Genomic DNA, 72089 nt, shown 5'->3' on the forward strand with positions numbered 1-72089 from the left:
GAATTATTGATTTTGATCTTTTAACCAATTTTGTGTATATTAATTAGGTAGATAGCTAGTCCATTAACCTTGAACATGAATTTCATTAAGTATATCGATATATATACTTGGATTTATTGTAAAAATTTAAAGTATAACAGATCGACTGTATAGTTGAGAAGATTATTTGCAAGATCTCCCTTCTCTTTTGTATTTTTGTGCTTAATTATTACTAACTTCGCGCACATCAGACGGTTACGAGAGATGGCGCCCCTTAACATGTATATCTCAACAGATAAGTCCAAAAAACCTTCTTAATAATTTTCTATTCTTTATATAAAAATAGAATTTTTTTGAACGACGCGGTTAATCGGAGTTTCTGGTTGATTCTGGCCCCACTATTTTTATTTTTATGGCAATTGTAAAAAATTCTGGAAATAAAATTCAAGAACATATATTTTCCCCCACAATATATTTTATAGACAATCACATTCATTAAAAATTATTTCCGAAAACAGCTAAATCTTAAAAAAGTTGTATAAAATTACCAAAAATATATTGAAAAATTAATCATAATATATTTTATTTTAATTTAGTCCAACAAACAAATTAAAATAAAATCACATAAAAATATGCATTATTAATCTTGATTTCATCACGAATTAAACCAATCATACAAAAAAGAAATCCAATGTCCATTGTTCAATTACATTTATTCCAATGAAACTAATTTTAATTATAGTTCTAAACTACTCATAATTAAATAAATTCTAATTGCAACTTACAATTACAACTCCAAATGAAATTACAAAAACAATTCAATAACGAAGCTAAATCATAACCAAATATGAGTCAATATCCCAAATTAAAAATAAAAATGTTTAGAGTCGTGGATACATACCAATAATTCGAATTTTCCTTCCTTTTGCTAAAACATTTAATTGTTGGTCCTGTAGAATATTAAAGATACAAAATAATTAATAGAAAATCGTGATGATCAATATACGATATCAAACAAAAAGTTTAGAATAGAAAAACAAAAGCTTTGGGAGAAAAATGCGATAATAATAATGATTTTAACATAAATTTAGATGCAATCATATAGCCGAATCTAATAGCATTCATCAAGGAGTTTAAAGATACAAGATAACCCTTTTAAAATTCCACAGCCGTACACCCCTCAAGATATGACCATTAAGCACAAGTTCAAAAGAACTCTCTCCCATTTGATGTCATTTCCAAGGGAACAACAAGAGCGACCTTAATTTCAAAAGAAAAGAAGGATTTTTATTGGACACCAAAAACCACGAGAATGATTTTATATATCCAAAAACTCAATCAAATTAATCACAAGTAAACCCGTGATTAATTTAATCGGAATACGCAATCAAATTAAATACAAAAGTGATCAACTTAATTGATTATGCTCGACACAAGAGAACTTACGGAGCATACGACTAACATAACCATTAGAAAATGAATAGGATAGTCGTTCATATACTCAACATAAGAGGAATCTTACGGAGTATGAAAATACTCCACTAGATTAATTACAAGAGAACTCATAATTAATCTAATTGGAATACAAAACCAAACTAATAACAAAAGTAATCAATTTAATTGTCATTTGTTTTGCTCGACATAAAAAGACTTATGGAGAAATAACTAAATAACCAAACAAGATGATTAATTTAGTTCAAGAATGCTCAACATAAAGTACCTTACGGAACAACCAACAAAGCTAATCAAAAATTAATCAACTTGGTTGTATCGTGCTCAACATAAGACACATTACGGAGTCTCACAATATTACATAAAATATGGATCAGTGAAGATCAATATTGTGGAATACACAAGGATTCATTCTATCTTCCATCACTATTTGCATAACAATGTTTAATAGACATAATCCTGGAACACAAAAGATTTTAACCTATCTTCCATCAAGGAATTGACAATATAGGCTTAACTTTTGTATATGTCAAAATTCTATTCATCCTTAAATCAATACATGAATACCGATCATGAACGACTTTACTTTTGACAAAATATGGGACAACATAGTTCACGGACGTAAACACCAATATCCCATAACAAATTTAAATATAACAAATCATAAAGATTAAATACTGCAAACCATCATCCTCCAAATATTTTTAGAATTAAAACCAAATAAACCTAAAAAAGAACAAGAAGATGAAAAAAATAGCTACGTGTAGTCACAATCATTGTTATTCAAGCACTAGTTATTCTTCCAACTAAACCAAAAAGAAGACATATTAGGCAACAATATCTTTGAGAAATTCCTTATCATTCCCGAACTCCTTGTCGTCAACAACCATCGGAATATAAGGTTCGGGGAGGAAGGAGTCAATACCAACAAACCGTCTTGGCTGATGATGTCGAACCAGGGCCTTTTGAATTTCCAAAGATCTTAAAACGCAAGCCTTTATTTCACTAATCTCCTTTCTTACTTCCTTCAACTCATCAAGAACATCGGAAAACTTCTGAGAGTTAGAAGGGACAACCCTTGGCTTTCTTGTATTCCCCCTCTTTCTTTTCAAGGAAGGAGTTACTGGAGATTTCTCTTTTTCCTTGATTGATGTCTTAACAATCATATTGACATCTTTTTCATCCAAATACATGATGTTTAGAGAACAGTTATAAATAACTGGTATTTGTGAGTGTAATTCACAATCTCATCAATCAGTCTTAAGATATAAAAGATATCATAGAGGAAAAAGGAATGTAGGGTTCGCAACCTTTAAACAGGTTCGTGGATGCAGGACGCCCAATTTTAAACCCTATAAAGAGTAGAATTATCGATAATAACCCTTTACTTTATTTGATAGACAGGAAAAACAATCCTAAGAAAAAAATTTTACAAAAGCCTGAGCGGTACACAATCTTATCTCTTTTTTCAGGCACATGAGACAAGATTTACCAAACAACACAATTAATTTGTGTTGTGGTGAAAAAAAATTTGTCCACCATTTTCCTCTTGAGAGGAATCCTCAGACTTCTGTATATCAAAGCGATTTGACCATATCTTCTTCTCTAATGGTCTTATTTTGTCTTTGGAAACCAACTTCTTAGACGAAGATAAAATCCTACATACCTCAGTAGTCTTCTGAGCAAGTTTAAGCTTCCTTGCCAATCGATTTGATCTTCGTTGAAGTTTGTTGGCGTGCCTCACTTGATGTTTTTACTTGTAACATCTTGATAGTTAATGACCCTTCTGAGAACAAAACGAGCACGTCAAACTTGGATAGTAATCAGGCATCTGTGGTGTGTAAGCAGCCAGACACATAATAGATCCTGAAACATTACAACCAGAGTTTCCAAAGGATGGGTCAATTGATTCTTCCAGCTTGATTGGATTCTCTTCTTTACCGAAACAATCAGGTTGATATATGTATTTCTATAATTATCAAAATCAATGTTTTCACATAGAAGACCAACACTTGATTTCCTATCTTCATCAGAATCATAGATTTCAGACATCTCATCAAGTGTTACAGCAAGACCTTTGTTCCTAGTGTATTTTCTACGATTTGGGCACTCGTTTGCAAAATGAAAAAAAACCTTTACACTTAAAGCACTATGGCGTATCCTCGTCATCAGCCTCGTCAGCATCCTTGTTTTTAGGAAGAACGCGATTGTGAGGTTTATTTGACGACCTAGGTTTGTCTCTTGAAAACCGTTTACTTCTCTTCAATAGAAGATCCCTAAACTGTCTTGTGATCAAGGAGACTGATTTGTCAAGATCTTCATCCGAAAAATCACCCTCAAACTGATCATCCTCAGAGACATAAACACTTTTACTTTTGTCAAGTAACTTAGGGTTCTTTTGTGCTTTAAAGACAACATCCTTTCCTATTTTGGATGTATGCTCATGATCAAAGATCTTTAGATTTCCAAAAAATGTATTTCTGGAAAGATTATCAAGGTTATTTCCCTCAACGATGGCATGCTTCTTAGACTCGTATCTAGATGGCAGCGATCTGAGAATTTTCATCACAATGTCCTTTTCAGGAATAGTCTTACCCAATGCAAAAGATGCATTAACAATTTCAGACACTCTGTGATTAAACTCATCAAATGTATCTACATATGCCATGCGAAGGTTCTCCCAGTCGGAATTAAGGTTTTGAAGCCTGTCTTCCTTTTCACAGGAGTTTCCTTCGAATACGGTTTCTAAGATATCCCAAGCATCTTTAGACCTAGTGCAATTTGACACATGGTGATGTAGATTTGGGGTAATGGCATGTATGATGAGATTTAAACCGTCGGAATTCGCTTTGCAGCAAGTATCTCGGCAGGATTATATTCACCAATATTCTTGGGAACGTTTACATCTCCAAGTGCCACAACGGGAGCATCATAGCCATTAACAACATATACCCATGATTGAAATCACGCTCTTGAAGAAAAGCTCGCATAAAAATTTTCTACCATAAGTAATTAGATCCATCGAATACTGGTAGTACGTTAATAGAGATAACACCTATTTCCATAGAGTCAGATCGCTACAAACACAGACTTGTAAGGTCTTGAACGTGTTTGCCTGCTCTGATACCAATTGAAAAAGCGGGGGTCTAACAACACCACCCAATATTTCGCTTAGCAATCTGTACGGACAAACTCGAATATACTTTTAAGAGAATCAACAAGACTCAATCAATTAAAAGTACATCAACGAGTTTATATCTCTCTCTTGATTTGATTTCCTCAAACAAAAACTGCGAGTACTAATCAAATATAAAGAATAACTTGGATGGTACCAAAGACCAATATCCAAGGATCAATCAATGACAATCAACAACCAAAGGTTGGATTACTCTAATTGATGATCTAACACACAACCTGTATTATTTCAATTATAAAGATAAAGCAATATAATGCGGAAACTGAAATAACACAGATACCAGAAATTTTGTTAACGAGGAAACCACAAATGCAGAAAAACCCCGGGACCTAGTCCAGATTGAACACACACTGTATTAAGCCGCTACAGACACTAGCCTACTCAAAGCTAACTTCGGACTGGACTGTAGTTGAACCCCAATCAGTCTCCAACTGATCAGGATACAATTGTACTCCCTACGCCTCTGATCCCAGCAGGATACTACGCACTTGATTCCCTTAGCTGATCTCACCCACAACTAAGAGTTGCTACGACCAAAAATCACAGGCTTTGATAATGAACAAATTTGTCTCACACAAACAAGTCTATCAAAGGATCAATCTGTCTGCCACCAAAAAACCTAAAGTTTTTGTTCCTTCTTTTGATAATAATCAAAGTAAACAGGAACCAATTGATAATCCGGTCTTATATTCCCGAAGAACAGCCTAGATAAATCAATCACCTCACAACAATCTTAATCGTATGGTAGCAAAACAATATGTTGCCGAATCACAAACAATGAGACGAAGATGTATGTGATTAATTTTTATATCTTTCCTATCAGAGATATTAATCTCAAGACAATCAATCTGATTGTACTCGTACGATAGAATATGCAAGATCAGATCACACAACTACGATAAAAGTAGTATCGGTCTGGCTTCACAATCCCAATGAAGTTTTTAAGTCGTTAACCTGGTTTTAGAATAAGAAAACCAAAGATTAAAAGAGAAACAACTCTAGCACGCAAACTAGTATCACACATGAAGTGTGGGGATCAGTTTTGCAGAGTTGCTAGATGTCCCCTTATATAGTCTTTCAAATCAGGGTTTCGCCTTGGTCACAAAGCAAACAATATCCATCGTTAGATGAAAACCTGATTTAGATTCAAGTTAATATTTCTCAACCGTTAGATTGAAAACTTAGCTTGTTATACACAAATGAAATGCACGCTTCTAGGTTTGTGAACCGTACCCAAACGTGTACATTGTTGGGTCAACAATAGTTAACCAAAAGGTTAGCCATATGAGCATTTCATACCAACCATGTTCTTATTCACCATAACTAGTTCAAATGACTCAAATGAACTAGTTAGAGAGTTGTTCAATTGCAAGGAAATCTTATGTACTACACAAAACACAATTGAAGCAAAAATGATTTGATTCACTCGAATCGGTTAATGAACTTTATAGCCACAATTTGCAAATTGCATTCCTTAGTTTTTATAAGTTTAAGTTCAGAAAATCATCTTCAGATATATAGCCTTCTTAAGTTCGCACACTAGGTTCGCGGACTTAAGCAACCGGGCAGAGTTTACAAACTCCAGCAGAAAATCTCGGCAAAGACTTTCCGTCGGTTCGCGAACTGGTAATCACGCAACAAGTTTGTCAAATCCAGCAGAATTTCTTGGGATGAGAAGTTCGGCAGTTCGCGGATTTGGAAACAAGCCATTCTTCCGGTTTCTCTTGATCAAAAAAGTCCGCAAACTTTGGTTCAAGGGATATGACTTATGCACATATGTGTTTCCACAACAATACTTATTTCCATCATTGGTTATGTAATCTAAACTCTCATTCCAACCATTGAAACATTCTTAGAGGACGTTATATAGTTGTTAAACCATTTCTCGTCAAAGCAATTTTCAAAGTGATTGAAACATATCATGACTTTCGTCACTAGGTAAAGATAAGCATGGTCGAAGCGAAACGCTTACCAACACATATTTGGAGATATAGATAGGCGAGGTATAATCGGCTCGAATATCAATTGTGTATAATCTAAGTTTATATATAGCATACGACTTTTTGCCTCAATAAGTAAGAGATTGAGTAGATAGACTTTTGAGTGACAGATAAGTTCAAGTCTTCACATATCTTTTTGTCGAGAAATTCCACCGGTTCCTTGAGTAGTTCTTCTTCTTGTATGATGAATCTCCATGAAGTCCTTGAGCTCAACTACACTTTCTATCCTAGTCCTAGACTTAGCTATAGTAGACTAGAAATCAAGACTTATAGTTTTGATCACTAACATTGACAAACATGCTTGAGATAGCAACGCATGCGAGTTCGAACGAGCAATGATCTAACACATTATGCAAATATTGATGAAAATAGAATGAATCTTTGAATATTCCGCAGTATTGATTTTTCCTTAACCACTTCTATGTGAAAGTACTATACGGCTCTGTAAGTTCTCTTATGTTGAGCATTACCGACTAAGTTAATCATGGGTTTTCTTGTGGTTAATTTAATTGAGTTTTCTGGATACAAATTCATGTTTCATGTAATTAGTTGATTTCCAAAGAAATCCTTCTTTTCTTGCAATAGTAAGGCCGCTCTTGTTGTTCTTTCAGGAATGACATTTTATAAGGGGGGAGTTCTTAATTGAACTTGTGATTAATTGCCAAATCTTTGTGGGGAGTGCGTCTGTGGAATATTGTAGGAGTTTCATGTATCTTTAAAAACTCCTTGATGAATACACTAAGTTTGGACTATGTGAAATCATCGAAACAAGGTTGATATGTTCTCTTTTAGTCATGAAGTATCTCTATGAGAATTTCATTATGATCCCACTAGTTTTCGTACCTTTGCCAATTTATATTGATAAAAAGTGGGATAATTAATGTGTAATTCACACACAAATACATATTTTTTACGGATCATTATGTAAGGGAGAGTGGTTTTCATTGTGAGATGAAGTATTGACTAAGAGGGAGTGATACATATCACCGTAGTATTATTGTCAAAGTTGTGATATAATTGGACTTTGATGATGTGTAATAATACTATAACACAGTATAACAATAATTGAGAACAATTGTTTTCTTATTGTTGTGGCTACGGATCTTCAACAACTATGATGCTGAGTTGAACACGTTCAGAGTCACTGGAGTACTTGGAAGTTACGAAGATTTCGAGTAATATTGAAGAACCACGGAAATCAACCATTTGGATGAGAAGCTACAAAGTTTATTTATTTTATAATCCATATGTATTGATAGTTTCATCGCTAAAATTGACAAAGGGGGAGATTGTTAGAGAACTACTCGGTCAAACTCGCAAGCGTTGCTATCTCAAGCTTCTTGTCAAGTTTAGTTTCCAAAACCATAAGTCTTTATTTTTAGTCTACTTATAGTTATGTCTCGTATTAGGATTGAATGTGTAGTTGAGCTTTAGACTTCACGACGTTCATCGGTTGAAGACGGAGAACTACTAAGGGGAGCTTGTGAAACTTCATCAACAAAAGGTATGTGGAGACTTGAACGCATATGTCACTCAGAAGTCTATTTCTATTATATATCCCATTGAGACACATTTGATATTTCGAGCTGAGTTTAACTCACCTACATATTTATCCAAATATGTGTTGGTAAGCTTTCGCTTTAACCAAGTTCATCTTATATTCTTGACGAAAGTCAAAATATGATCATGTGAAAATCACCTGGTAACATCTTACATGATTTGTGTGAGACAGTCATTTCATGTAGACTCGGAATATTTCGTATTGATCAAATGATCACTTGAAAGTTGTTTTGAAACTAATAGTTTGTGTGAGACAGCTATTCCCATCTTCCAAGAATGTTTCAATGATTAAGATGGAGTTTAGAACGATTAACCATTGATTGAATATAGCATAGTATGCGTACTTGTATGCTAACTGTTGCAAGTTATTCAAAGTCCGGGAACCATAGTATGCATACCCATATGCGTACTGGTTTGGAAGTTTAAGACCGAGAACTTAGTATGCATACTGGTATGCATACCGGCGTAAAGTTCAAGTCCGTGAATTCAACTGAGTTTGGTGGTATGCGTACCCGCTCGCATACTGGTGAACCCAAACTATGTCCGGCCACTTAGGTATGCATACCCGTTTGCATACTTGAGTGGGTTAAGTTCTAAAATCGGTTTGTTCATGAACTAATACATTTATATATTAAGGAATGCAATCTTTTGCAAACTGTGACAATGATGTTCATGAATTGATTCAAGTGAATCAAAATTGATTTTACTTAAATTGTATCTTGTACACTTTTATAAGAATATAAACAATTGAAGAACTCCATAACTAGTTTCATTTGAGTTATTTGAACTAGTTGTGATTAAGATGAACAAGGTTGATATGAAGTGTTCATATGGCTAACTTCGGTTAACTATTGTTGATCCAACTATGTGAACATGTTTGGGTATGGTTACTCATACCTAAATAAAGTCACATTTCATTTGTGTATAACAAGCTAAGTTCGATCTATTGTTTGAAAGATATTAGCTTGACTCAAATCAGGTTTTCATCTAACGGTGAATATTGAATGCTTTGTTACCAAGGTAGCATTGATTGCAAACCCTTATTTGAAGATTATATAAGGGAGAACTCTAGCAACTGGGAAACCTAATCCCCACACCTCCTGTGTGATACTAGTTGCGACTTGAGTCGATTCTCCTTTAACCTAGGTTTTTCTTAAAACCATTATAGGTTAACGAATTAAAGACTTCATTGGGATTCTGAAGCCAGATCCAACTATTTTCTATGTAATTGCGTGTTCTGATCTTACTTTGTTCTATCGTATTGAGTATTATCTTCTCTAAGATTCGCTCGAGATGTAATCTCCGATAGGTAAGATAAAAAGTAGTCACAAACATATTCGTATCATCGTTTGTGATTCCACAATATCTTGTTTCGTTTCCATACGTCTAAGATTATTGTGAGGTGATTTATGTTACTAAGATATTCTTCGGGAATATAAGTCTGATGTATCAATTGGTTCCTGTTCACTTTGATTTATCAAAAGACTTAACAAAACTCGTAGGTATTTCTGTGGGAGACAGATTTATTTATTCAATAAACTTTTTTATGTGAGACAGATTTGTTTATCAAGTCTTTGACTTTGGGTCGTAACAACTCTTAGTTGTGGGTGAGATCAGCTAAGGGAATCAAGTGCACAGAATCCGGCGTGGTTCAAGAGGCGTAAGGAATGCGACTGTACCTTAATCAGTGTGAAATTGGTTAAGGGTCAAATATATTCCAGTCTGAAGTTAATTGGCAGTAGGCTAGAGTCTGTAGCGGCTTAATACAATGTGGTGTTCAAATCTGGACTAGGTCCCGGGGTTTTTCTGCATTTGCGGTTTCCTCGTTAACAAAATTTCCGGTGTATGTGTTATTTCTTTTTCGTATTATATTTTGATATATTGAAATATCACAGGTTGTGCGTAGTTCCATCAATTAGGTAATCCAATCTTTGGTTATTGATATAAATTGATGGACACTTGGATATTGGTCTTTGGTACCATCCAAGTTATTTCTCATATTAATCCGGCTCATAGATTTATATTTGTTCGATTGCATATTGATTTGAGAAATTGAGATATAGCTCTTGGATGTATTTTCCTTGATTGAGTTTGACTGTCTAGTTGATGTTATTTTAAATATAATGGAGTTTGTCCATACAGATTTCCTAAACGAAATATTGAGTGTGGTTGTTAGACCCCCAGTTTTTCAAATTTGTCAAATTGGAATTGAATTCAATACAAAATTTTAAATTAAATCAAAAACCAAATTTGAATGACTGACATCTTATTATCAACAACCAAATACTAGTTGAACTAACCTGGTGATGAATTCACCCATTAAATCTATGTTCTGCAACTCTAGAAGAAGCTCTTAGGGGAAACAGAGAAAAGAAGTCATTGGATTTTAGTTTCTTTTATTTATTTATTTTTGCTTCCGGCCTTTGTAGATAAACTAGAAATAACTCATGCCTTAACGACACTAGTTTGATCGTGTTTTCTTCGTGTTAAAGAAAATGTTTGTCGTGCAGCCACCTAACTATAAAACGGTTACATTTTATATACATCTTGAATATCTAATATCCTTAACATATACATGAGATTGTATGAAGTTATACAAATTACACTGATCAAAGAGAATTGGATAGAAAATTTCTGACAACCACAACAAATATCTAAGACTGTTCATGATTGGATTACTAAATTTTTGCATGATCTTACTCCAAAATCAATCGGGAACTCACTTAATACACCAATATCTGTAATGTATAATGAAAGCGTAACATCTTCATAGTCATTATAGTTATCTTAATTGCCACAAACAATAGACAAAGTAAGTACAACGCAATTGTTACAAACCCTAAGACGTATAACGAAACAAATAGAGCAAAACTTTTGATATTTCTGACAAATAATCTAAACTTGCAATCTATTGGATGCTTTTCATCATATTAAATTTTTTCAATCTATAGGTCGGTAGAGTCTGATGCATAATCCAAGTTTTCGGCAAAGGAGGATAGATGCTAAAATGAAAAGAATTTAATGGGAAGGAAATACACATAATTTATTTTTCAAAATGATGGGAGATTACTATCTAAAATTTTGTATCTTCATTTATTTTTACTTTGTATAAGATCCATTTAGTAGATGTTAATTTCAAATCATATGTAATCAAATTTTGGTATCATCGATTGAGAAAAGCAAAAAAAGAAATTGGTCTTATTTCGTTTTAATTAAGAATACACATTCATTAATAATAAAGTGGAGAAAATCATTATCTAGGAAAATATCAAAAAAACTAATATGCTTCAAAAAGCAAAGAAAAAAAACTAATAAATCAAAAAGAAGAAGCTCCATTTTGAAGTTCTTGAAATAGTTTGATGCAAAGAGACTGGTAAACAAAAGTTTCACCATTTTGGACCATTGCACTAAAAGATCATGATATGCTGGAACCTGCAAAAATAGAAGCAACCAATCAAACTTAGAAGATTATACATATAGGGAGAAAATAAGAGAGCTTTAATTAGCCGAAATAAATGGAAAATATACAATGTGAAGAAAAACAAAAAGGGTACATGAAATTGATTTCTTTCTTAATAAGAATTAAGTCTTGCATTAGCCTTAAACACAAATAGGTAATACTTTTTTTTTTCAAAACCTTAATCCATAACATATCCTAAACAAAAATCCTTACAAGGCTTATGAGAAATGGATTATAAAAAAAAATACAATCCTTCAAATGTCTGTGAAAGTTACATACACGGTTAAAAATTCATTAAAGAAAGAAAAACATAAAAAAGAACCCGTTAATAGAGAATTCAACCAAATACGGTCATGAATGAAGAAATACAAATCGCCTATTACCGTGAAAGAAGCATCTATTTGTGATATGCAATGAAATAATAGTTGTATCATACTTCAAATCAATTCAAAATTATAAATAAACATATAAGCCCATAACTCAATCAGTAATGGATGTCACTCCATATTATTCATCATCAAAATCCAACGAAAAATCTTTATCAGATAATTTTATCGAGATAAGTGGATTGAGATTTTTATAAATTTTTAAACATAATTGTATTTTGATCATAACATACAATCACTGAGAACAAAAGAAGTCACATATAGATATACAATCAAATGAATCATATAGATATAGACAAGTACAAAGTTACTCACCTGTAGAACAACTATTGACTTCTATAAAACTTCAAATTTTCAAAGGAGTCCTGATTTGATGCATACAAATGGAAGATGTTCTCATAATATTTCAATGAAAGAGATGTGTCTTGGATATTTATGGTAGATTTTTTAGTTTTATATTCGGCGACTCTTCATATTTTGTACCCAACAATATACGTTTTTGTGAAGAAAAGAAGCAAAAACAATAGCTAGTTTGAGAGTAATAATCATGTCAAGAGCATTTATTGGACGTTTCACCATGCACGAGTTTTTATTGATTTTTTCATCACCGCTTTCTTTTGAAAGGGACTCTTCATTCTAAAAAAAATGGTTAGCGATATTTCAGCACACAATTTATGCGGGTCGTTATTTTTCTCCTCCTAAAATCATCGAGTTTTGCAAGACTAAGAACTTTCTCATTTTTTCATGTCAAACTTTTCAAATTATAAAGGGATGCATTTCTTTTTGCATTCAGCTGAATGGGTTTTGAATTCATTCTCTGATCTCCAATCTTCTCACTAAATTAATTTCAATCCCTTTTTTCGAATCATCTATATGAAATCATATTTTTATAGTGTTTGTATGGGTGTTGTTACTGGTGTTAAAGGAGGCCTTGAAGCGTACCAAGTGTCTCCATATGGCTAAGGTAATTTCAGTAAAAAAAAATTGTTGTTGTTGTTTATAGATAATATTTTGGAGAAGATTTTCTGATTTTAGGGTGTAGTTGGTTTTATACTGATTAAAAAAATGGCTTGTTCGTTTGTGTTTGTGTTTGTGTTTGTGTTTTTTTTTTTGGTGCACTTGAATTTTTTTTGTAGTTGGAGAAGTTTGTTTGTTTTTTTTTGGCTTATTCGTCTTGTTGATGAAGCTTTTAAAAAGATAAATATTTTTTATGCACAATTCTTTAATATGTTGAAGTTTAATATTACTATAATTATTTTTGTAATACATTGTTGGAGTTTAATAAATAAAATCTCTGAGACTGATCACTCTAAATATCACAAAGAATCAACAATAATTGCTTTTAGAAGAAAAAAACTATCAACAATAATAATCACCCTAAATTAAGAAAATACAATTTGTTTTCCTCATTCCATCTACACTTTCAATAGTCAACTCTTTTGAGAAGACATTTGTCACACCGACAGTGTCATCATTGGAGATACTAATAATCAACAGAGGTGTAAATTTCACTTGGGCTCAGTGAGTCCTCCATTTTCATTCTTGTAATCTATACATATGTCATCTTCCAATGGAAATAAGTACCGGATAATTCCAGACAAGCAAGTCTGAGGGTACCTTGATTTTGTTTTTTCATCCCCTCCCCGTCGCCTTCTTCCAAACTGACCATCTGGTAGTAATAAAGGTATGTTATTGCTTCCCACGTAATCCCGATACATTCCAATAATTGTCTGGTTAAGATTATCTTCATCGTGATGATAACACGTGGAATTTGCCACATATCTACTGAATTGGGAGACGATAATTGATTTATAAAAATTGTGTCTCAGGTAAGTGAAAATAATTTTTCTTTCGGTTGGTTTCAGAACATCTATCATTGATGGGATATTACGTTGTAAATTGGCTACTGAAAACTGTACCAGCTCCGTAAAAAAATGACTAACACTGGTCATCCCATCTTCCAACCCTTCTCCCACCATTCCAACCTTTCTTCCATCTCGGTGTCAACGAAATCACTAACATCCATCACTCCACCTTTTTTCATGAGAGGAACTTAGAAGCATATAATGGTTTATCCAAACCTTTGTTTCGTCATCCCTGGTTTTGTTGAAGGCAAAATCTAAGGCATCTGCATCTGTGTCTATCAAACAAGCATACTTTATGATCCTTTTTTTGGGGTGATTAAAATACTATATGCCTTCCATGGAAATGCTTGAGACCAACCTTTATAGTGCTTCACATGCCAACCTTTTTTATTGTTTCCTTCGGACCATGCCTTGAACTCTTTCATTGAATAGAAGAAGAAGACTTCGAATTCGCTAATTATTTATAAACAACATTTCCAACAAACTTATTATTTCAAATTACATTTCAAGCAATACAATAAAATAATTCAATCACTAATCTACTCAATCCTAGCTTCTGATGCACATCTCTAATTTATCTGCAAGGAATGTCAATTGCGGTGAGATAACAACTCAGTAGAATGCATTATTAATTCTGAAACATGCATAATAATGTAAATAAGTCAAGTAACATACAAAATGATTATATGACACAATATCAAGCAATAAACGATATACCTACTCAACCGATAATATTACCACACCAATATTATTTTCAACAAATCATCAAATTCATTTGTCCAATCATTAATTCACAATACAATTATGTTTTCAACAATTCACCCATTTGAAGCTCAACACTTGAATTTATAACACCAATAACATTACCAATAATTTATCCAAATAGAGTTTAGCACCTGAGTTCAACACCAATAATATTTTCAAAAATTCATCAAATTAGATTTCATACATTATTCACATATTAATAGTCACCAACAAACCATGAGTTCACGGTACGAAAATCTTGGTTCGTACACCCACATATCGTTTATCGACACAGATAACCTCCATCAATGGTCAGGAAAGAAAGTTCCTGTGGGGATCATACCCATCTGCTCTCGAGGATCATTACCCATTTCATTCATAATACAAAAATCTTGGTTCGTACATCCACCTATCGTTTACCGGAACAGACAACCCCCATCGATGGTCGGGAAACACAAGTTCCCATGGGAATCATTACCCATTTAACTCTCGGGGATCATTACCCGCCGTTAGCATGAAAAATGTTCCATATAACGGTAAAACATGAAATCATTTCCTTTTATAAATCATTTTTACAAACAACATGAGCAACCATGGCTTAACAACATAAATTACTTTCAAGCATTTATGTAAACAAGCTAACTGCACACATTTTACATCATGCATCCTAGGGTGATTAATTTATCTGATCATCCTAAAATTTTATGAGAACATACATAAATCAGTAAAAAACAACATATCCAAATTTCACATTAAACTAACGGCTCAATCAAAAGATAATGATTTCTCAAACCTATCATAAAATTTAGGCAGAATCATCATGTTATTAAAGTATTCACAATAAATTCATATTAATCTTAAATTAACAAATCCATAGTACAATGAAAGGTAAGATATTTATCTATAATTTTTGTTAAGACCTCAAAGCATTTTAACATTATTGAGACTGCCTAAGAACATCAAAACCACAACAAAACTAAATTGTCCAGAAATTTAGAAACTATCACCAAGTTTAAACAAACATTCAACAGTGAATTTACCTCAAATTTTAACTAGTGATACCCAATTATGTTATCTACCAAAATTCAAAGGCTGATCATCAATCAGATTCATCGAATTATATATATAAATTTCAGAACCTAATAATATAAGATTAAACAAAATTAAAATCAAAGTATAACAAAGAAACACAAAGAAAAAAGGGATTTAACATTCTACCTATAAATTGATACAAACTCCCCTTGATTTTTCTTAATACTTCTTCTCTAAAATTCTCTAGATCCATTTCTTTCTTCTTCTCCTTGGCCTTTTATTTTCTAACTTGTGTTATTCCTTTTCTAAGTTTTTGAGTGCGAATTTGTGCACCCCTGCCAAAACAGGGATGCACGTTCCCCCCTTCACCATTGGCTACTTATCTAACCTTAATTACTCCTCTTGTTTTAATAAAAAAGTAAATACTATACATTGAAAATAGAAAAACAAAATATGATTATATTTTTATATCTCTTTCTTCTCTCTTGGCTTTGTCAATTTTCTCTACCTGATTTATATAAAGAACAATAAAAACAACTTTAGAAATTTACCATTGAATCATGGTTCTAAGCCTTTTATATTTTCAATTCAAGTTTACAAGCTTCTTTAGCCATCACCACTTGTACTTGGTTGCAATTTACTATTAGACTAGTACTACACCAACTTTAATGATTGCATAAAGTCCAAACTTTTCATAGGATTTTTCTTTTACTGAATTATAAATGATGATCAAATTTAAAATTTCTTATCGGAGAAGAACAGAAGAAAAAAAAAAACTTAATCATAATTATCCTTGTTAGATTCACCATGTTAAAACAACAATCAAATTTGATTTCATAAGAACCCTGAGGTGTTCAGTACCCTCTTCCAGCTGTAGCTATGGAATGAGAACTGATAATTAATAATATGAAATTGATCCGTGAGGTAGTTTTGGATTTGATCATCATATTTTAGTTTATGAGATTTTGATTTGATTATCTCACCTTGATCGACTTCTCACATAAAACAGAAAATAAATTTTTTTACTTTCATAGATTAAGAATCAAGTATATGATTTGGATCTAATGAATATTCTATAAAAATATAAATCATGTAACTTGTGGAGACTTTTTTTTTTTGGTCGAGAAGAAGAAAATAGTGAAGACTCACTAGGGAAGAGAGGGTAAATTGGGATTTGTTCCTACTTTATTGTTTCTCCTGCTTATTCTTTTTCCAAAAATTAAATATGGATAACTATGACCGGTCCGGCAAGTAAGCGTAATGATTGCGCGTTACAGAGTTGCAGGCCAAGTCAGTGTGCAGCCAGAATGGCGCAACACTGCGTAGACTGTCAACTGTTAAGGATGGCATAACCCCGCAGGGCCAGTGAAGCGCAAAGATGGTGCTACACACTAAAGAAATTTGGATAAGTAATGAAGCTTATTGGCCGACACAACGAGGCTTCATTGAGCGGTTGGCAAGACATGGCCAAAGCTTATTGGCCGAAAATTCTGATTTCTGAAATAACAGCCCTGAAAAACTCAAAACCTGTACCAATGGTTAGGGAACTAGGAAAAACATCCTTAACAAAAGTTGTTCGCCTACGTACTTTCTATAAGGTGTCAAAATTTCACAGTATTTCGAAAAAAGGTATGACTTTTATGGCTTCCGGACTGACTGACATGCAATCTGAAAAAGTTATGGAAAAATTCTGAAACTCAAATGTCTAGGCCAATCGGTCCAACTTAACAGACTCCGAATTTAAATTTTCTTTTTGGAAAAGAAAGGTTAGTCCGTACTCTTTAAAATTTGGGGTCAATCACTCAAATAGGACTCCGTATGAAGTCTCGATAGTTGTTTTCGTGACAAGTGTGCAGTCAGAATTTTCCTAACGAGAATTTGTCAAAACTTTCACTATGGATATAGGACTTTGTAAAATTTAAGATGGGAATGCAAGATATGATATTAAAAACTAATAAAATTAAAAAAAAAAAAGGATAGAGATACAAAACCAATGGGTTGCCTCCCACACAACGCTTGGTTTAACGTCATCAGCCCGACGTTATTGTTATCGTCCGTACACCAGTAATCTGAAAATTTGGTAATTCTTCCAAATAACAATCTGCAATTCAAATAATATCTTCAAAAAAACATTAGTACAAAATATAAATATTTAAGCTATCATTTTATTGAGTTCCCCCACACTTAGTCCTTTCTACACTCGGAAGTGGATAGAGAACATAGAATTTGAGAACTTCAAAAGGTTCCTTAGCTTGGTGAACCTGCACAATACTCGAATCAAACACATCAAGTGGTGGATACTTAGAAGCAAAATAATCCGTTAAAACTTTGAAAGCATACACCTCCAATTCTATGTGAGGTATTTTCTTAAAAGTTGGGTTAACAACTCTTTGAGAAGCTACTTCAGTTGGAGGAAAAGGATCAATAGATATAGAATTATGCAAAGGATTAGAAAAACTTTGTTTCGGATCCTCACTCGTAATTAACAGTGAATTATTTACCTCAAGTATATCGTGGTCCTCTATTGAACCATTGTTATCTAGCTCAATTGGGTCTTCCACGACTTCAATCAATTTGGTTTCATTCTCAATCTCAATCTCTTCAACAATCTCATCATCGGAATCAGAATCCTCCCCCAAAAAGTCTATTTCATTGGTGTAAATCATAGGGTCTTCCATATGAGTCTCCGACGAAGGAATAATTAAGTTTACTTCTTGCAAATCAACCGGTATAAAAACATTGTAATATGGATGTTCATTGTAACGTTGATATGCATTTGAGTATGTCACACCGTTCATAACAATGGTTCTGTCATACCAAGGCTCCTCCTTTTGAATATGCGAATGATCATTATGAAGATCCAGAGTTGGAATAACTTCATCATTGTTACATAGACTTTCCAAAGGTTCCTCATCTTCAAAATATTTGTTGTCTTCCTTAAGAATTTCAGAATTAATTTGGTTTTGAAGCCAAACTTCTTCTTCATTCATTGTCTCGGTGAGTTGAGCAATGCGATTCTTCATGATATCTATAGACCTTTGAAGTCCTTCGAGTGCATCTTCAGTCTTTTTGCTATTCTCATGTGCTTTCTGTTCCATGGTCTGGAGCCCCTGTTGTACCAGTTTAAGACACAATTCTGCAAAACTAGAAATTTTCTTATCAACAGTGTAACTATTCTCCCATCCATGTAATTGCTCACTTACATGCCTGTCATAAGGTTGTTGACATGTATGAGAGTATCCATAAGGTTCCGTAGGATACTGATCATAGCCAAAATATTGGTTTTGATTATACTCATAGGATGGTTGGTAGTTATCATAATATTGAGATTCAAAACCATATTGATTACCACTGTTGTATGTGTAATCTTGTGCTCAGTACATGTTATTTCTGTAAGGAAACATAACGATTCACAAGAGTAAAAGAGAAAATAAAACAACAACAGAAACAAGATAAACAAATAACAAATCAATTAGCAACTGCTCCCCGGCAGCGGCGCCAAAATTTGTATGGGATGTCATAGGGTCAACAAAGTAATAAATATATTCTCCACTAATTAACTGGTAATATAGCGGTAGTAAGAGATCGTTCTCACAGAGATCTATGTAATTGATATGTTATTTGATCAACAAGATAAAGTAAATAACAATGGGGGATTGGTTGTAACATAAATATAAAGACAATAAGAAAGAAAAGAAATGATTAAGGAATCCTTCGCCGTCACCAAGCGATAGATGGATTAAAATACTCATCTATCGTTCGTAAGAACCATTCATCACCAACCGTAGAATAACAGCTAGATCAGTATTATCCCCAAAACTCCTTCTATCACTGGATACAGAAGTTCTCGACTATCAGATTCTATCCAACGAACTACCAAGTAGTAGATCACTCAAGGTGTAATCCAATCGAACGCTCTAAGCTTTGTGAATTTAGGTTGATCCCAGTAGTTAAACTCTTAGATCAAGGTTTACTTGCTGGTGTTGTATTCACACACGATTGCTCCACAGAATCCCTCTGTAAGGTCTCGCGATTTCTACTTGTGTAGAGAGTTAATCGACGATTACTTATCTCATAACTTCTACTAGCGATAGAACAATCAATAGACTAATCTGGTATGCATCCCAAATCAATATAAGAATCACTCATAAACCCTAGATATGGTAAAGACAAACGAAGATGATAAAAACTCTCAATAGATTTGTATTATTAATAAAGCTTCACGCTTAGAACATTGAATTCATCCTTAATCAACAAAGGATTTAGCTACTCATATTACAAAGAAGATGAATAATGGTGGTTTCCCCCTATAGGGGTAAACCCTAGGTTTTGATGTAGAACTTGTGATATGAGATTCGATCGATCTTTTACATAACCTAATACCTTTTAGGTTTACATTACTTGGTCTCCAAGTATTTAGTTCGGTTCAAGAACCCGACCCGAAAATACGACATAAAGACTCCCAAACGTGAACTTAGGCTTTCCAAGGTGTGCATAAACGTTTTTCACTTGCTAAGTACGCGAACCCAGTCCGCAAACTTCAAATTCCAGCAGATATTTTCAGAATTAAAGTATGAAACCCATTTGCGAACTTTACTGTCTTCGGTATTCAATAAAAGCTTGTTTTGACCACAACTTCTTCATTCGAACTCGGAATGACCTCATTATTTTTGCATTCTTTTTATATTTCAATTCTCTTAAAGATAGTGATGAGAAATCCTTAATTTGAATGATTTACCGTCTTTGGCCCGTCTCTTGATTTTGAGCGTTTTGCTCCTTTTCGTCGCACTTCTTCCACTTCTCTTGGACTTGGGCACTTGGAATACTTCTCTTCCTAGATCTTTTCAGAAATTTGTAGATTATTTTTGATGATTCACCTATTATAAACAAATAAGAGAAAACAAGAGTAATAATACGAATATATGCAAGAATAACAGCTAAAACATGTATGGAATGGATACTAAAATCATATGAATTATACACTTATCACAAGAAAAACGAGGTGCTGGTTCTTTGTCATACAAATGATGCAAGTCCAAAAAGGCGAAGTTTACAATATGATTTGGAGGCCAAATCTAGTGAAAGTGCTGATGTTGGTAAAGTGCAGCAAAGACTATAGGTTTTAGAGCATACCAAGAGTGGTATGGAATCATACAGTGCATACTTTAAGGCATGGCATGATTTGGCGTAGGCGCATACGATTGAAGAATGAGGCCAAGTCTTGTATAAGTCCTGTTATGTTGTGTGGTGCAACTAAAATCGGAAAATGAAGGCAAGAGACTATGGCAATGATCATTGTGATCAGTTGGGAAGAATAATTACTTGTGTACACTTAAGCACAAATGATTCATGTGAAATTCAAGCCTAATTCAAGGAATTGGCAAGAATAGTTTCAAGTTTGCATTTGGGTGTTGATATATGATTTGTAATGGAGTTGAAAGCGGTCGCGACGCAACAAAAAAGTTTAAGATCAGTAGGATCAATGGCAAGGCAGTGAAGATAAGTGATGCGGATGCAATCAGATGAGGACCATTGGCTCAGGGTTTAGCCAAAAGAGTACTGTCGAGTTTCAGAAAAGGTTCTGAAAGTGCAAGAATTGAAGTTAAGACCAGTATAGAGTTTATGCTTGGTTGCGTTCAACGAGGGAGTTGAACGGATTAAGTGGGGGAGGTCTATGACTGGTCCGTCAAGTAAGCATAATGATTTCGCGTTATAAAGTTACAGGCCAAGTCAGTGTGCCTCCAGAATGGCGCAACACTGCGTAGACTGTCAAGTGCTAAGGATGGCATAACCCCGTAGGTCCAGTAAAACGCAAAAGTGGAGATACACTGTAAAGACATTTGGCTAAGTAATGAAGCTTATTGACCAACACAATGAGGCTTTATTGAGCGATTGGCAAGACAGGGCCAAAGTGACAGATGCAACACGCGATGTTGGCATTGATGCATTTGGCCCAAACTCAATGATTATGCAAGAGTAAAGAATAGGCCAAGAGTTGGTCTATGTCATTAGTTCAAGGCTGTCCAAGACTTGGACAATGCATATGCAACAATGGCGGAGACAAACGCGCCATTGGTATCAATTTGCTCAGGCAAAAGGAATGCAAGTGATACATATGAAGTATGAAGTTGAACTAAGCAAGTCAAGACTCAATTTCCATAGTATTTAGATGTTGGCATCCAAATAAGCTAAGTGCAAGTTGGGTAAAGCGCAAGCATTGCCGAACATTGGCAGCGCCAAGTTGTGAAGTGCAATGATTGTCGGATTTGAGTTCGAGCTGTCAGTTTCGGGTATGTGTGCGTCACACGCATGCCAAAGTGAAAGAGAAAGTTGGAGACGGTTATAGAGGAGCTTTCTAACCGAGTTTGGCATGTCCTAACCGTTCAAGACAAGTGTGGGGAAATTCTGCAAGCCAACACTAAACTTGGCAGTTGAAAAATAAGCTGGCGGTTAGGAAAACTACCTGATGGGACACATGACTGTTTGATGCGTGTGCAAGTGTTGTGCACGGTTTTGGCTATTGAGTTTGTTGTATAAATAGTCCTAAGGAGTGGGAAATCAGTAGGCTTACATAGGAGAGTTTTGTAGACATGTAGTCTCATACTTGAGAGAATAAAAGCATCACCAAGAGGGTGATGGCCTGTTTGGTCCATGTGATGGACTGTTTTGTATAATCTTCCTTAATGAAATAAAATGGGTTTATTGTGTTAGTTCTTTGTGTTCATTAAGTTGTTGATCTTATTGAGTTTGTTTAAGTAATGCATGGCAAACCTCTTATGCTTATGGGGGAATAAAGAGTTAGAGAGAAAGAAGAAAAGACTTCCGTTGTGCAAAGCCTTTAGAGTGAAGGCAGATGCGTACTTTGATGCAAGTATGCAAATCTGAGTGATTTACGGTGAAGTTGATTCATTGAACCACAATCATTGCCGGTCATGTCCCATGAAAATTTTAGGCGATTGAATGGGCATGTGACAATAACCAAGGTTAGGAAATATCCAATAGGAAAATGAGGAATGTGCACTCCTGGTTTAGTAGGGGTGCACAAAGTCGCACTCTAAGTTTTTAGTTATAAAAACCTTAATAATACTAATATCAATAATGATAATTAATATTTATATTTCTTTTAATTGTATTTTCATTTCCTATACATTTTATTTACTTATTAAAATAAATTAGGTGACTCTATTTCCACCCTAATTTGTAGATTTTCTAGTCCAAACAACCCAGCTAGACAAACCCAAAGGAAACAACCTAATTAAATAACAAACTAAGCCGGGTATAACCCGACCCCAAATGGTCAATAAAAATACCGGGTATTATACTTGTTGCCTAAGTAACTAATGGAAAATGAAACTCTTCCACACAAAGCTTAAAAAATCAAAACAATAACTTTAAAAATCTAATACAGAGGTTATGGAAGTATACCTTAGCAATCCGAGTTCTGAACTCTAAAGTAAATGAAGGTATTGAAAGTAGGGATGGCTAGAGAACATGTAACAAATTTATTATCATGCCTTAAATGTGAAAGCCATCATCATCTTGATCCGTCATTATCATTAATTTTACATTAGCGTAATGGCTTAACATTGTTATACTCCTGTCCTCGTACAAGTCCATATATCTCCATGATATCTTTAATATCCTTGTTCTTTAAGATTTTTGTGTTAGCTTCTCCTCTCACGTTGAGCAGTTTAGCTCTCAATGGGAAAACTCTATAATTCTCACGACCTATAACAGACATCCCTGCAATCTGCATAAACCATAGTTTTAGATTTCTTCTAGCTTTACAACAATACAATCAAATGGATATGATTTACTTTATACTTACAGCAAGGTCTTTGGATGAATCCCCTTCAATCACAACTAAAGTACAATCCTAATATTTCAATTCGTTTCCTGCATTATTGGCATCCTCGAGTTTGGGGATGTGATTCTTTCCTTTTTGAACTGCCAGTCAGATCTTTGCTCGCCTTTGGATATGCCCGTCACAGAAGAAGTTCTACTATTTCGGAATTTCCCACTGATAACAGAAAGGTATAATTAAACCCAGTGCTCTAGATAGATACTTAAAAGGAAAATATCTAGACATTACTCTACAAGCACTAACCTCTTTCTAAGAAGTCTTGTGATAGTTGGCATTGCTGCCCAAATTTCCGCGGACGAGTTCCCAATTTATTTGATTTTCAAAGAATGGGTCACTGATGTGAGAATTAATGAAAATCCACAAGTGATTCTTCATAGTTTGGTTTTGTCATTTTCAAATTAGCAGCAGCCTAATTAACAACTTTCAAGACATGGGTTACCACCTGATCAATGATATACTCAACATGCGTTCCACCCTTATCAATAGCAATACTATTAACAAAGCTGACCTCTTATTCAGAAAGATATCAGAAATTTTATACATTGACATTGTAACTTAAGCAAAATGTTTGAACAACTGGTTTATACCTGTCGAAACTGTTTATTGTCACTCGGAATCACACAGAATTCCCAACCATTGTCGAGTGTTAAGCTGCTGGAAGGTGATTGGGAATAGAGGTTCACATACTCAGGGAAGGACATCACGTGAATCTTTTTACCATCCAGTTTAACATCTACGGTCTTTCCCATATACCCTGCGATGCCAACCACCCTACTTTTCACCAATCCAACGATATCTTCTTCAAGACGTGTCATATTGAATCTGGCCAAATCCGGCTTAAATTTTATTTCGGTCCATTTATCAGAATCTTTGCAATTGCCTAGGATGGGTTCATATGTCGTACTCATGTTGTTAGCGAACACCTGCATAGCATGAGGACCGAAACAAATGAAACTTATAACAAAAACCCTATAACCATCATCATCATAGATGATATATTTGAACAACAGAAGAAAAAATCTATCATCTCCTTCTCCTTTACTTCATAAACTAATCAAAATCATCACCACAAATTTCAAAAGCTTACTTTTCAATTTCAACTCATTGATTTCAAACCTAATACTGAATAAACCATATTTTTAATCTCCCAAACAATAAAAACAATTTGTCAAATTGAAATTGAATTCAGCACGAGATTTTAAATCAAATCATAAACCAAATTTGAATGACTGGCCTCTTATTGTCAACAACCAAATACTAGTTGAACTAATCTGCTGATAAATTTACCCATTAAATCTTTGTTATGCAATTCTAGAAGAAGCTCTTAGGGAAACAAAGAAAATAAGTCGTTGGGTTTTGGTTCCTTTTATTTATTTGCTTCTTTACTTTGTAGATACACTAGAAATAACTTGTGCCTTAACGACACTGGTTTGATCGGGTTTTCTTCGTGTTAAAGAAAATGTTTGTCATGCAACCACTTAATTATGAGACAGTTACATTTTATACATATCATGAAGATCTAATGTCCCTAATATATACATAAGATTGTATGAAGTTATACAAATTATTACAACTGACCGAAGAGACTTGGATAGAAAATTTCGGACAAGAACAACAACTATCTAAGACTGTTCATGATCGGATTACTAAATTTTTGCATGATTTTACTCCCTAATCAATTGGGAACTCAATCGTAACGTCTTCATAGCCATTATAATTATCCCAATTGCTACAAACAATAGATAAAGTAAATACAATGCAATTCTTACAGACCCTAAGATCTATAACAACACAAATAGAACAAAACTTTTGATATTTCTAACCAAAAATCTAAACTTGCAATCTAGTGGATGCTTTTCATCAGAATATTTTTTTTTAATCTATAGGTTGGTAGAGTATGACGCATAATCCAAGTTTTGGGCAAAGGAGGATAGATGCTAAAATGAAATGAATTTAATGTAAAGAAAATACACATAATTTATTTTTCAAAATGATAGGAGATTACTATCTAAAACTTTGTATCTTCATTTATTTTTACTTTGTATAAGATCCATTCAATCGATGTTAATTTCAAATCATATGAATCAAATTTGGGTGTCATCGATTGACAAAAGCAAAAAAAAAGAAAAACGAAGTCGTTTTATTTCGTTTTAATTAAGAACACACTTAATTTCATTAGTAATACAGTAGAGAAAATTATTACCTAGGAAAATATCAACAAAACTAATATGCTTCAAAAAGAAAAGAAAAAAAAACTAATAAATCAAAAAGAAGAAGCTCCATTTTGAAGTTCTTCTAATAGTTTGATGCAAAAAGACCGGTAAACAAAAGTTTCACCATTTTAGACTGTTGCACAAAAAGATCGTGATATTCTAAAAACTGCAAAAACAGAAGCGATCCAAGCAAACTTAGCAGATTATACATATAGGGAGAAAATAAGAGATCTTTAATTAGCCGGAATAAATGGAAAATATACAATGTGAAAAAAAAAAGAAAAAAAAAAGAGTGTACGTACATAAAATTTATTTCTTTTTTAATAAGAGTTAAATCTTGCATTAGCCTTAAACAAAAATAAGTAATACTTTTTTTCTTCAAAACCCTAATCCATAAAATACCCTAAACAAAAATCCTTACACTGCTTGTGAGAAATGGATTATAATTTTTTTTTGAATAGACGAGGTTACCCAAATACACCGCAATCTTTTTGTTTCAACCTATAAGTCATCTACCGAATGTGATCGTCTATGGATAGATTCGAAACAATACGACAACTCGGTTCACACTTCGTGTGATTGTCTATGGATACGAGATCGAGACAATACAACAAAAAGATAACTTGTGTGATTGACTATGGATACAAGATCGAAACAATACTACAACAAAGTGTGTTACTTGATAATAGGTTCGGTAATAACCAAACTCTATAGGTTCACTATCAAGTAATACAGAGTTAACACATTTGTGTATTTTACTTTATTATAATAAGAAATTATAATGTGAAAATAAAAGTAAAAGACACAACAAGATTTTGTTAACGAGGAAACCGCAAATGCAAAAAAAAAAACAGGGACCTAGTTCAGTTTTGAATACTCTCATAATTAATATGTAATAAAAAATGTAATACCAACTTCGTATAGTTGATACCAAGCAGACTACCCCTAGCTAATTAGTTCCCTCAGTATGCCTGCGCCTTCGACTTCTAGAGTCACACACGTGAATAACAAGTTCTTTGGATCGTATTCCAAATAGCAAAGGAAGCTAACCACTATAATCAATCTTGCTACAAGATATATATGAGTCATTGACAAAGGATCTTCCGTTAAATCTAATAAATTCCTTTGTCTGGTTAGACCAATCTATCCAATAACTACCGAAATAGTCAAGTTTAGATTTTCACTCAATCTATATAGATCTCAAAGAAAAATATAGAGAATGCCGATCTCACGCAACTAATCAATTAGATCTATCAAAGATAAATTAATCCTAGTTGGATCACAGCCGATCAAGGTTTGTGCACTAAATCCACAAGATACGAAAACTAATAAGAAATCTTCTTCGTCTTCAAATATTCTTTTATCTTCAAATACCTGCACAACACCACTTGACTATCTTGTGATCAATCACGCACAGAACGAAGTATGTTAGCAATGGATTATCACAAGATGTCTTTAAATCTGCAAATAGTTCTTAAGATCCCTTCGATACTTCGATCTAGTTTGAGTGAATCTTATATCAGAAGAGAAGATTCTCAAGAATAAAGAAACTAGGTGCAATAAAAGTTTCAACAACCGTTAGTCAATCAAATCAAATCGAAAACTAATAACACTTCAATTCTCTAGTTTCCACCAACGTTACTCGCAGAGCTTCTTGATGATCCCACAGAAATATTTAAACGAGCGGTCATAAGATATTTCACCTAATTAAGATACTTTCCTCTCCGATTAGACGGCTCCACCAGAAACCACAAGAAATGAAGTTTGCCTAGCTATTAGGATAGTTTAATAGAAATGCAAACTTAGGTATTTATAGGCCAAGGATATTTGGACACCAAGGAAATTTCCAAAACCGAAAATATTCTCAAGATATGCAATAAATAGCAAAATTCGGTTTTCATAATTTCAATATATGTTGGTCCAACATTTCCGAAATATCTCAATAGAAAATCTCCAATTAAGAAATGCACATTACTAATTTTTATTCTCTAGAGCTATGCATTAATTACTGGTAATTAAAGCATATAAAATCAAAAACCTTAATTAAAAGATTCTTAATTTATTTCGGCACATGATCACCTTGAGTACCAAGGAATATATTTGAACAATAAATGATAAGATTTACCGCTCATGTCCAAAGTATGTTGACATCTTTTCACTGCAAACTCTTATTTCATATTTACATGGATGTGCTTTCTTGGAATCAGTTATACCACACTTCTAAACAAGTTTAGAATTGGTTTTCCTATAATCCAAGACTACTATATGATTGGTCATACCAAATCACAATGGTTAGTTGTGGATAGGATCGATTACACCAATTACAAGGATCGGTCACACAACACTTATGATCGGTCATACGAATTACAAGGATCGATCATACCATCTCATGGTGATTACTTAGGATTGGTTACACCAATTACCAGGACAGGTCATACCAAATCATAAGTCTAGGCATTGTGATCGGTTATAACAAGATACATAACAGTTAAGATCGGTTCTACCAACTCACACATATTGATCATCAAAGAATATGCAATGAATAACAAGACCAATAAGCCTATTGATTTCACTTTCGATTTATGAAACAAGTTCATGAATATACTTCCTTTAAACAAATGTAAAACATTGTTTCCTAGGATGAAATCTTCACCATAACCCATACACATAATCATAACATTATATACAAGATTATGTCGATGTCGTATCTAAGAAGTTAAAAAGATAAGTGTTATACTTCGTAGTCTAATTCCTTAATACTAAAATCATACTATTATGATCATGTCATATCACTAGGGTAATATATAATATGTACAGTATATACAGCTTCGCAGTTATTTTTCAATATAACACGAGTTGAATGATACGTTTGGAATGAAACAGTTTAAGTTAATATTATTAACCTCGAGTGGAAGGATGATGTCGTCGTTGTAGTATATTACTTCTTCACATTCTTCAGGTCTTCGAATTATACTTGTATGTCTCAACATTCCTAGACTTTCTAGTCTAACCTAAACGAAATTGACTCTAGTATTTAATCAAGCGACTCAAGACGAGTTTTGATACTAAAATATGACAACCAAACTTGACATACCAATGCTTGGTGAATTCAACCGAGATATGCTTTAACAAAATGAGGTGGACATCGATAACAAACTCTTTTGTATTCATTATTGTTTTGCAAATCTATATTATATGAAATACATGCATATCTTTACTACTATATGATATGTGTATGCATGCTATATATGTGTAGTATAGAAACTAGTTTTCTTTTACATTTTGAGATGAGTTTGGATCTTTCGAATAACTAATACTTGTGTTTTGGGAGTATTTACTTATTTTCAAAAGTGCTTATTTCCATTGACTATAAAGCGGTTACATAACTTACTTGTTGTTAGCATGAAAGGAAGAAGTTTTCCTTTTGATTGGTGTGAGATGTGTGCCCCGATTTTATATCCATTTTAAGCAAATCGATAGGTGTTTCGGGCATGCAATAGTATATAGGTGCGGAAGGGCACGCAATATATTTCTCTAGATTCTGTAGGGCAACTCATAGCTCATACATAGGTGTATATTATTTCTTTTAGATTACTTTGAAAAGGTTATTATAATGTGTTTTGGTATTTTGATAAAATGATGTTGAGAATATTATATACGATTGTTGAATTGATGCATGGTTTGAGTGGAAAATTCTATGATAGATTCCTCTTCCGGATATGATGTTAGCACCATTTGTTATCTTTGAGTACTTATTATGTAGGGTGCGTGTATGAATGAGGTACTGGTAAGGTTACAAATCTAAATTTGACTACGACGCCGAAAATCTTAGGGCGCTTTAATGATCATTGAAGAATCCGCAAAGAGTCAACCTTACTACTCCGAAGGATTATGTCACTCAACTATTATTACTATTATAAATGTATGCCAGATGATTGGTCGGTAGAACTTTACATTTCCGTAGAACTTATTATTTCAATATGCTTTATATGTTTTTCCATGTTATTATCGGTTTTCAACAAAACATGCATTGTCTTCAAATCATGCTAGTGATTACTTGAAAGATAGTTATTGTTTCTATTGGGCACCTCTTAGGAGATGATTTGCTCACTCAATTCCCACTTTCAATTTCAGAGACAAATCAAGTTATGCACATGATGATGACCGTTTAAGTCTTGGAAGCTTCGAAGAATCGAGTTCGTATGTTAGTTAGTTAGCTTCTACTATATTTATTTTGTGTTTATATTTTATTTGCAAACCAACTCACTTTCAGTGTAGTCAATATCGGCCGTATCAGCCGATATATCGGGGATATTTTGGATATCGGCCTTGGAGCGGTAGGATAAGCATTGTATCGGCGATACGATATCTTGGCGATAATATCGTCCGATATTAGCCGTATCGGCCGATATATCGGGGATATTTCGTGATCCTATTTTTCTTGATGAGCATGATGAAAATGATGAATGGTTGGATTCATAGAACTTGGAATACTTGACGGTAGAAGGTGATAATATAACTTTGGATGATTTGCAAGATATTCTTGGTTAAGAAAGTCGGCCAGTTGGTAGTAGAGGTGCATGCAGCTCTCGAAGTAAGTCTACTTACCCAACCGACTCTGAGTATGATGGATATGATACCGATCAATTGATGCTAGACACAGATTATGGACTACTTGATGGAGCTAATGGAGTTACTAAAGATGATGATATCAATAGTGGCTCGTATGTTTTTGAATAAGACTGTAATATCCTTATTTAATTACCATTTTAGGTAGTAAACTTTAAAGTTGTTGAAGTTACTCTCCTGTTTTTGGTTTGAACTTTGAACTTGTTTAATTACCATTTTAGGCAGTAAACTTTTAAGTTGTTGAAGTTATTCTCCTGTTTCTAGTTAGAACTTGTTTATTTATCATTTTAGGTAGTGAACTTTAAAGTTATTGAAGTTACTCTTGTGTTTTTTGATAAAATTGATGGTAGCTATATAATTATAGTATCTAAATTTGGAACCGATATTATACCGATATTTGAACGATAATATCCCCGATATAAAGTCGTACCAGTGTATCGGTCCTGGCCAAGATAAACCGATATCCGATATTAACTACATTGCTCACTATTGAATATATATCATCTGAGAGGAGTTCTTATATATATTTCATAAAGGGTTTAGATTGGGGTTACATCTTTGTTTAGAACTTCTAAATTTGATGTTAAAGTAAATGATTTAGATCCTTAATGCCTCATTATGTATATGATTATGTAGATAAATAAGTAGTTGGAATTTGGGGCACTACATGTATGTATGGGTAATTAGAGTTTGAAAGGTAATTAGATTTTGAAAGGTTGGTAATTTAAGATTTCAAAAGATTGAAAACTCAAAATAACATACATCAAAAACTAATTAAAACTACACACAAGAGTAACAGAGACACCCCAAAAACTTCTTGCACAACTTCTCCCCTGTGACCAAATATGTAAGAAAAAGAGAATTGGAGAACCTAAGAAACAAAAACCATTTCCTTCCAGCAATTTGATGAAACCTCCTTCTCAATTCATAAACCCCTTCTTCAATTTAACGGAAAACCCCTAAAAACTTCTCGCTAAACTACTTCTTCTTTTCTGAGAAAAAATCTTGAAAAATTGTAGAAAACCAATTCCTTTTTGTTCGATATATGAAAAACCCCAGTCTTATATTCAAACAAAGAAACCCCGTCCTCAAATCCTTAATTGCAAAACAAAGAAACCCCCTTTTCTTCTTTTTCGTCCGTTACTACAACTAATTTCTAAAGGAATCACAAATTGGAAATCCCCTTTTCTGTTTCCCTGCTGCTACAGCTTATTACAAAAGCTTCTGCCTACAACAACTCACTAAAACGATTTCAGCTTCTTCCTTAACCCAATTCGTCAATTGGTGAAACACACTCTCTCAAATTCCTTATCCTGCCTTCAATCCCAAAAATCTCTTTCTCAACATTGTTAATTCAATCTCTCAAAAGAATATCCTAATCACGAAATCAGAAAAAATAAGCATACACAAAAAAACTCAAATACGGAACCCTAATTTCGAATTTCTACACCACGAAAACTATATCTTCAATCCCAAAGTGAAATATGTATCCTAATTTCGAATTTTTTAGTTATAATTTTTAGCATTATTTTAAAAATATGAAATCGCACAAAAACAATATTTTTATATTTTTTTTCTTCTAAAAAGAGGGTATATCGCGGGTATGAAAATGAAAAATACATGTTAAAAGGCTTATGTTACACGTAAATTAAATTTTAAAAACCCGTCATCATATGCGTAAAAACAGTTATAACATGTCTATTTAATGTTTTTTTTGAAGGAATAAGGAGCATGAAAGCTCCAGAAATTATTGATACTTGAAAATAATTATATAATATTCAATTACATCCATAAATCGAAATACATGATCAATACAATAACTTGACCCCAAAGAAATCGAAAACAAAATTCTGTACCAAATATATGTAAATCGAAAGGGAAATTGAAATCTTCTAATGGTTTATCACCATTTTGTAGGATACTCTCCGAGAAGATATGATGCTTCCATAAAAGAAGTAATATGCCCAAATTCCACATCGAATTCTGTAATCTCTGATCATCACGTCTGTAATGGCTGATTGAAAGATTGAACGAAATCGAAGACCCTCCAGGAGGTATGAGAAACCGTAATGGCTGACACTTTCCATACGTATGAGAACTAAAAGACACAGTAAATACATATCAATCATTACTATAATGCAAATTTTTTATTTATTCAAACATTAAAAAAAACTTTAAACTACCCTACCCGAATCTTAACAAAATCAAGATCCAGGTAGAAAAGATAAAGAGATTTTATGAAGGAAGATGAAGATAGTTGTTTTTTTTTATGAAGACAACTACCTACTTGCAGAGTGTTTTTTAGGAGAGAGAGAGACGAGAGAATTTTTTTTCATTTAATGTCTTTTTTTTTTAAACAAGAAATAAATTGATTAAGCTTCAGAGTTTACAAAGTTTGCATCTTCCTGAATCTGACTTAGAATATTTTCAAGGATAGATGATACCCAGACACTACTAAGACGAGAGACTCTAGCACACTTTGCTAATATGTCTGCTACTTTATTTTTTTCTTTGGGTACATAACTGCATTGCCAAGAACTATAATTACAGAAGACTCTTTTGATATCCAAGAGCAAATTTCGAATTTTCTAATCTACGTTAGTTCTGTCTTTATTAACTGCTTTTGCTACAATCTGCGAATCCAGCTCAAAGTGAACTTTCACTTGTTGCAGCTCAAAGTGAACTTTCACTAGTTGCAGCTCTTCAGCCCACTTGACAGCTTTTCAAAGACCTTTAATTTTCTACATGTTCTGGACTCCACGCAGCTTCTAAATAGATGTATTTGGATCTCCTATGTGCACCTGTGAAATCACGCACTATAAGACCAACCCCACCCGTTTATTTAGACACTTGCCATTTATCAGTGTTATTTAGACATAGCTGACCTTCAAGGACATTCTATATAAGCGTAACCGTTTTAACTGCTGTTTTCTCGGGAAAACGTCCGTTTTTTAAACCTTGAATCGAAACTCTCAAACAGATACGGTGCTAAAAGATAACGGTAATTACGAAGTGGACCCCACTCTTTACATAGTCCCAATTATATATTCCCTCGTTCATCACACTAAATCGCTAAAACCCTAATTGCACTAGAAGAAGAAAAAACCCATTACCTCTAGTTTTTCTCTCCAAAATCAAGCTCAAACTCTCAACAATGGCGACTCGCTCACTAGATGAAGAAACACAGAAGAAAATCATCCGTCAGGTTTTAAAATTTCAGCCCTAATTTCTCCCCTTTTATTTCATTCTGAGTTTTTGATACTAAAAATTCAATTGTTTTTATTTTTTTAGGTTGAATTTTACTTCAGTGATAGCAATATTCCAAGAGATGGGTTTCTGAAGAAAACCATTGAAGAAAGTGAAGATGGAAGTATCCTTTTCAATTTGATTAGGTTCTGTATTTATTTTTAGGGATTAACTAGTTTCTACTGATTTATCTAGTTTATTCAATTTTGTTGGTCTTGACTGTGATTATAGTGGTTAGCTTGGCTTTAATTTGTTCATTCGCTCGAATGAGACTTCATCTTGGTTTGGGTGGAGAGTTGAAACCAGAAGATGTTTCTGAAGATACATTGAAAGCTGTTTATGAAACCCTAAAAAAAGCATCTACGTTTCTCAAATTCTCCGAAGATGGTAAGTTTGATTCTGAAATTACTTCTTTGTCTGCTGCGGGGTTCGTATTCATAATTTGTGCAATTTTTTGTTCATTTATGCAGGGAAGAAAGTTGGTAGGAGAACTGGGCTTCCAAAACCCGAGGTTGTCCACCAAATTGATGAAAGAACGGTTGCTGTATCGCCTCTTGAACATGATGTTACTCGGGAAGATCTGGAGACCTTCTTTTCTCAATATGGAAAGGTAATCGACACTTAATGTGTCCGATTTCGTTAAAGGGTTTAGGCATTTTATGAAACTTCGAGTGAAAACTGCGATCGGATAGTTGGGAAAACAATGTGAGGACTAATTTAAGAGTTCTTGTTTTAGATATTTTTTAAGTTTTAATTAATTTTGCTGTGAATCATCATTTGTTAGCCTACGTACATGAAACAAGGCACTTAGAATTGTTCAGAACAACAAGTGATGCGATATCAGTTACAAAATGCCATTGTTGTTAGAGGGAAAGAAGGGTTTTGTTTGGCCGAAACTATGTTCTTGATGTAAGTGGTGAGAGTCTGCATGGAAATGGATAACATAAAAAAGGCACTTGGAAATGTCTTAAACAACAAGTGAGGCCACATCAAATTGCTACCATCGTTAGTAGGCAGTAATGGTCTTGTTTAGCTGAAACCGCTATATCCTTGATTTGGGTTTCTAATAGATCTAAATCTGCGAGTAACGCTTAACGTTGTATATAATACACTTTAGGCATTAGTACTATTATCATATTGTTTGTGAATATGCTTGACATGGATATAATTTTTTTTTTGACACACTGGTATTGTCATGATTAACATCATTTAAAATGTGTTATGCTTCGTATTTGACTAGTCTTGTTCTTCATTCAGGTGAATAGTGTAAGGCTACCTAAACATGTTGTAGATAAAAAAGTCTTTTGCGGTACTGGGTTAGTTGAATTCTCATCAGACGAAGATGCTGCAAATGTTCTTAAGCAAAGCCTATCTTATGCTGGCACTGAGCTTGAACTAAAACCTAAGTAAGCCGTCGTTTTTTTTTTGGTGGTTGTTCATTTCGTCTTTCATTAATGACAGATATTCGGATATGATTGAACTTATACATTGAGTTTCCCATTATATTTTTTACTTGCTTAAGAACTTGTGAAACCTTTATCTGAGAACCTTAGTAGCATTCTCCTTGTCCAGTTTGCTTAAATTATGACCATACAGTAAGGATCAACTACCATATGCAGAGCAATTCATTATCACAGAGTGAAATGAGTTGGGAGAACAGCGTCAAATATTCCTTATATTTTCTCAACTACCATATGCACTACCATATCTCGTATATTTTCTCACTCTTTTTGATTTCTGGCAATTGTTGCTGTTGGATTTAAATTTCGTTTGTACATAGAAAACCATTTGAAGTAGAATGAAACATGTTGATACTTTATCTTTGGTGATTCAGGAAGGATTATCTCGTATATTTTCTCACTCTCTTCGATTTCTGGCAATTGTTGCTGTTGGATTTCAATTTTGTTTGCACATAGAAAACCATTTGAAGTAGAATGAAACATGTTGATACTTTATCTTTGGTGATTCAGGAAGGATTATGATGTTGAAAGAGAAGAAATGGAGGTTGAATTTGAGAAAACTCGCGCCTTGAGAGAATCTAAAGATAATACCAACTCTGAGCCAGAGTAGGATCCCTTATTGTCACCCCACACTTTTTTGTCTTCTCCTTTTTAGCTGTTCCATTGTTCTTGGTATGTTGTACTTACAGTGGGTATATTATTTCACAGCTATCCCAAAGGTTTAATTGTCTCTTTCAAGCTAAAGAATATCTCAGCAGGAGGATCTGTTGAAGATACAGCCATTCCTGAGACTACTGATGGTGGAGTTCCAGAAGGTCAGAAGGCCTCAGAAAACCCTGAAGAAGCTGAAAAAGAAACTTCAGCTATGGAGACTGACAATGACAAAAATACAGGAGAAGGTAAGAGTAAAGAGAAGTCAGATGAGGATGGCAATCAAGAGAATGTAAAGAAGACAACAGTTGGAGGGGGACCTGGCAGTGACGACGAGGATATTGTCACACGTGAGGATATGAAGAGCACCTTCGGTAAATTTGGAACCGTCAAGGTATTTTTTTTTGCATGGATATTTTTCATGACATGATTGTTTGGTAGTGTTGAAATTCTTGCACTCTTAGCAGAGCCAATTATTTTCAATTGCTATACTTTTACTGTTTTCCACTCTATCATGCGTTCTTTTATGTCCTGCTGTTGAAAACTTAAAATATCTCAAAAAGCACTGTTAAAGAAAACAGGATTTGTTTAGTGTTCTAGTTCTTTCAACGAGATTCTAACACGGTTTCCTTTCTTTTCTTGGTTTTCATGTATATGTAGTACGTTGACTACACAAGGGGAGCAGAATCAGGTTACATACGTTTTGAAGATCCAGAAGGAGCTCAAAAAGCTCGTGCTGCAGCAGTGCTGGTCGAAGGAGGCCTGGTTGTTAAAAGGAATTACACAGCTTCCTTGGAAGCAGTAACCGGTATGGTCTGCTCCTTGTACATGATTCAAGTGTTTCTAAGTTAGTGCAATTCGATGTTTTCTGGAAGTGTACCTGTGTTACTGTGTATATAAACTAGCACAAAGTAAAGCGTTTCATCTCTTTACCTCAGGTGATGCTGAAAAGGAGTACTGGGGATTACTTCGTGGTAGTCAGGTCAATCGTCGTCAAGGGGATAAAGGCAACCATGGAAGGTGTGTAATCATTTTACTTTCCAGTATAGAAAGCACAAATGAAAATTTTAAACAGACAGCAGACTTTTTATTTCCTTTTAGTACAGATTTCCTGGTTACCTTCTAAATGAAACACTGTGCTCATTGGTAATGTGCAGGGGTGGAAGAAACTTCAGAGGACGAAGAGGGAATGATTCTGGGAGGCCGCATAAAGCTCAAAGAGTTTGAGCTTAAAGTCTACCATGACCAGATAGATGATAGTCTCTTTGTTCCGAATTTTGGTAAAAATGTAGGTGACTGTAAGAGCCAAGTTATATGTTATATGAGCTATAATAGTTACTCTTTTAAGTGTTCAATCAGTTCTTCTCTTTTAACTGGATAATATGAAATCGTAGAGTTCTTTTTGTTGCCACTTTAGTGCTCAACTGTGATACTGGCATGTTAACCTCATATCATCGCTCTTAGTTTTCAGCTAGATTCTGATAACTGTCAATTCCATCCTTCCTAATGCTATTGCTCTATGATTCTTTATCTTTTTATTTGAAACCAAGAAATTAGCCGAAAACCAGCTCCACGGACACAGGATAGCCCAAAGGAATCCAACAAGTGGATCCTACTGCATAATAATGTCTCCCATAATTGGGGGTGGGAAGGTCCAAAATGGCGTATTGACACAAATTTCTGATAATCTTTACTATTCTGGCTAACCTTGGTCTAATATCTACCTCTCCATCTCTATCTTTAACATTATTGTCATGCTGAAATGAATCAGCAAATTTGGATTTTTATCATCTCTGGGCCTCTGGCATGTCTGTGTCCTTACAGTGAGGAGATAGAATAAAAGGCGAAAATGCTACACTTCCCCCACCCCATTCCCCCGGTAGGTGTCAAGCAGATAGTGGTGTGATGCCACAAAAAGAGCCCCTGTTAACTCCAATCCCAAGGATCAAGGGCTAAGATCGCTGCCACCTAATGGGGGAAGGGGGTGGGGGAAAGGAGTGGGGGAAGTGTAGCAGCTTCGAATAAAAGGGAAATAAATATTGGGTGATGTGCCACCATGAAAGCTCTCTCATTCTGCATTAAATAGATATCTCAGGCTCCTAGCTACTTGGATGTGATTAGCTTCAGCTATAAAATCTTCAATGTTTTCTAGCGCAACATTCATTTCTAGCCTTTCAGGGTTTTTCTATTGTCTTGTAAAAAAAAGTTAGAGAGCATGTTGGAAGGTAAAGCACTGGTAGAGGACACAGACATGCCATTGAAGATGCAAATCCAAGCCATGACTTCGGCTTCGCAAGCAGTCGACTTGTACGACGTCTTCGATTGTAAATCCATTGCCGCCAAAATTAAAAAGGTAGTTCATCATCAACTATGGTCCATAGAACCTGTTTTCTTTCTCTTCTTGCTACAAAAAACTGGGAAAAAAACTAAAACTTCTTGAATACATTTTGCTTGTGTTGTTGATTTTCCTGCAGGAATTCGACATGATATACGGATCAGGGTGGCAGTGCATTGTGGGTTCTAGCTTCGGTTGTTACTTCACTCATTCTGAAGGCACTTTCATCTATTTTACACTGGAAACACTCAATTTCCTCATCTTCAAAGGCTCTTCTTCTAGTAATACTGGTTTACACTGTAATTGACTTTGGTTTCAGTTGTTCATTGTGATTACAAAAGGCTTGCAATTTCTTGATGTAGGATTTCTAAGGCTCTTCTGTAATACATGAACTTATCTTGGTACCAAATGTCTGAATTTTGAGACCCTCAAGAAAGACTCCTATGTTGTTTCAAATGCCATGGTCTGCAGGAAAACTAAGCACGACCTTGATCTGTCAAGGAATACAATTTGCTTTGAGATGTAAAATGCCGAAAATAAAACCATCCTCTAAACTCATGTTTGGGATCATGAATTCTTTTATGTACATGGCAGAACAGCCCAACCAACAATAGATGAGGTACTACTCCCATCAGTTAGCTTACACCTAAAAAATTCTTTGAAGATTTTGTGACTGAACAACAATGACAAATTCAACAAGTACATATAATGATCTGTTAACTTATTAGTTCTGCAATGAACTCATCAATCAGTTCACTTAGAACTTCCTTCTCCACTATACCTATCATGTGCTCAGCATCATCGACAGAAAATCCGCTTGTCCAACCCAAATCCCATCCCCCATTACCCAGCATTTCTTTCCTCTTGAGATCAATTTCCAACATCTTGTGCAGTTTATCTACAGGCACAATACTGTCACCATCATCTTTACTGTAACTTTTCAGAATCTCCATTTCAATGCAAATTTCTTCAACCAACCCATCTAGAGATATGCCAGCTCTTGAATTTGCGCAATGGGTCCTTATAAGAGGATGACGTGATTGTGAGTTCCAGTGGCTTTTATGTTCCATAAGCTCACTCGCACAATCCAAGTAGAGTCTGCTTTTGATCATACCAACATCTTCGAATGACGTTGTTTGTAAAACCATTAGTTGGTTTACATTGAGATCAAAGAGGTCCTCTGCGTAATTGACAAATGATACACTGCTTAATAAAAACTCCTTCATATCGATTCTAGGCAAAGGGATAGCCTTTTTATGGTCAAAATCCTGCTTTGCCTCTTCTGAAGATGAGATGTCACTGCTACGTTCATCGATCTGCAAGGTAACTTCACCGGGAACAGTTTGATCTTCGTGTTTGTAATCTGCAGGTACACAACAGAACATGTAAATGTTTTGGTGCATTGATAACATTTGAGCCGTATTCTAAGAATTGCTTCAGATTGATGCACTTGTTGAGTTATTAAGTTGAAAACAAGTGCACCCACTCCATAGTTTTCTATTTAGTTAACTTAAATTAGGATGAATAATCATTATGTTTCCATGACAGAACGCTTTAGTTTAGCTTTTTGCATACCAAACACACTATGAAAAACAATCATTTGGAGTAGTTATATTTTTGGAATGTTGGGGTAGTTTGATGTTCCGGTCTTACTATGCATGAACATTATGAAATTACCGTTAGTATTACATGTAAATGTAAGAGAATTATGAATTACCTCTCATCTGAACTTTCCCGGCCTCTGGATCTTCATCTTTGCCTGGTGAGTGTTGAGTATCAGTAGAGGTGCTTGTAGAAGTAGAAACAGTACTCAATGAATCTGCCTGATGGATTTCATTTGCTCCATCTTTGCAATGTGAAGTGTTTATCTGCAAACATAATTTGAATTCATTCCATCACCACAGTGCAATTGTAATTACTTGTCAGGAGACTAAGGTACTTAGGGGAGGATAGTTTTAACAAATACTTACAATGGGAGCATCTAGCAGAGAATCTCTCACTGGTTTTGCTTTCCTTGTCCGAAGTTTCTTCTTTTGATCAGTAACATTTCCCTGCACGGGTTTTACTGAATGTTTCAAGACAGGGTTTGGAGTGGTAACTTGTTGGTGATGCACGTGATCCCTTGTGGCGTTGGATCCACTTTCCAGCTTCCTCACTTTAGTAGAGATTGCTCTGACATGTTCAAGTGATCGTGCTGGAGTTGATGCTTTTGCAATCTCCTTTTGCACTGGCTTTTTTCTCGTGGGCAACGTCTGTTCAATTTTGCCTACTTTGCTGTTAGTCTTCTCTATTTTCTCAATTTTAGGAGCAGGAGCAACAGAAGAATCTTTTGTTTTATGGGTTGAAGCCAGTTCTGGAGTTTTCGGCCGTGGTTTCTTGAGTATCTGTTTAGACAAGAGATTTCCATCTTCGCGGATTACTTTTCTGGCTCGAGTTTCTCCTTTTGCTTTCATTCCCCCACTCATAGTTTTAGAGTGCAGAATTTCTCGATCCTGGGGAGTAACTTCAATTACATTCTCTTCTGTAACTTCCAACTCTCCGATAATCACTTTTGGCTCCTCGGTAACCAAATCCTCAACAAACCTTTCATCTTCCGTTCTTCTTGACTTTCCCTTATAGTATAACGAGGCTCCTTCTTCTTGACTAAACCTCTTCAAGCGCATAGGCTTAATAATCACAATTGGAGGCATTTCATCATCTACTAGTAAATGTTTTGAAACTGATTTCTTGGGAAAATGCGACAGTGACTTGCTTTTACTCTGCAGAAGCCCCTTAAACTGCATGGTCTCAATGATTTCCTGTAGAGTCCTCTCCGGGTCCGAAATCCGACTGACAAAGTACGGATTCACTGCCTTTGGTTTCTCAACATCCGATATGGGTCTTCGAGGAATCAAATCCTTCTCGTAATCTGGTAGTTTCGCTGGAGCAAGTTGCGTGGGTTCTGACGGAAAATCTTCAAGACCCATAAGCTTTGCAATCACACTACGTGATTTTGCCTTCTTCTGTGTCCTTGTAGATGATAGAGAACTGTCAACGGAAGCGAAATCATTTGACAAAACCGTTGAAGAGTGACCTGAGCTCGTGGTTGGAACGTCTGAAACTGAATTTAGAGATGCATTTTCTTCATTTGAAGAGACTGGCAACAAGTTTTGCCGCGAAAGACTATCTCTTATAACTTTCTTGAGCTCGTCGCTGCAATTCTTCGACGACCCACCAGCCGAAAGCCGTGAATTCTCAATATTTCCACGGTGAACTCTCTCGGCATACCTCCCGGAATCAACTCTTTCAACACCAAAGCGCCCAGAATCAACCTTCTCAATTCCAAAGCGCCCTGACTCGACTCTTTCAACTCCATATCGCCCTGAATCTTCAAAGCGCCCAGAATCTACCTTCTCAATTCCAAAGCGCCCAGAATCAACTCTTTCAACTCCAAAGCGCCCAGAATCAACTCTTTCAATTCCAAACCTCCCGGAATCAACCTTTTCAATCCTAAACCGGCCTGAATCCACTCTTCCGGTACCCACTTCATCGAATTCTTGAATTTGCAATTCATGTTTATTCTTCAACTGAGACATATATTTCGAAGCTTCTTGCATCTTGCAAAGCATGATAAGAGAGTCTTGAAGATCTAAAGCACCTCTCAAAAGATCTCTTGCAATATCATCTGAATGCTGCCCATTCATAATGCTCCCATTTGACCATGAATCAATCATATGGTTTAGATTTTGAGCTCCTCTCGAAACCTCTAACAACTGATGTGATGAAGATTGTGGAGCATTTCTATCATCTCCTCTATATGAATCGTTCCGAGTCGGCGTCGTCTTTCGGGGAGTAGTACTAATCAAATTACGTCTTTTTTTGGATTTTTTGATTGTCTCATTCTCTTCTACTCCATTTGGATCATCACATGATACAAGTGATCTATAAACTACTGATTTTAAACTGTCTTGAGGCATATTCTCTACAAAGATAATTTGACAAATTCAGATATTTCATTACAAAAAAAACAAAAATCAAGAAACATCATTTTCATTCTACAAATTACTTACATGAACTTGGATTTTGTAACGAAGATTTACGCAAGAACTTCTCTGTTACAGGACAAAGCATGACGAATTATCAGAAAAAATTTCAGAAAATCAAGACATTTGAGTTTCTGTTTGTAAAGAGAGAAATTTCAGACCTTGGTTTTTGTTTTCCTCTGCTATTTAATTGATCAAACTAAAGCTCCTTCTCTCTTAGTCTCTATCTGTATTCATAAACCAGAGAACAGAGACATGAGAATTAAAATGCAGTAAATTTCAACAATAAATGCAAAATTAATTCAAACAAAAATTGAAGCTCCTAGGCTCTTCTTCCATTACTGTAAACAGAACACTTCTTCTCTCTGTTTCACAGAAAGATGGAGGGGTAATCTTAGTAAAATTAAACTTCAAAAATCAAAAATAAAGTGTTGTATATAATAAGTAAAGTAAAAATATTTTTGGTTCATCACCATAAACATGTGATTATTGTCTCTGTCAATAAATGTTTCAACTTTCAACCAATTTCCTCCTTCCTCTGTTTCTCCTCTCAGTACCTTCATAACAAAAAAGAAACAAAACCCATGTGAGAAATCAAACAAAATTCCAGAAATTTCTTAAGAAACAGCTGAAATTGAATGAAAATACCCCATTGCAGACTAAGTTTCTTCCTCTGTTTTGGCTCAAAATTAGAAAACAAATGAAACACAGATTATAAATTCTATGATTTCCACCAAAAACTTATGATTTCTACTGAAATTGAAGTGAACCCAAGTATGTTCTTGGGATATAAACAGGGTTTATCAACTGATTCCCCTACGGAAAACAAGAGAAGAACACACACATATACAGTGGTTGAATTTGTATTTTTTGAATGGGAAAAACAGAGTAGAGTAGTTGAATTGACTTGTCTTTATTCTGAAGTCTCTTATCAAATCATCTCTTCTTTTTAGTTAAAAGATTGATTTTCAGTAAATCATTTTAAATTCCTTTTTTTTTTAAAAAAAAATTTCACGAGTGAATAAACAAAAATTTAATTTTATTCATTTTAAGGGAAATTTCAGTACCTGTCGGTGTATTTCTTGCAGGGAACTACGGAGGAAAATTCTGATTACGGAAATGACGAAAGAAAGAAACCAAAGGATAATCCAAGCCAAAACTACAGGAATTTAAATTCTTTTTTTATATGATGTTGTTGTATATGATTTTCTGGTGTTGTATTTTTTACAGCGCCAAATGAGGTGCTTGAATACTTGTGAAACGAAATCATAGTCTTTAACTGCGGCTGCGACTTGCGGGAGGTGTGACTCACGACTCGCACGACTTGGCCGATCACGCAACTAATGACCACCTCGAATTTGCATCTTCATTTGTTATCCGACCAGAAAGAAAGATCTTTTGAACTAGTTTCTGAAAACCCAGACGTTATTCCCGGCACTTATATGATTGTGGAGTGCACTGTTTTAGGGTCTGATTTTGCGCACATCCTATAATGACATTTCTATCCTGTGGCACCGATTTAATATTGAGAGTTAGTTTGGATCGGATGCTATTGAACCCCCGGTCATTTTTCTTTGATAGGTATTGGACGGTTGTATTATAAAAATTTGGCAATTTTATACAATCCAAATTATATTTGGCGTGATATCTAATTTCAGTTGGCGTACAAACGAACGAGAGATTAATCACACAAATAGATTCTAGAGCTGTGATATCTCGGTACTCTCTGATAACATGTTCGGATATCACAAGGAAAAATGTCTTTCTTTCTCCAAAAGGAGAAGTCAATTAGGCTAAGTCTTATGGACTAGATATCTAGCTGCTAGATTGGTCATCCGTATCAGTCTGGGCAACCTCCTAAGTCCTATGAGGTGGCGAATCTAGCAGCGAAACGCTGAATAGTACAGCGTCCAACGTTGAACAATAGAGCGTTTGGGTAACGCTGAACCGAACAGCGTTGGACCTGGTCAACTGCGTTGACAACGCTGCTCGGTTCAGCGTTCAAAAGAATCGATATTTTTCACAGGAGCTCGACTTTCTCCCCCATTTTCATTTCTTCACATCATTTTCACTTCTCTCCCAAAAATGCTTCTTCATGATCTTGAGTTGTAGAATTTTTTGAAAGAAATTGAAGCGAATTACAAAATTGTAGTGCAAGATAATCCGATAGCAAAACAATATTGTGACAATTGTGGTTTTTCCTCTGTTTTTGAGTTTGATTTTGCCAATGGGGATAGAGTTTTAGTTGAAGCCATAGCTGAGAGATGGTGGAAAAGTACCAAGAGCTTTCATTTTCCGGAGTTTGAAATTGGCCTCCTTCCTTTAGAATTTAGAAAATGAAATTCTGTAAACAAAATAGCCGTTGGTGGGAAAAAAGGTCAAGCGTTGAATGGAAGCGCGTCCAGATGAGCGCTGAACAATTCAACGTTGATGCCCTGAAATATTCGCAACACGCTGAACTATTCGGCATTTGGACCTCTTTTTGAGCGCTGAATTATTCAGCGTTTCAATCTCGCTGCTATTTGGACTGCGAGCAGTTGTTAGGAGAGAGAAGTATCCAGAAGTAGAGTTAACTTTTTTCCCTCACTTTTTTCTTGATTTGCAACACTTTTTGGCTGATCTAGCAGTTCAATCTAGCCCATAGGACTTAGCCTTAAGCAAAATTATTTTGCTTTCCAAAAAGATTAAAAAAATTGTTTCTAGAAATCACTCTCAAACTATACGCTCGAACTATTTTTTAACTTTCTTGATGTACAAAGTCGAAAAATCACTTCTGAATTTTATGCTATTAAGGTGACATATTTTGTTTGAAGATCACATCTGAATTTAGTGCTGGGAAGCTTTTTGATCGGTCAAAATTTATGATGTTAAAAGAGTTCCGGACTTTGGTCTTAACCAATAACTTCGTACTCAAACTCCGGAGTGCGGATTTTAAGGTCGCATGTTTCGTCCGTTGGCAGATTATACGGGAAATGAAAAAGGCTTTTGTACCATGCCAGATAGCGTCTAGGCTAGCTCGTGTAGTGTACCAAGGAATCAGAGAACTTGGATGGATTTGGAACACATCTTAGATTGATGTGGTCCCACTCTAACAAACCACGTGTATCCATATTTAAGGGTATTCTGGTCACTGTCAATTTTTTAATGTCTTTGCAAACGAAGCCCCACATGATTTGCTTAAATGCACCCAAAAATATGAACCAAATTTTGATATATTTGGTGATTTTTGGGTTCCAGATATTTTTTAACCCCACAATGAAAAGAGACTAGAAGAGAGAAATATTTTGAACTTCAAAAGTTAGGTCGGAATATGTTGATTTCAACAACCAGCTACCGACTCCTCCTCATACGAAAACTAGTTTGCTATCAACTCCATTTGGGCGGAAAATTTTGTGTTTTGAAATACAATCAGGTTGGTAGGAGTAGATTTTTGTAGAAATTGTTCATTCTTTTTCATAATAATGGCAAAAAAAAAAATTGTTTCATGATTTTAGTCTAAATAAGCACTCTTGAAGTATCAAACTCGTTTTATTTATTTTTGTAAACTAATGGAAATAAGTACTCGTATAGATTTTGAAATTTAGAACTGTTAACGTTTAGATTGAAGCAAGCACTCAGAAAGATGGGAAGTTCCTGTACAAATCCACACAAAGAACGAGAGACATAGAAGCACAAAATTGGTCAATTAACCCAATAACGATAATTTTTGGGTGAAAAAGACATGTAAAATTTGATACTGTTTAAATGGACGAGAATGTAAAAACAGACAGGATATAAACAGTTTCATCCTACCCATTTTCAAATACTTTTTCTTATTTTAAATTTACATCAGGATGCAGTTTCACCCTCGCTATTTTTTAAGTTTAAGTCATGATGAATCCAAATTCATTCTTGCTATTTTTTTGGTGTGCATTTCACCATACTAATTTTTACTCGTCCATTAGAACCATGATTTTAAAATATTTGGCAATTGACCCAATTTCTCACATATAAATCACTTTTTTTTAATGCATAGATAAAATTTTGAAGAAATTCGTGTGTAATGTGTAAAAGACAATGGTTCATCTGGACACTGGCGATGACAGTTTAGGTTCGATTTTTCATCTCAATGTTGCGAGTTTCAAACTCTGGTCGCTAATATCATCATCTAACCACTTTATCATTGTTGATGGTCAGGAACAAAATTGCACACCCCGCCAAACTGATTTCCAAACCTAAATTTTCAGACATTTTGGGTTTTGAAACCCATTTTTGCCATCTTGCACCCTCGGCAATATTCCGTTAGTTTCTGGCTCTAGATAATATCATGCGTTCTGAGAATGATCTGGGATTGGTCCGAACCAAGAGATAAGGGTCCGACCCATTAGAAATTATTTTCTTTTTCTTCTTTCTTTTTTTTTCCCCTAATGATGTAATGTCATGTTGGGTGCCTGAAGTAGAAAGACTAGTAGGGATAAATAATTGGCCAATGGTATTTCACACTCTTTTCTCTTGCAAATAATACATGTTGTTGCTAACTAACAGAAAGACTTATCTCAATAAAACAAGATTAGTTGGATTAAACAAAGACACTTATGCCATAATTAGCAAGAATAGGACACATGACATAGAGAAAGAAGAGGAAAGAAACGTATCTGTACCAAACCCATGTCGACAAGCAAGCAAGATCTCCCTGACCAAACTTTTGGAAAAACTGGGGAAGTAGATTTTGCTTTCTGGATAATCAAGGGTGAGAATCTATAAATACATATCCTTTTTTTTTAGCGATGTTGCATCTGAAGCTAAATAAATGAATACAGTTTGCATGTGCATTGCTTTCTCATTTTGTGTTTTGTTAGACCATCCAAGTGAAGTGATGCCATTAAGGCAAACATTATGGCCAGAAGACCTACCACTACCGTGCACGTTAAAAACAATCAAAGGTCTTAATAGCTAGGACCAAACGCATTGGTTTTTCACCTATTAGGAGGATTCATTGCCCAATCAAATAAGATTGGAGGGAGTGCATCTGATCCAAGAACAAAATAAAAAGTCACATTTGGGGTTTGTTGGGGGTTACGGGTTTGTTCCTTTCATAGTGGTATAACCCTCTTGGTGAGAGGTCGGTGATATGTTGATAAGGCATTTCAGCATTGTACCTTTGTTTTTTTTTCTTGGTCAGGTGGTAGTTGACAAGTTATAGTCCTGGTCCATAACTCCATAGCTTATTATGTTCTTTGAGTTTGACTGCCATCGATGTCTCTTAAATTGATTCATATTTGATAGAAACAAACAACGACTTTATATACCATAAAATACGCAATAGAATGTTGTATTGCTTTCAATATCAGTTCAGCAAAAGCTCATGAGAATTGGTGTAAAATCCAGCTTCCAACTGCTTGTTCGAACAACGGGACATTCAAACTTTATTTTAAAAAAAAAAAAAGTTTAAAATAACCATATCCTTTTAATGTAATTTTTGATAATTCACTGGCAAGTAGCTACAGTAAAAACTCCATATATAAATAGTCTTGGGATCTCATAATTAATATATGGAGTTTATTAATATAGAGAGGTATAATAGAAAAACTGATTTTTTTACTTGTTCAGTGAATGTAAATGCTATTGGATAATGAATACACATATTTATAATTTTAATCTAAAAATACATGTATCTATCTATGAATTTGTAAGATTTTAAAGATTTTTTTGATGTTTTTTGCAACTATAAATAGTACATGTACATACGATGGATTTGTACGGAAAAATCTATAAACATGCTCGACAAGTTGGAAATATCTTGGCTTCAACAAGAAGGTGTCCATGGTGATGAGGTCTCTTACATCCGCAAGTTAAAAGATGCGGTAACAACTAAGACAATTATATATTTTTCTCAAACAATTATAGACAAATATCGTGTTTCATCTTAAATTTTGATATAGCAGAATCTATGATTTTTCCTTATAATGTCGATTATCAATTCCTAGAAGTAAATTCCTAATAGCTGGATTATAAAGATCTATTAATATTAAAATGTGGAGGTTATTACTAATCCAAATTGGGATTGTGATTTTATATTAATATATAGAGTCTATTAATATATGGAGTATCAATTTATGAAATTTTTACAGTTGTTATCTATTATTTCTCCGGAAACGATTAGAAGTTGGTTAAGTGATTTCCAATGAAACTGACTGCTGATTTTTTTTCTATCCAATATCAAGAAATCGTGATTTTGTTCCAACGGGAGACGATATTGAGTGTGTAGTTTGTCCGTTTCTTTTACTCTTCTTTGATGTGATTAGGTTTTATGCCTAATCTTGTATATACTGCAACTACTTTCTCTTCTTTTAATATATCCTTTTCTTCACTAAGAAACGTCAAGAAACCAGCCCAAAACTGCTGTGAATAGTTCAGACTGGGCCTCTCTTTTTTTCTTTCTTCTTGGCGACTTGTTGTCTTCCACCCGCCCTCGGACCACATGATATGCTTATGAGTTATGACCCCCCTTCTTTCTTCTAACGTCAACGGATTACTGAACACAATACAAAATGCAATCATGGGGACATGCAAGATTCGTCATGGTGTTTCAGGTTGAGTCACGTACCCAACGCTATGAGAAAATCAGCGATGGTTTTTGTCGTGTTAGGAAGAGGAGTTAGTCGTTTGATTTGAATATTTTCCATACCTAAGAGCGTCCATTGACTAAACCCAAATATTTGGTCCAGTGGATAGGCGTAGTGGGACGGACCATCGATCAAAATTTGATCAAAGACTAAAATTCAGACCAAATTTGGTCGGCGACCAAGACCAAATTCAAATATAATCGGGCGTTTATATAGTCCACGCCCCATCACCAGACGGACATATAGTCCACGTTCCACCCCAGGCGGACGTATAGTCCACGCCCCACATCAGGCGAACGTATAATGCACGCCTGTTGTTTTTTTTCTCTTTTGTGTGGGGCGTGGTTTATACCTCCGCCCTACTCTTTACAAATTTCAAATGCATGGGGCGGGCTTAATACCTCCGCCCCACTCTTTACGAATTTTTTTTTTATTTTTTTTTTTGAATTTTTATGCACCGGGCGAACGTATAGTTCCCGTCCACACCAGGCGTTGGTATAGTTCACGCCCCACACCAGGCGAACGTATGATGTACGTCTGATCAAATTTAGTTTTTTCACCGTAGCGTCACACACCAGACTAAACCCAAAATTTGGTCCTTTTTTCCCTCTTTGATCTTTGGTTATACTCGCACCACTGCAGTTGTTCTAATGGATAATGAAACACGGTTTTGTCGAACTTTAAAAATTTTGTTATGTTTTTTTAAAGATCAAGTGGTGTCATTTTCAGTTTTAACAAAAAATCAAATATTGTCTTTTTCATACGGCTCCTTCCATGGAGCTTCAGTGCTTATCTAACGATTCCAATGTGATTTTCATGTCAGTTTAGCCAGGGCCATTAAGAGCAACTGCAGTGGTGTGAGTATAACCAAAGACCAAAGAGCGAAAAAAAGATCAAATTTTGGGTTTAGTCTGGTGTGTGTCGCTACGGTTGAAAAACTAAATTTGGTCAGACGTACATTATACGTTAGCCTGGTATGGGGCGTGGACTATACCAACGTCTGGTGTGGGACGGGGACTATACATTCGCCCGGTGCAGAAAGATTCAAAAAAAAAAAAATAATAAAAAAAAAATAAAATGGGGCGGAGGTATTAAGCCCGCCCCATGCATTTGAAAGTTTTAAAGAGTGGGGCGGAGGTATAAACCACGCCCCACACAAAAGGAAAAAAAAAACAGGCGTGCACTATACGTTCGCCTGGTGTGGGACGTGGACTATACGTCTGCCTGGGATGGGACGTGGACTATACGTCCGCCTGGTGATGGGGCATGGACTATATAAATGTCCGATTATATTTGGGTTTGGTCTTGGTCGCCGACCAAATTTAGTCAGGATTTTAATCTTTGATCAAATTTTGATCGATGGTCCGTCCCACTACACCAATCCACTGGACCAAATATTTGGATTTAGTCGTCTTTTGTGGACGCTGTAAGAAATCCATCTTTGACTAAAGTGCTACGAAGGTTTCAAATGGGTTGAGATATAAAATCGTAATCCCCATGCATATTTTATTCGTCTTGTTTTCCTCTAGTTCGTGCCATATGGCATATGCTCGTCCGTTTCTGTTGCCGTCAACGACTCGGGATTCTATCATGGCAACATGCTTTTTCAGCTCGAGAGTCACGTACTAAATCAACACCACGATACTAGAATAAAATAAAAATAGTAGTGATATTTTTTTTTTTAAATTCCAACTTATTTCTATGCCAGGATAAAAGAAAATATATTAGTTTGTCGTTTATTATTATTAAGAAAAGTTAAAGAAAAAAAATAGTTGAACACTTTAGAATTAATATACACGGTTTTGTCGAACTCTTACTTATTTTTAAAACGAAACTCGAAAATATGCAAAGTCCACGAAGCAGATAAGAAGAAGAAGCAAAATACGTACAAGAAATCGCAAAACGTTTATAACAATTAATCAGGAGGCCACCATATATGCGGGGTTCCTGGGGATGACGATAACTCGGTTGTGTGTACATTGAATTCAGGTTTAGTCTGTAGCCAATAATAAGCTAGAGAGCGAACCTTCTGTACGTACTTATTGATAGGGCTGCACAATGGGTAGGATGGGTAGGATATGGCCTATACCCGCCACCCTATCCGTTTATTGGCGGTTAAGAAAATCTTTACCCGTCACCCTACTCGCCAATTAGTGGATAGGATAGGATACGGTTAAAAAATTGGCGGGTAGGGTAGGGTTGGCGGGTATGGGTAAGGTATGTGCACCCCTAGTAGGAATTGCTCGAAGATCAGTAGGGTAGGATAATTTCGAGCTTTACCCGTCATCCTACCCGTTTATTGGCGGTTAAGAAAATCTCCATCCGCTACCCTACCCGCCAAATAGTGGATAGGGTAGGATACGGTTAAAAAACTGGCGGGTAGGATAGGGTTGACGGGTATGGGTAGGGTATGTGCACCCCTACTTATTGAGGTGTCACTGGATATCCGTGATTACCATTGAAAATGAAATCCTATGATCTAGAATTAGCCAATAGTAAGCAGAGTAGCAGCAGTTGAGCGAGGGGGATGCCCATTTTGATTTAGAATTTCTTCTCCAACAATGTATCCTGCATTACAATTTTTATTCTTTTGTTTTTTAATTTCATGAGTAAATAAGTATTTAATTTTATTCATTTTAAAGGAAATTCCAGCATTTTTTGCAGGCTACTACTACAAGAAATTAATTCCAAAAATATTTTCTTAAGAGTTTTATTTGTGGGAAATTCTTTTTACGAGTTTTACTTGTTTTTGAAGAAAATCAAAACCTAACTTGATTTGCAAGTATCTCATCCTATAAATATGACTCGAAATTCTGTTTTCAAAACACACAAGCAGCGACTATCTCTAGGTCTACTTTTCTTCTTCTTGTTGTTTTTTGTGCGGCATTTTACTTCCATCCCTGTTACTGAGTTCAAGAGTGGGTAACTTGCGTTGTGCTAACTCAAGTTATATCGGTCAGTCTTATCCTGGACACATCTTCGCACGTTGGGATTTAGTATTACTTCAGAGTATACCCGCATAAAACACAGCGACTATCTCTAGGTCTAATTTTCTTCTTGTTGTTGTTGTTTTTTGTGCGGCGTTTTACTTCCATCCCTGTTGCTGAGTTCAAGAGTGGGTAACTTGCGTTGTGCAAACTCAAGTTATATCGGACAGTCTTATCCTGGACACATCTTTGCGTTGGGGTTTAGCATTACTTCAGAGTATACCAGCGAACTAATGTGTTAAGGATAGCTTGTTGAACCTGTGATTCTGCCCTCATCAATTTGTTCGTGGTAGAGTTGTGTGATACATGTTTCAACCCATGCCCATGCGCGTGTACCATGCACCAAGTTCCTCTTCTACTCGTATTTATTTTTGGCGAATTTTTCTTTAGGAAATTAATTCCAAAAATATTTTCTTAAGAGTTTTATTTGTGGGAAATTCCTTTTACGAGTTTTACTTGTTTTTGAAGAAATTCAAAACCTAACTTGATTTGCAAGTATCTCATCCTATAAATATGACTCGAAATTCTGTTTTCAAAACACACAAGCAGCGACTATCTCTAGGTCTACTTTTCTTATTCTTCTTGTTTTTTGTGCGGCGTTTTACTTCCATCCCTGTTGCTCAGTTAAAGAGTGGGTAACTTGCGTTGTGCTAACTCAAGTTATATCGGTCAGTCTTATCATGGACACATCTTCGCACGTTGGGTTTTAGTATTACTTCATATTATACCCGCACAAACACACAAGCAGCGACTATCTCTAGGTCTACTTTTCTTCTTCTTGTTATTTTTTGTGCGGTGTTTTACTTCCATCCCTGCTGCTGAGTTCAAGAGTGGATAACTTGCGTTGTGCTTACTCAAGTTATATCGGGCAGTCTTATCCTGGACACATCTTTGCACGTTGGGGTTTAGCATTACTTCAGAGTATACCCGCGAACTAATGTGTTAAGGACAGCTTGTTGAACCTGTGATTCTGCCCTCATCAATTTGTTCGTGGTAGAATTGTTTGATACGGTTCTTTATATTTATTGTTTGATACATCTGACGTTTCTTCTATTGTTGCAAGATTCCAACAATCTTAACACATTATTATTCCTTGTAACAATGGGAAAGAACGACGTTGAAATACCACAAAAGTATAACGTAGAGGATTTCAAGAGATGGCAATCCAAGATGCTATTTTATCTAAGCTATCATGAACTGGATTATGTACTTGTTCCACATGATGAATTAATGAATGCTGAAGGTTTAACTGAGGAGGCGATCGAGTATAACAAGAGGTGTAATTTTCTGGCGAAAAATCATATCATGAATGGTTTCGAAGATGCGATGTATGATTTTTACAATGCTAAAGAAAATTTCAGTGCTTATGATTTGTGGACTACGTTAGAAGCAAAGTATCAAGCGGAGACTGCAGGGAGCAAGAAATTTCTGGTGGCGAAGTTTATGGACTTCAAGATGACGAATGATAAGCCTGTTGTTGATCAATTCCTCGAATTTCAATAGATCATTAATGATATTCTTACTGAAGGTATGGTCATTGATGAGACGTTTCAAGTATCTGCGGTAATTGAGAAGTTACCATCTTCTTGGTCTGAGTACAAAAAAAAGCTAAGACATGAAACTGGCGAGATCAACATGGTTGAATTAGGAAAGAAAATTCAAGTGGAAGAGATGCTATGCACCAAGGACAAGAATGTGTCTTCTGCAAGGGACATGAGTAACAAAGATCATATGACTGAACACAGATCTTCCAAATATGAAAAAGGTGAGAGTAACAATCGTAACTCTAAGCGTGGTCCTCCCAAGAAAGGTATGTTTTGAAAACCAGAGTCTAGCATTACTAAAATTAAGGGTGCTTGTTATGCGTGTGGAGTGACTGGCCATATGGCAGTTCACTGTAGACATCGTAAGGACAAGAAGGATAATGCTAACTTGGTTGAAAAGAACAAGGGCGAGTTTTCTGTTGTTGTGTCTGAAGTTAATTTGGTGACCAATGTGATGGACTGGTGGGTAGACTCTGGAGCTACCAAGCATGTTTGTGGGAACAGAGACCTGTTCACTTCCTAACAGAGGGTAGGGGAAGGCGAGAAACTCTATATGGGTAACTCATCTGCATCAGAGGTTGCAGGAAAAGGAAAGGTCGGTCTGAAGCTCACATCTGGAAAGACTCTCACATTGAATGAAGTTCTTCATGTTCCAGACATCTGCAAAAATCTTGTTTCTTGTTCTGTTTTAGATGATAAGGGTTTTAAAGTTTCAATTGAGTCTGGAAAAATTATAGTAACTAAGGGCAATGATTATGTGGGTAAGGGTTATAAGACTAGGGGTCTTTATAAACTTAATGTAACCTGTCCTGAAGTGAAATTGAATGATTCTTCTTCTTACATGTGTGTGTCATCGAATATTTGGCATGGTAGACTTGGTAATGTAAATTACAAATCAATGCATAAACTGGCTAGCGTAGGCTGCATACCCAAATTCACTTTAGATAAAAGTCATAAGTGTGAGATTTGCGTAGAACCTAAGCATGCTAAGAAATCATTCAGTAAGAATGTCCAGAGAAACGCTAAACCCTTAGAGTTTATCCATTCAGACCTAGTTGACATGAAATCGGTTCAAACTAGAGGTGGTAAGAAATGGTTTGTCACTTTTATAGATGATTGTACGAGGTACTGTCATGTTTATTTGCTTAGAGGGAAGGACGATTCTTTAGAAGCCTTTAAGATATATAAACGTGAAGTTGAAAACCAATTGAATGCTACCATTAAAACTTTTAGGTCTGACCGTGGTGGTGAATATGAAATTCCTTTTGGAATTTTCTGTGAAGAACATGGCATAATACATGAAACTACAGCCCCTTATTCACCTCAATCCAATGGTGTAGCTGAACGTAAGAACCGTACCCTTAAGGATATGATGAATGCCATGTTGATTAGTTCAGGATTACCTTCAAACTTGTGGTGGGAGGCTATCCTCTCAGCCAATTACATCCTGAACATAGTACCCTTTAAAGGATTAGATAAAACTCCATATGAGTTATGGAAAGGTAGACAACCATCTTATGTTTACTTCAAAGTGTGGGGGTGCTTGGAAAAGGTGGCCATCCCTCCTCCTAAGACAACTAAGGTAGGACCCAAAACCGTTGATTGTGTTTTTATAGGGTATCCTGAGCATTCTAGTGCTCATAGGTTTATGGTTGTGAGTTCTGAAATTTCTGACATAGGGTTGAATGCTATCATGGAGTCTAGGGATGCTGAGTTCTTTGAGAATGTATTTCCTATGAAATGTGATTCTCGAAAGAGATGTTTAGATGGTTCCCTAGAATTTCCGTCAACCAGTCAGTCATTACCTTTAGAGGAAGATGAACCAGAAATAGAACCTAGAAGAGGTAAAAGGGTTAAAACTCCTGGTTGCATTACATACCTAGCCGAGTCTGATCCTCAGACTTATAAAGAATCCATGACTTGTCCTGAAGCTCCATGTTGGAAAGAAGCTTCAATTAGTGAAATGGATTCCATTCGAGAAAACAATACTTTTGAACTTGTAGATTTACCTCCAGGGTCTAAGGCCATAGGTTGTAAATGGAATTTCAAGAGAAAACGTAATATAAATGGAACTATTAAAAAATACAGGCTAGGTTGGTAGCGAAAGGCAATAAACAGATAGAAGGTATAGATTTCTTTAATACATATTCAACAGTGAGTAGAATTAGATCCATTAGGATGTTAATTTATATAGCTTCTGTCCATAACCTAGAGATACATCAGATGGATGTAAAGACATCGTTTTTGAATGGTGATTTAGATGAAGAAATCTATATGGAACAACCCGAAAGCTTTGTAGTTAAAGGTTGTGAAAAAAAAATTGTAAACTGAAGAAATCTTTGTATGGATTGAAACAAGCACCTAAACAGTGGCATGGGAAATTTGATCATGTGATGATTTCTAGTGGTTTTAGAATTAATGAATCTGATAAGTGTGTTTATACTAAACTTGTCAAGGATGCCTGTGTGATTGTATGCTTGTATGTTAATGATATGCTTATACTAGGTACAAACATGGATGTTATTAATACCACTAAGAAACTGTTGAATGAGAACTTTGACATGAAAGACTTAGGACCCGCTGATGTCATATTAGGGATGAAGATTAGAAAAACTTCTAATGGCTATAGTCTGAGTCAGTCTCATCATGTTAAATCCGTACTTAAGAAATATAATCAGTTTGACTGTAAACTTGTTTGCACTCCATATGATTCTTCTTGCAAACTCATGAAGAATAAGGGTGTAGGTGTTAACCAACTTGAATACTCGAGAGTCATAGGAAGTATGATGTATTTGATGAATTGTACGAGACCAGACATTGCTTATGTTGTGAGTAGGTTAAGCAGGTATACTTGTAATCCAGGGCAGAACCATTGGGATGCACTTACTAGAGTGCTAAAGTACTTGAAGTACATAATGACCCTTTGTTTTAATTACGAAGGGTATCAGGCCGTCCTTGAGGGATTTTGCGATGCAAACTGGATAGCAGACTCAGAGGAGTCTAAATCTACGAGTGGATATGTATTCACTTTAGCAGGTGCGTCTGTATCTTGGAAGAGTTCCAAACATACATGTATAGCTCGCTCAACTATGGAGTCGGAGTTTATTGCGTTAGATAAAGCAGGAGAGGAGGCCGAATGGCTAAGAAACTTTTTAGAAGATATTCCTCTCTGGCATAGGCCTGTGCCAGCTATATCTATACATTGTGACAGCAAATCTGTAATAGGTAGAGATAAGAATAGATTCTACAATGGAAAGTCTATACATATGCATAGAAGACATGATTCTTTGAAATTACTAATCTCAACAGGCGTTATTTCCATAGATTGGACAAGGTCCAATGAGAATATCGCGGACCCTTTGAAGAAAGGTTTGTCCAAGGAGATAGTTAGTAAAGCATCGAAGGGTATGGGGCTTAGGCTCAAATAATTAAACTTGCCATGAAGGATACTCAACCTTGCTGACTAGAGATCTCAAGATCAAGTTTCGAATGAGACAACTAATTTGTGGTGGGTAAAGGTAAACACTATCATAGAATTTCATTCTCTGTCCCTTCCCTATGGTGTTGATGTGATAGTGTGACTGCATGTGGAGGATGACTTTTAATTAAGTCTTAATGAGTTCTATAGTTTCAATTTTTAGTATTGAAGTGGGGTGCAGCAGTAAACACTCTTGATGGAACTCACCTATCTGAATGAGGAAATGAGTCGCTCCTATCAGAATAAAGCCGATTCTCTAAAGCATTCTGAGAAACAGGATATGTCTAGGGCCAAAATGGACAAAACGACACGAACTTAGCAACACTTGGAGGATATCATGCGTGGATGTTATTAGAATTACACCAAAGGCTAGCAGTTCAAGACATCGTGTTCACTGTCTAGCTAGTAGTTCCGGTAACTTCTCACTAAGCAAGATTCAAGACCTCATGAACACCTTTGCCTAAATGGTATTTTCAGTACTCTGATTTTTCGTTATTTACCGAGATTTCATTCATGCGGGGGATTTTTGGAGAAAATGAGTTATTTAATAAATGGAATTTTGGTCTTGGTGTGGTTTGATCTCATGACCTAAGGGTCTAAGGATACTCACTCATTTTTGAGTGAATGAAATGGAACCTTTAGTCCCACATTGTGGAAAACTAAAGAGGTGCTCAACTATATAACCATTGTGAAAAATACATGTTTCGACCCATTCCCATGCGCGTATACCATGCACCAGGTTCCTCTTCTACTCGTATTTATTTTTGGCGAATTTTTCTTTAGGAAATTAATTCCAAAAATATTTTCTTAAGAGTTTTATTTGTGGGAAATTCCTTTTACGAGTTTTACTTGTTTTTGAAGAAAACCAAAACCTAACTTGATTTGCAAGTATCTCATCCTATAAATATGACTCGAAATTTTGTTTTCAAAACACAGAAGCAGCGACTATCTGTAGGTCTACTTTTCTTCTTCTTCTTGTTTTTTGTGCGGCGTTTTACTTCCATCCCTGTTGATGAGTTCAAGAGTGGGTAACTTGCGTTGTGCTAACTCAAGTTATATCGGGCAGTCTTATCCTGGACACATCTTCACACGTTGGGGTTTAGCATTATTTCAGAATATACCCGCGAACTAATGTGTTAAGGACAACTTGTTGAACCTGTGATTCTGCCCTCATCAATTTGTTCGTGGTAGAGTTGTTTGATACGGTTCTTTATATTTATTGTCTGATACATCTGACGTTTCTTCTATTGTTGCAAGATTCCAATATATACAACACCATTGGGTTTCACAATGTTGGAGCATAGCTTAGCAGTTTAGCAAATGAAACTACCAAAATAACGTGACGTGTCAACTGTCTCATCCCATCGGTAAGCTCAGATCAAATTTTAAATTTAGTCACTCCTTAAAGTCGCCATCAATTATTTGCGGCAAAAAGTGGATTCATACCTGATCGCACCAAGAGTCGGACTGACAGTTATGTAATCACCAACCTTGATTTTCTGCAACAAATATACAAAATTAGATCTTGAATGATTTACTGTAACCATACAACTGTACCATTTAGTGGAAAGCTTGATAAAAGGAAGCTGTGGAGCTTAATTAGTACCTTCTTCAAGTAATTTTCAACAAATATGGTACTTGGAAATGGCTCTTGAATCCACCGAAGGTAGTTCCCTTCCGAACACGTTCAATGACCTGCTGAAAAGGGATATTTATATCGTGACCTGATGTTGGATGCTGCAACAATCATTAACTAATTAGCACAATGAACAAATACGAATGTGCAGTTTACAGCTATGTATGGGTTGCAGTTTACAACTGAGTGTAAGAATGTATACAATTTTTTTTTAAAATGGCTAATGATATTGAATTGTCAGATGCGGATACGATCCCCAGAAAGAAGAAACTCCCTTGCTGACTCCTGTGATACAAATTAAGGAAAGTGCGATTGATATCTCTTGACCTGATGATGTGATGCTGCAACACCCATTAACTAATAAGCATAGTAAGCAAATACAAATTTATATTATAAATGTGTGTACATATTTCATCATCAAACACGTGTATGTAGGAAGACGCGTGGAGAACATGTGTACCAAGTCATCAAAACATGATGACACACGTCCACAGTCAAGAAGCCCATCCCGTCGATGTCGGATCTTTGACCGAACAAATCCAAGGGCAGAAGTTAAAAGATGTACCAAAAACACGATGTACTGCGGAGCACTAAATAACTCCCGAAGAGTTACTTTATCTCATCCCCAAAAGAAGCCAAGATCAACGGTGAAGAGAAGGTTGACTGACATGGACGTGACAGGGGCAGAAGACACTTGTCTGACACGAGCATGTGTCTCAACTACCCGCATTAAACACTCTGAGCAGTATAAACGAACGAGGATGACTCTGCGTGATCAAGCAATGAACGAAGACCTCCGCGTGATGGACACAAAGCACAAGAAGATAAGGTTCCAACGGCCCACAAAAACGGGTCCCACACTCTAACCCTATAAATACCCCCTCTCCACCAAGAGAGAGGGGATGGGAAAACAGAGAGAGGAGGAGAGAGAGAAGGATTGTGAGTGTAAGTTTATCTTTGTACAATTCACAGACCTATGTAAACTCCAAAGTCATTCGACTACCTCTGTAATCATCTAATGCATAGTGAAACGACAACCCCGTGGATGTAGGCCTTAGTGCTGAACCACGTAAATCCCAGTCTTATTTACATTTCAGCACTTTACGTTCATTTGATACTCCACGAGTTTTACTTTTATACTACGTTTTCTTTATCTTCCTCTATGTGAACGCCTCTAGTGATGATATTAGATGAGGCTATGATAAACCCGAAGGTTTTGAGCCAAGGAATCAATGCAATCATCTCATCAGTACGAGTATGTATATAGAGTGCGAACATTGTTTGTGAACATATAGATGCCTTCGTGATTTACGTGTTCACAATTTGGCGTTAGAAGGAGGGATCTCAGGCACGCGGATGCCCTAACATATATATCATCCATGCTGAAGGACAAAAGCGTCGAAGCTATTAAAATAACAAGGGTATACGAGCCTTCGATTGCATCGCAATTCTCCTTCGCTACCATTCAAGATACAGTGGAAGAAAATATCGAAGACCAGGTAGGAGAAGACATCCATAACGATTTTGACGTAGAAGATATCCTGTCAAGAGCAAATCAAGACGAAGATTTCAGCAACGAAGATGATTGGAGAATGGTGATCCATGCGTTTCTCGAAGAAGGAACCTTACCCGCGGATCATAAACAAGCCAGGAAAATACTCTCCAAAGTAGGAAGATATGATCTTCGGGATGGGGTCTCGTACAAGAAATCCTTCCTCGGACCGTCACTACGTTGCTTGTCCAAGAAAGAGGGGCATCGAATTCTAAACGACATCCATTATGGTGACGTAGGGAATCATAGCGGCATGAGATCACTAGCCGACAAAGCAAAAATGCAAGGATATTACTGGCCCACAATAATACAGGATGCCGCAAGAATGTCCCGACGATGTGAAGAATGTCAGTGTTTCGCCAAAAAGATACACGCGCCGGCAACAACTTTAAATTCTGTAGACAACCCGTGGCCATTTGCAAAATGGGGCATAGATATCGTCGGGACTTTCGTCGAAGGATCAGGGAAAAGACGATTTTTGATAGTAGCCACGGACTACTTCAGTAAATGGGTGGAAGCTAAAGCCTTAGCCAGGATCAGAGACGTGGATGTGTTTACTTTCATATTCCAGAACATCATTTGCAGGTTCGGCATACCAGCGGAAATCGTGTCCGATAATGGTAAGCAATTACATGGGAAAAATATAGACATGCTCTTCGATACTTTCAAAATAAGGAAGAACAAATCCACCCCCATATACCCTCAAAGCAACGGACAAGCGGAAGCTACTAACAAGACCCTCGCTCTTATCCTCAAAAAGCAATTAGACGAACATAAGGGGCGATGGTGTGAACAGTTGCACAATGTGTTATGGGCATACAGGACAACACGAAGATCTGCCACTGGGGAATCCCCGTTTCTCCTCACTTATGGAGATGAAGCAGTTATCCCAACAGAGATCCTCATGCCAACCACAAAGACCGAAGCATGGAAGAAAAATCTCACAACAGACATGATGTTAGAGAGATTGGACGACCTGGAAGGAAGAAGGGAAGCAGCATTTCAGAAGATGGAAAATTATCAACGAAGACTAGCAAGGGAGTACAACAAAAAGGTAAAGCTTCGAAATTTTGTATAGGGGTAGTATGTGCTAAGAACAATCCCACAGTATCAACGAGAAAAGAAATGGGGAAAGTTAGCACCTACATGGGGAGGACCTTTTATAATACACGACATTGCGGGAAACGGTTCATACTATCTTCGCAATCTGAAAGGAGAGGTCCTCCGACATACTTGGAATGCTAAGTGTCTCAAACCGTACTACCCATAGGAGAAACGCATCTTTGCATCTGCGTGAAGAATACCAGAAGAAGAAGGCAGCGTAACCGCTCTACATGTTTCTATCTCTGGACGAGGAGTAGCAGGCCTCAACCTATCAATCAAACAAGCTTTCTGAAATTCAAGTAAACAAAACTTATCAACAATATTGGGGAAAGTAGTTAATCTACAATATCTCAGGGCTCCACCATTAGTGTCCATGAGTGTAAGATCAGGGGGAAGGCACCCAACAGAAAGAGATACCCAACCAATCTTAAGGCAACGGGTCGACGGAATGGGTGTATGTAAATATTTTAACCCCATATACTAGAAAGTTGCCTAAGGCCCCCACCGTCTGGGAATCATCTGGCCCAGGGTTCGCCAGCGGGGTGACAGGTCTCAAGACGATCACGAAGGTACCTCCCTTCGGTATCGCACCCAAACACTTAAAACACTCTTCTTTTGTTTTTAGTGTCCTTCCTCGCAAATGCTTAAAATAAACAACAAACTGATATTGCAGGTATATCAAAAGAAGGATCCACTTCATAAAGGTTGGTTACAAAAAGCGGCAAGGCCAATTCAAGGAAAAACACACATCAAAAATATTCTTTTTACAAATTACAAGCAAAATCCAACTGAAGGCTAATGTTGTGGTCTCTACTTAGAAGATGCCGCCCCATCAGCAGGGTTGTTCCGAAGAGTTGAAGGGACGCTCCCACCAGAAGAGGGTCCCTAGGAGCCAGGCAAGGAGGCAGGTACAGGACGACGCGGATAGCTCTTGACGAGGCCATACTCGGTCTTAAGGCCAAGCTCAATCTTCTCCATCATCTTGTTTGTCTCCTCCGCCAATTGACACCGAGGCTTATGCATAATAAATGTCGTCCGCTGGTGGGCTTGAGATAACAACGACGATAGACGATTCACTTCTTTAGAAGCAGCACCAACGGCCTCCTCGCGGGATGCCGCCAGACTCTTAAAATAATTAGTCTGTCCTTCCTGCTGCACTAAGGAAGATTGAGCCTTTTCAAAAAATTTATTTGCAGCGCGGAGTTGTCCCTCGAGCTCTGAAAAAGACAACACAAGGGAGTTAGCACAGAAAAGACACAATCACACTCGACGAAATAAGGTTATACCTTCGACACAAGCCGAAGACTCTCCATACACATTAACAACCACATCTCGCGCTTCGTCAAGATAGTCATATTCCTCGGATAATTTATTATAATCTAGTTGAAGGTTGGTGAGAGTAAATTGACTGGCATCTAATTCTACCTGCTTCATCGAATCCATGTGACGAAGGTGGTTGACTTCGTTGTTTATCTCTGTTACCCCTTTGCTAATTCTGTACATACATACTTCGAGATTCCTCTCAGACGCAGCAAGGGCTTTGCTGAGAGCCCCAACTTCGGCTCTGGCATTGTCCCTTTCTCTGGTAAGACACAGCATACTCTCCTTAATTCCCGGAAAAGGAAGGGAGCGAGCCTTTTGTAATTCCTCTTCCAGAAGATGTATTCTAGACTCTAACAACGAAGTACGCTCACGGGATTCCCGCAGATTCTCACGTGTCCACAGCAGCGTACCATTGAACAAAGTACGGTCATGGTTATACAGATTCTGCATATCAACCATCTGAACATGCCTTGCGCGCCATCCCTCAGCTCGAGCGTCCCATTTTTTGGCTTCGCTCTTAATTTTTTCGACCAGCTCTTTGATACGAGATTTTTGCCGTGCCCTTTCGTTTCGAAGCCATATCAGCTCGGGGACGCCACCCACTGAAGATAGGGTGGGGAGACTCAGACAGAACAACAAATTAGTAGAGAGGAATTACGAGGGATAAAAGATGAAGAAGAACCAAACCTGTGAAAGCTGAAACTTTGCCGCGAGTTTGCTCTAACTCAGCGCGAACGGCGGAAAGCTCTGAACGAAGACCAGCCTCCGCTTCACCCAGCCTTTCTTTCTCTTTAAGGCTATTCTTCAGTTCTTCTATCTCCACCTCAGCCGCAGATAATGCCTTTTCTCTGTGACGGAGCTTAGCCTCCATCTTTAAAGATATCACTTTAAAGAATTAATACAGCACATGGTTACAATGCTCACTCCTCATCATCTACACATCAAACGGAAAACATTATTACACCGAAGGATTCAATTGTCACGAAGAGATATGTACGAGGACTTACCTCCAAGACACGCTGCTGGGGAAAACCATATTGGTACCCATCGGCTATGGCCATCATTTCAGCAACAGAAGAGGGAGGGTCCGATACGAGGGTAGCCTCTGGAACACTCAAGCTTTTCCCCCACATCTCAGCAACACGCGCCTCGGAAGATAGTTCCATCATCCGACGGGTATAAGCATCGGAATCTTTCTCACCAGCAACCACCGGGGCAGGATGAGGAACAAACACAGACTCTTTTTCTTGAGCCAATCCATTATGGCATCCTCACCCTCAAACATCAGCGAATGAGGGAAATCCTCGGAAGGCGAGTCAACCACAGACTTCCCCTTTGCTGAATTGCCCCATCGGCACAAGTTTCGGCATCACCACGCGCATTGATCATCCGCGCCCTCATTCTGAACAGCAGCATCTTCCTTACCAGAACCCAGCACATCCCAATCATCATTGGGGGAAAGCAAAGAAAAGTCTTCGGGAAAATCGAGGGCATCGTCAAAGAGTTCCCCTGCGGAATATCCTGTCAAAGGAGAACTCTTGAGAAATGGTGGGGAGAGTTTCCGCAGCCTCACCAGCAGGAGCAGACATGTCCGCGATAACACTTCCGTCAGCCACCGCGGTATTATTTCTCCCTTCAACACCATCACAACCCGCACCAACCTCTTCCTCGACATCAGGAGGGGAAGTATCAGTGCGTTCTTCCCCATCAGACATTTCCTCATCCTCGGCAAACTCTTCGTTCACCGGACTGGTAACTTCTTCATGAACCTCAGCCTCACCCGTCACAATGGTAGAAGACTGCTTGGGCCCAATCTTTTTCTTTTCGACACCTGCAAACCAATACACGTTCCACAAAAAGAGTTATTTCCTCATACACAGTTTGATTTTCAAAAAAGGAGGGGCGCGGCCAGAATCTGCAATAACCATACCTTGGCAGTAGCGGCACTCTTCGGTGGAAGCATAGCATCAGAACCTTCCTCCTCGTCTCCTTAAACAACGTCGAGAGCATAAGGAAAGTTCATGCCTTCGAAATTTAAACGCTAGGGACAGAAATCTCCATAACGAGCAGGACGAGATTCACGAGGCCTACTACTTTCAGAAGGACGCCAACCACGCGGACCGGGAATCCAACCATACGCCCAAGGACCAACAATTTCAATAACAATGGCGTGCCACTCATAATCATGGTCACGCCTGATCCTTTCGCGAGCGGGAAAAAGTTTCCGCTGACCCGACCCCTCGGTGCCTGGAACGTATTTCAGTTTGGCATCGCTCACCTCACTCAAGAGACGAATTTCGCCCCGAGGAGCAGCGAGGTTACAAAGGCTAACACTCCACGGTTTACGGCTCCTACTATTGACATAATCCCCAAAGGAGTTGTTGAAGTTTTCAGGAGTATACCGTTCCCTCTCAGCGGGATTTGGGACGTAACATGTCATCGTCGTCTCCCCCTTACTCCGCAGATAACATTCCCTCAGTGCACGGAGATAGTTCCCTGATAATTGCGACACGGAACGACTGTGAGTATTGGTGGAAGAGCCTTCACGACCAGCCAGCACATCATAATAAAAGGAATCACCAGACTTATACAACGGCAGCATAAGACCCGCCTCGAAGGCTCCAACCGTAGTCAACAGGTTAAACTCATCAAACTGATACTTCGAGATGAGCTCGTAAGTAATATCATCCTCAGGGGCATAGAAACGAACCTTGAAGGCTTGAAGCTCATGCTTTTCCTTGAAAACCTCAAGGTCAATATGCTTAAACGTGACTTTCTTCTTGCTGACCGAAATGCTGCGTATCACCGGGCAGCCTCATCCTCTTCTGCGGGATCGGACGAACCAACAAAAGCTTCGGAAGATTTTCTTTTCAAAGGAGGATTCTTAGATGATTCAGCTCTCGGCACACCACCTTTGGAGTTCTTCCATTTGAAAGAAAGTACTGGAGGCGGCGGCAGAGGGTTCTGCACGGGCACTATAGAACGAAGAGGGGGAATATCGAAGGCGCCACCAAGAGGAGGTGTCTGCGTACACCTAGAGTCATCACGGGGACGAGAAGCATCACGGCCGGCAGCGTATCGAGACCCGGAAGGACCCTTCGATGGATCCCCTTTCCTAGGAGGAGAGGCCTTCGTCCCAGAAGAAGACGAAACTTTACTACCATGGGGATCCATTTGCGACAATTTAGAGAGATCTCCCCCAGGTGGATATGTATCAGACTCTCTACGTGGAGGGGATCTCGGTAGACTGGAAGCCGGAGTTTGATAAGGAAGCCGCGGACGGTCAGACATGGCTGCGAGAAGGTACAACAAAAACAAGTTAGAAGCAAACACGAGGGCATCACCAAAGATCAAAAAACCACAAAATTATCAGTTCATCTCAACATAGCCCAGAAACCCTAAAACTAGCATACATGCATGTATACCCTAAAACCCTAAAACCCTAAACTTAAAAGTTCAATCAATACAATTGAAACAATGGCCTCCTCGACTTGAGAAGAAGAACAGGGGCAAACTAGCATACATGCATCAAAAGATGTTCTTCATCACAAACAAGGTATGACAGCAGCAGGAAATTTACAATCAACACAATCAACACAAAACTTAAAACAACAGAAACGAAGAAAAGAAACCTTACCACCACAAACAAAATCCCAAAAGAAGACAACAAACCAGAAACAAAGAAGAAACGAGCGTGATTAATGTTAGGACAGAGAGAATTTAATGGTCGAAGAACAAAGAATGAAGACTGACAGGGAGAATGAAATTAATTTTCAAGGAGAATGAAATTAATTTTTCTCCTCTCCTTAATATACTCGAAAGAAAGAGAAGGAAGTTAATGGAGGAATGGGAAACGTGCCCATTAAATGAGCAGTTAATGCACGAGTAAGAAACGTGCCCAAGTATCTAGGAGAAGTTATTAGGAGAGAGGAAGAATATGTAACGTCTGTTTTCTTCAATGCTCCCACTAAACACTCAAGCCCGAAGAAAAGGGGCAAATTGTGTGTACATATTTCATCATCAAACACGTGTATGTAGGAAGACACGTGGAGAGCATGCGTACCAAGTCATCAAAACATGATGACACACGCCCACAGCCAAGAAGCCCATCCCGTCGACGTCGGATCTTTGACCGAACAAATCCAAGGGCAGAAGTTAAAAGATGTACCAAAAACACGATGTACTGCGGAGCACTAAATAACTCCCGAAGAGTTACTTTATCTCATCCCCAAAAGAAGCCAAGATCAACGGTGAAGAGAAGGTTGACTGACATGGACGTGACAGGGGCAGAAGACACTTGTCTGACACGAGCATGCGTCTCAACTACCCGCATTAAACACTCTGAGCAGTATACGTGTCGATCAACCCGTGGAACGAACGAGGATGACTCTGCGTGATCAAGCAATGAACGAAGACCTCCACGTGATGGACACAAAGCACAAGAAGATAAGGTTCCAACGGCCCACAGAAACGGGTCCCACACTCTAACCCTATAAATACCCCCTCTCCACCAAGAGAGGGGGGATGGGAAAACAGAGAGAGGAGGAGAGAGAGAAGGATTGTGAGTGTAAGTTTATCTTCGTACAATTCACAGACATATGTAAACTCCAAAGTCATTCGACTACCTCTGTAATCATCTAATGCATAGCGAAACGACAACCCCGTGGATGTAGGCCTTAGTGCTGAACCACGTAAATCCCAGTCTTATTTACATTTCAACACTTTACGTTCATTTGATACTCCACTAGTTTTACTTTTATACTACGTTTTCTTTATCTTCCTCTATGTGAACGCCTCTAGTGATGATATTAGATGAGGCTATGATAAACACGAAGGTTTTGAGCCAAGGAATCAATGCAATCATCTCATCAATACGAGTATGTATATAGAGTGCGAACATTGTTTGTGAACATATACATGCCTTCGTGATTTACGTGTTCACAATAAAATTTAAGAAAAATGGTGTCGACATTGTATTGGCACCTAGCGGATGTAACAACTACACGATATCCAGAAAGAAAAACGCACAAGTACTTAGCGGAGTTGCCTGGTACCAAATCAATATAGTAGACATTCAAAAATGCTATTATATGCAGAGATATGTACAAAAGTTGCCATATTTTGGTTGATTCATCTTAAGACTCTAAGAGTCTATATAAAAAAAGCAATTATGATCAGGAAGCAATACTCTAAACCATGTTTGAACAAAACCCGATTATCAAAAGATTCAAAACCTTTTCAAAATATTCAAACTCTAATCAATCTCAAGGTTTTTCAATTCTTTAAGCCATTTTATCAAACAGCGACTGAGCACTGTCAAAAATGAGTACGTGCAAACCTAACTCGGTGCTGGGCTAACACAAAAAATAAGGTAAATATGTACACTAAAAAAATTATTTAGCAAATCTAGGGACGGGCTATAGCCCGGGTTACCTCCTTGCAAGTCCCGTCCCTATTTGCAGGAAGAAATGCATGTCAATTCTAGAAATTAAACTAAGCATAATGTCTATTTGGACACGTCTCTTAAGGTCTTAAAATTAACATGTTTTATTTGCAAAATGCAATTACCACACTCCTAAATTTAATCCGGTTTGATTGGGGTATACCCAAATTAATTGGGGTATACCTAATGAGACAAAAGGTAGGTCATTTTGAAGCAAAAGAATCCACCCGTTAACCTTGTATTTTCTAAATGGCTAATATATTCTTGTTTAACTAACACTAAAAATTCTGATTAGGTTAATTAATTGAATTTAGATTAAAACTTATGAGTAGATTAAACTTATGAATTTAAGTTATGAAATTTTGTTTTTGATTGAACTCATGTGGGAAGATTTTTGATGAAAAAAAATTGTTTTGAAAAAAGTTTTTGCAACGGAAATGAAAGCATACTACCCAAACACTTCTCCAAAGGGGATTGCAAAGCTGATGTATGAAATCATACTCAAAATTATAGAAGAAATCAACACTTTCAGTTCTGAAACCATGAAAAGTCGGCAAGGTCGACGAATGAAGAAGATGTCGACTGTACTTTGGGCGAAAAGGTCGTCGAAAGAAGAAGATGCCGACTATACTTCAGCCGGCAAGGTCGTCGAATGAAGAAGATGCCGACTTTTTTTTTTGACACGCAGGGGACTGTTGTAAATGCTTCACTAGTCGGCATCTTATTGATTTCTTACCTTGCCGACTATAATACCCTGCCGACTATAGGGTTTTTGCAATACAGGGAAAGGTGTTACAAATGCATGATTAGTCGGTAAGGTGCTAAATTCATAACCTGTCGGCTAAACTATAGTCGGCAAGATATAAGGATAAATGCCTTGCCGACCCTGTAAATGTTAATTTCAGAGATGCAAAGTCGGCATGATATTCAACCTAGGAAGCTGCCGACTAGTATTAGTCGGCAAGGTCGACAAAAATTATCCTGCCGACTTTTAGCAAAAATGTTGAATTCATAAGGGATTTGATATTGGGTATGATTTTGTACCCAACAAACCGCATATGAATTTGTACTCGGTTTGAGATTGGGTACAAAATCATACCCAATCTCAAATCGGGTAGCCACCTTTTTTCTTTTCTTTTTTTTTTGATTTTTTTTTTTTTATTTTCGATTTCATCATAGATGAACCTCATAGGGTGAATTGGTTTTGAAAATTTTCAAAACCAAGTTTCAGTCGATATGGTTTTTTAGTATGGACAACTTGATATTTTAGCACCTTTTAGACACCCTTAGTACACTAGTTTGGATAGGAATAAAATGAATATACCCCAATTAATCTGGGAATAAACCAATCTCACTAGGAAATTTAAATATACCAAAACAAGAAGAAGAGGTGGAAGAAAGAAAAGCTTTGTTTCCATCTAAGTTCCCTTTGTTCTAAAAAGGTTACGAAAACAAACAGAGAGATGATAGACCTACGGCGTCTTTCTCCCGCGCTTCTCTCCCGTGAGCCAATCTAACGGTCCTTCAATGGCTCTAAACATTGGGATAAGAACCGTGTAAAATCTCTATCTCTCGCGGGATTTTTGTGCGGGAAAATTTCACGGTCAAGCTATCATTTTCGAAACATTAATGCTGTGTAGTGTGTACTAAAGAATCAGAAAACCTGGATGCATTTGCAACACAGCTTAGATTGATGTGGTCCCACTTTAACAAATCACGTGTATCCATGTTTAAGGGTATTCTGGTCACTGTCAATTTTTAATGTCTTTGCAAAACGAAGCCCCACATGATTTGCTTAAATGCACCCAAAAATAGGATTCTACTTTGACAAATACTATCCCACACGACTTTGCGAGATGTTTTCCCGCAAAAGCGGTTTTTTTTTACCGTTGGATGATTAAATTTACGGGTAGAATCACATTCATGAAATGACCCATCACTTTCAGGAAAGGACCCACCACTTTCAAGATAGGGCCACCGTTTTTCCTAAAGGGTTTTAAATCTAGGTTTTAACATGATCTAACGGTAAATAAACCGCTTGAACGGGATAGCTTCCCGCAAGGTCGTGCGGGATAGCACTGCTCTTCTAATTTTGTGAATTTGTCCGGAACCAAAATTTGATATGTTTGGTTAAGACTGCACATTAGTTGGATTGGGTCGATTTTGGCCTTACCCACCACCCAACCCACTGATGGCGGGTAATAGGAGTTGTCACCCACAACCAACCCAACATTACAATGGCTCGATTTTCACCCGACCCACATTACGGAGGGTTGGATCGGGTGGGTGGAAGGTAATCCGTCATTTTTTTCCCTGTTATAGTTTTCTTCGTTCTCTTGAATATCTTCAGTTCTGTTCTCAGGGTTAGATAATAATTGAACCCATCTCTGCCGTCATCAGCAAGCACATCTTTACCTCCTTGTTGCTATAAAATCAATCATTCCGAGTACAAATATTTCACAATATAAATTCACATCAATAACCCCAAAATTATGTGCCAACAACCATCACTAACTGCAATTCTTTCCAAAAACAGACATCATACATGAAGTAGTTGCGTCCAATTAGACAATCACGAGAACATTCATAATCAATCAAAACTAAGAATACAAATATGTAATCGAAATGATAAAAGTTGTAAAACAAATCAATTTCTTCATACACAAAGTTAATAACTCAAGTTTTCATTTTCAGTTATAAACCCTAATTATTATTTTCACACAATACCCTAAATTCTAACTAAAACTCTATGGGAACAAGTTCTTTATTCAAATCAAAACTAAATCTATCCTAACTGTAACCGTATCTTACGATTCTTGCCTGAAATTTGAAGTGATTGTGGTGATTCTGGTTATGATGGTGGCGATTTGAAGTGAAGAACACTAAAGAAGAGTAAAAAGGAACCTAAGGTCGGTTTTGTGCAGCCCTATGTTTGGTGACTTTTGGGTTCAAGATATTTTTAACCTCAGTTGATTGAAAGAGATGAGCAAAATATTTTGAACTTGAAACGTTAGGTCTGAAGTTGAGTGCATCTGTTGTTTTCAACAACCAGCTACCGACTATTCTTACAAAAACTGGTTTGCTATCAACTCCATTTGGGAGGGGAAAATTAGTGTTTTGAAAATGAATCAAGTTTAGTAGGAGTGCATTTTTATAGAAATTATTCATTTTCATAATGAGGACAATAAACTAAAAGTTTGATCCATTAGATTAGTTTTACTTTATTTTTGTCTGTTTTTTTCTTCTCACAAACACAAATCTCATTCATTCATACCAAATGGAAGATTACACGAGGACAAGAACAATAACAAAGAAACCAAAATACATCAAATGGTACCAACTAATAGACCGAGAAGAGAAAGATCGGAAAAACGTTGAAGCACCGATGTTGTGTATTCGAAAGAGGCCGATGCGATCGGTAATGTAATGGTTTTTGGAGAGAATTCCAACCATTTAGATACGATTTCTTATAAGAGAAGATGTGCTACCATGGGGGAGTCATTTGCCCAGTAATTAAACGAACTCATATCTTGAAACCCTAAATCTTCATCTTCTTGAGGTTCTAAAGCTTTTCAGATATGGAGAACGATCTTCTTGTAACCATCATTGAAACCTAACCAAACATCACAAAGGACAGGTATTAACACCATGAAGGTGCAGTTAAGAAACACCATGAAGGTGCAATTAAGAAACACCCTCTAGGTGCAGTCACAAAGGACATGAAGAAACACCATGAAGGTGTGTTTGTTTGAAAAACAAAAGCAATTCTAACCCTAGAAATTGAAAGAACAGTAAAGTAAAACCTAAATCTAAGAAAGAAATAAAGAAAGGAGCCCAGATCCGCTCCCGAGAGCAAATCTGAGCTCGCCGGGGCTTGACGGAATTTGGCCGAGGAAGATGTCTAAAATCGTTAGAGAGGGAGAGGTGAGAGAAGAAAAGAGAAAGTACAAATGATTTTTTATTTTTGTCGGTGGAAATTAACAAGAAAAAGTATTCTTGTTAAGGCTTTGAAATTTATATCCTATTGTACATTATCCAACTTTGCATGCAATAAGCCAACCCTTCTTTGGCCTGGCTATGCCGAACCAGGTGAGGGACACAGTTCAGATGCGTTTTTTTTGCATGACAGCCAATGGGGGTACCAATTTGCTTGGGGTACCAATACAAAGGTAATGGTCGTTTTGTCTTATATGTATTTTGGTACATCTCAAGATAATCGGCATCCCCTACTAGTAATCTTGCATTCTTGGATATTGTGGCGTTTAACCATACCAGTAGATAAGATAATTTTATTGTTGACATATGTTAAATTCTGTGGGCATC

General features: G+C 36.5%; 3 protein-coding genes across 5 annotated transcripts; 2 read left to right on the forward strand and 1 right to left on the reverse strand.

Annotated features, from left to right (window-relative positions):
- The first annotated feature begins 33460 nt into the window (after nucleotides 1–33460).
- Nucleotides 33461–37153, forward strand: LOC113303906 (la protein 1-like). 2 transcript variants are annotated; one of them, XM_026552990.1, is made up of 10 exons: nucleotides 33461–33585; nucleotides 33672–33750; nucleotides 33858–34013; nucleotides 34097–34236; nucleotides 34884–35032; nucleotides 35597–35692; nucleotides 35795–36131; nucleotides 36398–36545; nucleotides 36676–36757; nucleotides 36895–37153. In XM_026552990.1, the coding sequence occupies exons 1-10, from the start codon at nucleotides 33535–33537 to the stop codon at nucleotides 36962–36964; spliced, it is 1308 nt and encodes a 435-aa protein (XP_026408775.1). In that variant the 5' UTR covers nucleotides 33461–33534; the 3' UTR covers nucleotides 36965–37153. The 2 variants fall into 2 exon arrangements, with proteins under 2 accessions (XP_026408775.1, XP_026408776.1); XM_026552991.1 differs by lacking the exon at nucleotides 36895–37153 and having other exon boundaries at nucleotides 36398–36564; nucleotides 36655–36710.
- Nucleotides 37154–37749: 596 nt separating this feature from the next.
- LOC113303912 (dynein light chain LC6, flagellar outer arm-like) lies at nucleotides 37750–38481 on the forward strand. The gene is made up of 2 exons (XM_026552999.1): nucleotides 37750–38090; nucleotides 38212–38481. The coding sequence occupies exons 1-2, from the start codon at nucleotides 37953–37955 to the stop codon at nucleotides 38377–38379; spliced, it is 306 nt and encodes a 101-aa protein (XP_026408784.1). The 5' UTR covers nucleotides 37750–37952; the 3' UTR covers nucleotides 38380–38481.
- A 119-nt stretch (nucleotides 38482–38600) lies between these two features.
- Nucleotides 38601–43505, reverse strand: LOC113303908. Of its 2 annotated transcripts, none has more exons than XM_026552995.1 (7): nucleotides 43162–43505; nucleotides 42568–42651; nucleotides 42256–42321; nucleotides 42122–42163; nucleotides 40043–42033; nucleotides 39790–39940; nucleotides 38601–39435 (listed from the first exon to the last, which is right to left on the reverse strand). In XM_026552995.1, exons 5-7 carry the CDS (start codon nucleotides 42026–42028, stop codon nucleotides 38789–38791), a joined length of 2784 nt encoding a protein of 927 aa, XP_026408780.1. In that variant the 5' UTR covers nucleotides 42029–42033; nucleotides 42122–42163; nucleotides 42256–42321; nucleotides 42568–42651; nucleotides 43162–43505; the 3' UTR covers nucleotides 38601–38788. The 2 variants fall into 2 exon arrangements, with proteins under 2 accessions (XP_026408780.1, XP_026408778.1); XM_026552993.1 differs by lacking the exon at nucleotides 43162–43505 and adding an exon at nucleotides 42743–42986.
- Between the last annotated feature and the right edge of the window lie 28584 nt (nucleotides 43506–72089).

The sequence above is a fragment of the Papaver somniferum genome, chromosome 8 (assembly GCF_003573695.1).
Source record: "Papaver somniferum cultivar HN1 chromosome 8, ASM357369v1, whole genome shotgun sequence".
Lineage (NCBI taxonomy): Eukaryota > Viridiplantae > Streptophyta > Magnoliopsida > Ranunculales > Papaveraceae > Papaver > Papaver somniferum.

Coding starts and splice junctions, on each gene's coding strand:
- LOC113303906 (XM_026552990.1), top strand. CDS start 33,535: ATGGCGACTCGCTCACTAGATGAAGAAACACAGAAGAAAATCATCCGT. Junction 35,693..35,794: donor AATACCAACTCTGAGCCAGA/GTAGGATCCCTT, acceptor ATTATTTCACAG/CTATCCCAAAGGTTTAATTG. Junction 36,132..36,397: donor GTAAATTTGGAACCGTCAAG/GTATTTTTTTTT, acceptor ATGTATATGTAG/TACGTTGACTACACAAGGGG.
- LOC113303912 (XM_026552999.1), top strand. CDS start 37,953: ATGTTGGAAGGTAAAGCACTGGTAGAGGACACAGACATGCCATTGAAG. Junction 38,091..38,211: donor TTGCCGCCAAAATTAAAAAG/GTAGTTCATCAT, acceptor ATTTTCCTGCAG/GAATTCGACATGATATACGG.
- LOC113303908 (XM_026552995.1), bottom strand. CDS start 42,028: ATGCCTCAAGACAGTTTAAAATCAGTAGTTTATAGATCACTTGTATCA. Junction 39,941..40,042: donor CTCTGCTAGATGCTCCCATT/GTAAGTATTTGT, acceptor TTATGTTTGCAG/ATAAACACTTCACATTGCAA. Junction 39,436..39,789: donor CGGGAAAGTTCAGATGAGAG/GTAATTCATAAT, acceptor GTGTACCTGCAG/ATTACAAACACGAAGATCAA.